Source organism: Pelodiscus sinensis, unplaced genomic scaffold (genome assembly GCF_049634645.1).
Source record: "Pelodiscus sinensis isolate JC-2024 unplaced genomic scaffold, ASM4963464v1 ctg114, whole genome shotgun sequence".
In the NCBI taxonomy this organism is placed as follows: domain Eukaryota; kingdom Metazoa; phylum Chordata; order Testudines; family Trionychidae; genus Pelodiscus; species Pelodiscus sinensis.
Window position 1 is genome coordinate 157,654 of NW_027465902.1, and position 70,871 is coordinate 228,524.

Consider the following 70,871-nt stretch of genomic DNA (forward strand, 5'->3'; position numbering starts at 1 on the left):
GAAGGACTTCTCTTCTAGCTGACTGTGTCTAGACTACAAAGTTCTATCACTTTTCTTTTGAAAGAGGCTTTTCTGACAGTTGGCCCGTCTACACTGGGCCAAATGTCAGAAAAAAAAGCCTCTTTCAGAACATCCCTTCTTCCTCGTAGAACGAGGTTTACTGAGATGCTGAAAAAACATGTCTGCTTTTCCAATATTTTTTTGGAAAAGCAGACGCATTCCTTGGACGTGGCAGAGCTTTTCTGGGATATCTCTGGTATCCTGGAAAAACTCTGCAGTCTAGATGTACCTGCTGTCTACTTAAGATATTAAGTGGATAGCTAGCATATTAAATGGAGGATAACAAAGCATTTCTTAGCAACACTAGTGCTCTTAATCCTTCACCATTACTATTGCAACTGTATGGGCAATGTAAGTTACAGTTCTGATTCCATCTGCATCTGGGTGTTGGAATCGAAGGGTAAGGATGGGTAATCGCCTAATCTTGAGCAATCTTTCATGGGAAGGGTAAATTCTGATCAATTCCTCCTCCATGCCTTGGAATGCTGTTACAATGGAGACAGATAAATATGGCATTTCAGATTTCTTGTTAAATATTAAGTCTCCAGGAGAATTTCTGCTGAGAGACACATGGGAGATAAAATCCTGATTTTATTAATACATCAACTATTTCACAGTTTCATAGAGTTTAAGGCTGGTAGGTCATTCGATCATGTACTTTAATCTTCTGTATGTCACAAACCATTACGTTTCACCTAGCAACCCTATGCTGAAACCAAAACTTGTCTTGGACTAAAAATTGTCACTCTTGAAGGGTATGTCAACACAGCAGTGTTAATTTGGAATAACTGATGTTATTGAAAAATAACATAGTCCGCATCTACACAGCAAGCCATTATTTCAACATAATGTCAAATAATGTCAAGCTGGAGGACTTCTTTCTCCGACTCCTATAACCCGCATTTTATGGGGAGTAAGGGAAGTAGGAGGAAGAGTGCTCTTTCCCCGACTTCCTGCTGTGTAGACAGCGCCAAAAGCCGAAATAAACTATTTCAACTTAAGCTGCACAATTGATAGCTCAAGTTGTGTAGCTTATTTCTGCTTTAGCCCTGCTGTGTAGATGTGCCCAAGGCCTAGGAGACTAAGATGCTGTGTGCTGCAGAGAGAGGATAGGAGAAACTGAAATGCTACCAATGCCTGAGGCCTTTGCAATGGTAGAGAAATGATTCGGTCAGAAATGCCCTGATGATCCTGGTGGTTGATCAGTGCCCCATACTCCCGAAGAAGACAAATTCCCAACCTCCCAAACAATAATCCCTGCTAGTCTGACCCAGGGAAAATTCCTCCCCACCCTCAAATCTGGAGATCAATTGCATCCTGACCAATGTTCTCTCCAATTCTACGTGTAGAATACATTTGATGTGCATTGAGGCATGTACGGATGTGTACAACCATTAGAAACACATGTCTGCCACCCAAGTGCTCAGTTTACAGGTAACACTGATCCTGACTATGTGAGCAAGACTTACCAAGACTTAATCTCTGAGGCTTCACATAAAGGTATGGGGCAATCACCCTACCCATGGAAAACACCTAGCTAGATAATTTCATGGAGGTTAGGTCCATAAAAGGCTATTAGCCAGGGGATAAAATGGTGTCCTTGGCCTGTGTTTGTCAGAGGCTGGAGAGGGATGGCAGGAGATAAATCGCTTGATCATTGTCTTCTGTCCACCCTCTCTGGGGCACCTGGTGCTGGCCACTGTCGGCAGACAGGATACTGGGCTAGATGGACCTTTGGTCTGACCCAGTACGGCCGTTCTTATGTTCTTATGTTGTGCATTGGGGGAAAATCTTTTAGGGTCTCTAGAGGCAACTGGACAAATACCTAGTCCATGTGTCTTCTCTGCAAGTATTTAAATTACCATAAAATAAAACTGAAGCCTTTTTTCAAAACAGAGTGCATAAAGTTTGACTTCTAAATTCATACAGTGGGGTCTTTAAAAAGTGGCTTGATTTTCAAGAGATACTGAACCCCTAGAAGTTCTTTGCACCATCCATAGGTAATTCTGGGTGCTCAGCACTTTTGGAAATGACACCCTGACTAAGCAAAACACTTCAGCATGTGTTTAACTTTAGATTTATTTGTTGGCATTGAGTTAGGCATGTGATTAAGTTGCTGAATCAGGATGTAGGCGTGTTAATATGGATTTAGGAGTTTTAGTTTAGGAACCCAGTTTTAAAAATCTTGGCTATAAATTATTCTGTGTGCTAGCAAAATGCCTAAATTAATAGTAAAGGTGGAAAAGATTATTTTATGTGGGGATCTTATTTAAAAGGAGCAGCTTTTCCTTATTATAATCCGTCCCCCCACAATAGCTCTGCAAACAGACATGGTCACCATGAGGGAAGAAAAGGATTTGCATGATTCCCAGGTCCACTTATCACCATGTCTGGTCTCCTACAGAGTCTTTACTAGATAGTGAATTAAAGACACAAGCACTGAATCCCAACATCAATGATAACCAGCAGAATCCTTTCCTTTAATTTCAGCTGTTTACAGCGAGGTTGTTTTCCTCCTGGACCATATGGACGATCAAGATAAGGCCTCTATTGCCCTTCAGATTGTCAAGATAGCTGAGACCAAACTGGCTGTCGTTGTGACTGTTCTGCTAGAAAAACTTCAGCAGGATGAGGTAGGGCAGTTTCATCAAATCACATCTGTTTTCCATGTTTCCACTCCAAATTCTGTTTGACTTCATGGAAGTAATTCAATACAGAACTTGTCTCAGCCCACCTTCAGTGTAATCAGTATTTACCCTTCTGTCTTCATGCAAAACTCATCATGCAAAATTCTGTTACAGATCAGGATGATATAATAAAGAGACACTCAGAGGAGCACTGTCCTTTTGTATACACTGGAGTACATGGGCTGTATATTATAAAAGTGCACTGTAGGGGTATCTATAATCTCTTATAGCAGTATTTTGTCCTCCTTTACCATCTTCATCCAAAAACCTCAAAGCACTTACCTACTTACTCATGAATTAGGTTTTACAGCACCTTTGGGAGAGTGATAAACATCCCCATTTACTGATGGGCTGTGTCATGGGGAATTAAATAACTTGCTCAACACCACATAGTGAGTTAGTAGAAGAATGGTGAATAAAACCCATGTGAACTGACTCTCTGCTCTAAACCCAAGACAACACTTCTTAATTATAATGACATATGATTGGGCTATAGCTTTGAAGGGTTCTTAAATAATCCAAACCCCTTTTTCTTTTATTAATACTCGCATCCAGCAAAGTCCATTTCTCTATTAAGGGTCAACACAGAAGGCATTTTAGTTTCAAGTACCAGGAAGCCAAGACAAGCAGTTCATTTCTGGCTCGCTTGAATAGTGTGGGGCTCTTGTATTCATAAGTTATCAATTATGATTTTCAATTAAAAATCCTCCTTACATTTAAAAATGAATGGAAAGAGGCAGAGCCTCTCCCCACTAGAGCAGTAATAATAGCAGTTTGCAGCAGCATCCTTTAAAAGCACAACCACTGGAATGTGTAGCCAACCATTGGCTTTGAACATTCCAAAGTGCTTTATGACCTTAGCAGGCAGTTCATACCTTCAGTTGCCTGAATTCAGAGTTATAGACTCACAGGAGACAGATGTGAAAGGCTTGTTGGCTCATCCAATTTCCCAGCAGTGCCTTTTTCATTTTTTGGGGCCAAACCAATTTTAAAAGCTCCTAGTGACTGGGTTTCCACCACTTTCCAATGAAGACTATGTAATAACCTGATAGATGTCTTATAGCTGGGGCATTTTTCCTGATGTTAAAGTCTAAATTTTATGTCTCTGATACTGCCCCCTGCTGTGCAATGTACGTGCTGCAGGGTAAGAAACACTGACTCCTAAGCATCCTCACTCCACAGTGCATGCTATGCAGCAAGGAGGTGGTGGCTGGCTGGAGTAGGCAGTCACGGTTGTGCTGACTCTGTGGAGGAGAGCTGACCTGATCTGAGCCCAGGGGAGTCCAGTTGTTTTCCCACTGTGATGTGATACGATTTATTTTAGATCCAAGAGAAACCAGGACACTCCAGGGATACTTAACCACTTTCTTATTTATTGCAAGCTTTAAGCAGTTATTACAGTTGTTTAAGTTTTACAAGCCTTAAAAACAATTACTACACAATTTAAACCTTAAATGCCATACATTCTAAAGCAATAATATAGTGCAAAGCAATGCAAAAGCAATTAATAAAAGAGCTACTATAATACAATAATAAAGACTAGTTCACTTACACTTCACCCGTATGCTACCTACAGTAGCAGGCAGGAGGTCAGGGTTCCTTTTCTTCCCATGCATTGGAACACCATGCACTGGCTCACCGGTGTGAAGGGCCTATTTACTTCTACTTACATCGAGCAGTACCTGTGGGTCAATCCTGCTCATTCCCTCCCACTGATTGTTCTTACTAAGCCCATTTTATAGCAAAGCGAGACTTGGTTGTTCTAATAATATTTACCAATTGATTACGTATTGTGTAGGATATGTAACATGCCCAATACCCTATCTGGAGTACATCCTGTCACTCAGGATGTTGCTGCTATGTGCATAGTTGACAGTTGTATGGCTGCATCTGTAATTTGTGGTTATCAGAAACAGAAGTACCTGTACAAGATTGCTTGCCATGTGTTCTTGCCATGGTCTCACGTACCATGCTTCATCTGCATTGTTATGCAAAACATTCCTTCCTCTCACAGCTTCTCCCATGACCTTGCCTGCATGCTTATGTGCACCAGACTTGAGACAGGCCTGGGTTTTGCTTGTTAGAGATCCGCACGTGTTAAAGGGAGACGTGGCCATTTATTGTCAAGGCAGGCTCCCCTACACCCACCCAACCTCACCCTGATGCATGAGGTCAGATCCCATAGAGGTTGCAGGTCTCTATTTAAAAGTCAGTTCTGCTGGCCTCCTTGCACTTTTTAAAATTTTCTCCTGAATTACTTCCAAGCTGTTGATCTTTTCTGGGGAATGTGGTGCCAAAAAAGTGAAATAAGCCAGAAGCAGTCACACCTCAGATGAACAATGAGAAACTGTTGTCTTCCTGCTTTATGACAAGATTCCTGTATGTAACAAACCCAACCCAGATGGCTGACTTTTTTTTTCACTGTCACTCCAGGTCACTTGTTGTTTCCCACTTTTCTCCCTCTCATTATGTCAGTTATATTGACCCCCTCTCTAGGTGCGCTAGTTTGCAGTTCTCTGAAATCAGTCTTGTTCTGCTCAGGTTTCTAATTTCTCTGTGCCCCTCTTTATTATTTCTCTGTCACAACTCATACCTTCAACTCCTCCATATTTAGTATCATCTGTGAATTTGAACTTTGATGGACCCCATAAAAGAGACCTTCAAGTGTGCTACTGTCAATGTAGAGGTAACTCCTGAGCTAATTTTCCCTAAAAGCTGCAGAGGATTTACTGCAGGAGTTGGGTATTTTATAATTGTATTTACAAATTCTGTCTGGAGTGGATAAAAAAAGGCATGATGCTAATAATAACAATAACAACAACAACAACAACAACAACAATAATAATAATAATAATAATAATAATAACAACAACAACAATAATAATAATAAACAAAATTAGATAAGGGGGCAGTGCAGGGCCCTTATTCTGATTAAAAAAATTGTAAATTGCTCAGCTTCTTCTGAAATGCTGCTAGCTGGGGTGATTGTGGAGGGCATAGCAAGTTTTATACAAATGAAGACTAGGGGTTACTTGAGTGAGTATGCAGGCTGTGGAATCAGTGTGGTCTAGTGGAGAGGACTCCAGATAGTGAATCAGAAGACCTGAATTATTTTCCTGGCTATTGATCTGCTCTTTTAGCCTGGGCTAGTTGTTTCATGTTTAGATTGTAAACTCTTTTGGGCAGAAGCTTATTAGCGTAAGTGTTACTATATTGCGTTACTATATTAGCTTATAGCATTACTATATTGTCATCAAGGAAACATTTTCCCCAATTGTTCTTTTATGTTTTGTCCCCAGAAAAACAGAGTAGACATTTACTGTATCCTGGAGAAAGTATTACAGCAGGATGCCCAGGTCCTAGAGAGAAGGCTACTGAGCAAAATAATAACACTTGCCTCAAACCACATGAGAGAGACTCAGGTAAGTTAGATTAATGGAAGTGTTGGAGCATAAGCTTTTGTGGTCAAAGACCCACTTCACTGCTTTTGCAGATTCAGACTAACACGGCTACCCCTCTGATACTCAGGTAAGTTAGTTTTCCCTATATGCTAATGACAGGAATGAAAGCTTAAACTAATTAAAACATTTTTTGTAAACTATATACTGAAACTCCAGGATTAATGACTGCTAGGGGCCCACAGATCCCCACACCGTCCTCCAGAAATCCCAGGTCCTAAGCAGCATGTGACTAGTTTCATCTTGTTCAAGTTACACATGTGCTTAAGTGCTTTGTAAGGTAAGGATATTGTGACATATATCAGATGCAGAGAGGCCTACCGTTTCTTAACAAGCAAGTATTTTGTGAAGTCTACTAGGGATTTCATTATTGATACTGATTTTGTGTGGAAGGTGCTCTGATACTATGGTGTTAAGCAGCAGGATGAAACCTTTAAACAGAATCTGAGCTGTTTCCAAAAGAAGCAGTATTTGGATTTAGGGGATAGTTTATTCAGGAAAATTCTCTGAATATCTTGAAGCTGCCCACCTCCTCTGAGGGAAAAATATCATGTCACTATGATAGCCAATCATCCACCACAAATAGCTAATAGCGAATAGTCTAAGCAGCTTGCAAACAACTGAAAGGCTGACAAGTGTTTAGCCAAACGATTCAATGATTATTTATGACTCATGATTCTGTTCTCAGAATGTTGGGTGGAAAACAGAAATAAGAACTTGATTCATTTGAGCAGCATTGGCTGGTGTAGTTGGCTTTAATCACTTCAGTCTCTCTCTTTTTGTATTTTTTAAGGAAGCAACAAATGAACTAAAAGTGGCAGCGAGCAACACATTAGTGGCTCTGGCACGCTGCTATTTCAGTGAGGTGATGTATGAGCTTCAATGTCATCTGAATCCACTGAAGCTGTCTGACGTGTTCACTTTGATTACACTGGACAACCTATCATCAGCCTATCGTATGTCAACTTCCATCTTTTGTTTCAAAGTTATTGTCTTCCATTTAAGGACAGAGGTTCACGCTCTGTACAGCTACACAGAGTGCTATTTGGGGGGCATGAGATGAACTGCTGTGGCTGGTTCCAGTTGCTAGACCATGAGCTATCCACACCAAGGTGCAAGCTCTTATGCCCCATTTGAAGTTCTTAAAGGACAGGATTGAGGAAAATCAGGTCTAGTGGAGCTCTTCTCCATTCCATTTCTCATCCCTCCCCAGTGCTCTCTCTCCTACTCTGGGAGAGGATTGGGCATCTGGCACAGCTGCACATTGGTGGAGAATGCTCCTCCTCAGGGAAAATCCCCCACTGATTTTTTACTGCTGCCTTATCATTTGTGTACGCAGCACAAAATGACCTAGGAGCCCATAGCATCCGACCCAGCGGTGTTTCTAAATGCGATAGTAAGAAGGCAAATAACAGTCAATTGTCTGTCTTCCTTTTCTTCTGGTCCTTCTTTTCAGCACTCAAGTGCATTCCTTTTGTGGGAATGACCCTGTACAGCATGAGCTCCATGCGGATGTTAGTTGGCGAGAGCAGGCTGAGGCAAGCATTTTGTGGTGGTAAGTGCCAGCACTTATTGTAGATGTCCAAAATGGATATTTAGGGGCCTTGGTACAGAGTTAAGTGACTGATCGTTTACAAACAGGCTCTGAACTGGATTGTACCAGGGGCTGAGTCCTCATGCTCCTGTGGCACTCAGTGGAGTTGAGAGTGCTCCTTACTTTGCTGGAGGTGCTGAGCATTTGTAAGTTCAGGCCCTTTATGACTTGTGGATATTTTAAAAATAAACAAAAGCTGATGCTGCCCATGTGCCAGGAAATTCCTGGAGGAGAATGTGCAGGCAACAGACTGAATTACATTTAAAAATTTCCCGTTTTCCACCCCTCCACCCATTCCTCCTCTTTAGTTGCTTAATTATCATCTCCTTTCACCCTCTTTCTCTGTCCTCTGGTCTTCTCCACTTCTCTCTTCCTTTGCTTTTTAGTTGATGCTCAAGTAAGGCCACGTCTACACTATGCAGAAGATCAATGCTGCTGCAGTTGATCACCAGGGTCCAAATTAGCAGGTCTAGTGAAGACCCACTAATTCGAACTGAGTGGGTGCTCCCGTTGGCACCGGTAGTCCTGCTTCTCATGAGGAATAACACTCCTGTCAACCTTCCACTGTGTGGACAGTCTGAAAACACGATTTAAGATACGTCAACTCCAGCTACATAATTAACATAGCTGGAGTTGCGTACCTTAAGTCAACTTTCCCCTTTAGTGTAGATCAGGCCTAAGGGATTAATCCTGCACCTTTGAGATAAATGGGAATTTTGCCATCAGCTTCATAGAACATAGGATTGAGCCTTAATTTTCCTTTCAAGGGCAGCGGGTGCATCTAATTTTAGGGCAAAATGCTGTCAAATCTCAGTATAGCTAATAGGAGTTAGGGGCACTGAACATCTTTCAGACAAACTGTAACCCGATAGGAAATCATACAGTTTTAGGGCTAAATAAGCAATAACTGCAGAGGACATGAATCATTCAGAAAACAGCTGGTCAAAATATTTTGTTTTTTTATTACATTTTTCATATTTTTTTCCAAGTTGATGGAATATTAAACTGAAAAAATGTCAATGACAGTTTTAATCAGGATGTGTTCAGTGTTTTTGTACAGCTAAAAAGGTGGCTGAAATTTGTTGATTTTTGAAACATGTGAATGATCTTTGTAATTTGAAATTTTGAAAAAAAAGAGTAAACACTTTTAATTTAATTTAAACTACCTTTACAATCAGCTCTAATTAAGAGGTAACAAGGGAGAAAAAAATATGTTTTCAAATGATGGGAATTAAAAAGAGATGGAGAGAGACAAAAGAGAAGAAAGCCTTTTGAGAAACAAGAAACGGAAAGGAGGGAAGAGAAATAATTCAAAACTGTTATTGGATTTCATCAGCTGTTCCTGAATTGGGCATGGAATTGTAATAAACTACAAGCCTGGGTGTCTTCACTGATAAAACAACGTATCCTTATTACTATTGCATCCTTTTCATATTGCCTGTCTTTTTTCCTTCCATGCAGTTCTGGAAAAATGGTCAAGGGCAGTAAATCTATATTTTAGTAACTGGGAAAGGTGGCCATTTCTCAAAATGAGTAAATCTCAATTCTGTGATGAAATTCTTCCCCTCTATCGTCATGTGACAAGCAAATGGACCACATGTGAAGATTTGGAGGTGAGAATTGTAGGCTTTCTAAACCTTTATGAGAAATTGTATTGTTAAATTCTCTGTGTATGGCACTCTTTGTGATGATGGAGTTCAATGGCAGGTTCTTTGGGATAGAACGGAGTATGATGTAAAACATTTAAAAAAGATTATAATGTCACAATCTCATGGAAATTCTGTCTGTACATAGTGTACATAGATTCCAGTTTTGTCACCTGACATGCAGATGAATACAGGAGAATGGGCTAAATTCATTCCTGGCAGATGTCTATTCAGTTCCAGTAGAGTTACAGCAGGAATGAGTTGTTTTAGTGTGCATACTAATCTGGGGAAATATCCCACTTGGGAAAGTTGTGAGGTGCAGTAGAATATAATTCTGAAACCAACATCATAGCTGTGTCTAGACTGGAAAAACTTGCCAGCTGTCTACACTGGCTGCTTGAATTTCCAGAAAAGCACTGACGATCTCATGTAAGATCGTCAGTGCTTTTCCGGAAATACTATGCTGCTCCCGTTCAGGCAAAAGTCCTTTTCCGAAAGACTTTTGCGCAAAAGGGCCAGTGTAGCCAGCACAGTAGTGTTTTCTGCAAAAAAGCCCCAATCGCGAAAATGGCAATTGGGGCTTTTTTGCGGAAAAGCGTGTCTAGATTGGCCACGGACGCTTTTCCGCAAAAAGTGCTTTTGCGGAAAAGCATCCTGCCAATCTAGACGTGCTTTTCCGAAAATGCTTTTAACGGAAAACTTTTCCGTTAAAAGCATTTTCGGAAAATCATGCCAGTGTAGACGAAGCCCATGAGTCTTAACTCTTTACCAGGAAATATTGAGATAGGGCTGTTTCAACAGTGGAAAAGGGAAATTGCACTCGTCAGAAGTAGAAAAGATGGGCCCATTGCATGATATTGAATGAATTTGTAGGAACATAACTTCTGTGTCTCTATGTAGGTCAAGCAGGCCATTATCAAAGCCCTTGGTACTATGATGAGCCTCCTCCTGCATAAAGAAGAGCATCAAGATAAGGTGTTCGAACAGATCCCATGGCTCCTTGAGCAATATAAAGAGGATGTTAATGTCTTTCATGTCACCAAGGTGAGATACTTATTAAAATAACTATCAATGTGTGCGCATAGGTGAACTGCACTAGCTGCTACCAGTGGCGTTTCCTGGTCTACATAGTGACTTGTTAGATAATAGATAAACACACAAGTCTTGATTTTATAGACATGGTGACCCAGGTGACAAGTTTTGTAGGTAAAAGCCTCTCATGAAAAGTATCTTCTGTTTCTGGAGATGATAAGGAGGTAAGAAACAAAACACCTGTTCCCTCCTCCCCCCCCCCCCCATAAGATACTCCCTCCTTGTGATTTACTGGTACATCCTATCAACTCTGTGTCTCTCTTTTAGATTATAAATAAACTCCTCAGAGCAGGGGCTGCTGTGTGTTGTCTCTGGGCAGTATTAAGTAAACTGCCAATAGCTGAAAATTAATACTAAGAAGGCCTGAAGTGCATTGCTTTAGATTCTATAACTAGATAGATATAAAATCACAGTCTATTTCATCTACCGTTGTGTACAGGGCTGTTGTAGCTGTGTTGGTTCAAGGATATTAGAGAGACAAGGTGGGTGAGATAATATAATTAAAGATATTATTTCACCCACCTTGTCTCTCTTATTTCATCTACCCTCAGTATCACATGACCAAGGTAACTCTTGTCTGCTGATAGTGAGAGGATGGAGTGAGGGCAGTTGGCTTCAGTAGTATGATTGAGCATGCTCAGTCTATGTGAGCTGGCTCAGTACAAGCCAAGCAGCAAATCCAGGGCCACAACCCTGCTGCCCTTCCCCCCTCCCCACTTCCTCCATGGTTTACTCCCAATCTATGTTGGCTTTCTGGTCCAGAATATGTGGTTGCTTTGGGGATTGGAATGCCCATGACTTTGAGGGAATCAATGTCTCATGGACTTGACTAAAAGTATCAGAGGACTACACAAGAGCCTAAATGTAGTAAAATATGTAGATTTCATCAGAGATATCCTGGAAGCTTCAAGCAGCAAAGAAGAAAAGTGTGTAGGTACAGGAAGGAGTTAGACTGTCATCTCATTATCAATAGCCTGGAAGAGAACATAAAATCATCATTGATAAAATTGGCAGATGAAATAAAAATTGGGGAGTGGGAAATAATGGAAAGGACAACTCACTGATTCAGAGTGATATAGATCATTTGGTAAACTGGGTGCTAACCAGAAATGTGCATTTAAATATGGCTGAATGTAAATAGATGCATCTAGGAACAAAACAATGTAGGTGATACATACATGTTGAGGGATGCTTCCTGAGAAACAGTAACTCTGAAAAATATTTTGGGAAACTTGGTGAATACTCAGCTGAACATGATCTACAAATGCGATGCTGTGGCCAAAAAAGCTGAAGTGATACTGGGATGCATACATGGGGAAATCTCAAGGAGGAATATAGTGGGAAATGCAAAGTTCATTTCCACACTAGAACTGACCAACAGATATTGGTAGATACCCCTGATACCGGCTTCCTGTGAGAAGAGTGCCTTCCGCACCCTGCTTGGCTTATAGCAATTCAGCAGGATGCCATTTGGGCTGCACAGAGCCTCAGCCACTTTTCAGCAGCTCATGAACCAAATATTGCAAACATATATGCAATATACAGCCGTGTGCATTAAGAATATTGTCATCCACAGCACCAGCTGGGGGAAACACCTCTGACATCTTAGCAAGGTATTGTAAGCCCCAATAGATGCAGGACTCACTGTGAATCCAGCCAAGTGCCATCTTAGTGAACACAGTAGGAAGGGGAAAACTATAGCTCCTTGATAAATAAGGTCTAAGGCTTGTGTGACTGCCCCACCTCCATGACAAAGAAACAGGTGCCACAATACTTCAGACACAGTGGCTATTTCTGCTGCTTAGTACCCAACTTCATCACACTGGCCACCCTATTATTGGACCTGATGAAGAACACCCAATCACAGAAAGTCCAGTAATCAGAAAACTGTGAGGAAGCCTTCCAGGCCCTGTGAAAACAGTTGAACCAAGAGCTGGTCCTATCCCATCCAACTTCACAAAGCCTTCTATCCTTCAAATGGAGGTCTCGGAGGTAGGACCAGGAGTGGTACTATCTCAAGAAATAGGTGGGAAGGAGCACCAGATCCTTTATCTCAGCTGCAAGCTGTTCTCCTGAGAGACCTGCCGCCCTACTATAGCAAGGGAGGCCCTGGCCATCAAGTGGGTGATCTACACCCTGGGGGTATGTCTACACTACAAAGTTAATTCGAACTAACGGACTAAGCCTAGTTCGAACTTACTAGTTCGAATTAAGGGGTGTGTAGCCCCTTAATTCAAATTAGTGGGAGGCTAGCCCTCCCCAGCTTTCCCTGGTGGCCACTCTGGCCAACACCAGGGAAACTCGTCTGCCCCCCTTCCGGCCCCGGACCTCTTAAAGGGGCACAGGCTGGCCAGCACCCAGCTAGCAGACCCTGCACCTGGCACGGCTCGAGCCAGCCACCCGCTGCCACCCAGCCATCCCCCTCTTCCCGGGACCAGGCTGGCGGTTCTCGGGAGCCTGCCCAGGACCGCACCCGCCTGGTTTAGTGCGGACATCATGGACCTCGTCCACGACCTCCGCACTAGGCACAGAAAAGGGGCCGTCTAGGGCAGGAGAGCTGCCAGCCTGGCCACCCAGGAGCAGGTGTGCATGAAAATGAAGGTGGTCCACTGAGACCCCCAACCCTGAGCCCTGAGCTTACAATGGGCGTATTGGGTCATACCAAAGGTCCATCTAGCCCAGTAGCCTGTCTGCCGACAGTGGCCAACCCTAGGGACCCTGGAGGGGATGGACCGAAGACAGTGATCAAGCCATTTGTCTCGTGCCATCCCTCTCCAGCCTTCCACAAACTTTGGGCAGGGACACCACTCCTACCCCCTGGCTAATAGCACTCCATGGACCCAACCTCCATCACTTTATCTCACTTCTCTTTAAACTCTGTTCTAGTTCTAGCCATCACAACCTCCTGCAGCAAGGAGTTCCACAGGTTGAATCTTTGCTTTGTGAAGAGCAACTTTCTGTTAGTAGTTTGAAGCCTGCTACCCATTCTTTTCCTTTGGTGTCCTCTAGTCCTTCTATTATGGGGACTAATGGAGAACTTTTCTTAATGCACCCTCTCCACCCCACTCATGCTTTTATGGACTTCTATCCTATCCCCCCTCAGTCTCCTCTTTTCTAAGCTGAGAAGTCCCAGTCTCTTTAGCCTCTCTTTATATGGGACCTGTTCCAAATCTCTGATCATTGTAGTTGCCCTCCCCTCTCCCACCCTCTCTCTTCCCCTCTCCCACCTCCTTTTCCCAGTCTCCCCCAGTTTTGTTCAATAAAGACAGATTCTATTTTTGACCACACGTTTTCTTTATTTTGTACATCAGGAAGGGGGGCTAGGGAAGGGTAAGTGGAAGGAGGTGAGGGAGGAATGGGGTACGAGCCCCCGATGGGGAGGACTGGGCTGGCTCTGCGGGCTTCTGGGGGTGGAAGCCCCCCAATTGCTCCCTCTCCCCAGATGGCAGCCTGCGGCAAGTACAGCCGGTCTGATGGCCGAGTGCTGTGATGTGCCCAGTGTGGGCACTCAGAGCACTCCAAGCCAGAACTGCTTTGCAAGAGGGGCACCCCTGAGAACAGTCTGTCCGGGGTGGGGGTCGGGTCCCTTTAAGCACAGCCCTTGGCTAGCCTGAGGCAGCAGCTCCACGCTCTAAGTCCTCATCTGATGCCCTGCCGGCACTGCTTCCGGCCATCCTTAACCCCGGTTCAGGGTCCACTTAATGTGGACATGCTAGTTCGAATTAGCAAAACGCTAATTCGAACTAGTTTTTTTAGTCTGGATCCGTTAGTTTGAATTAGCTTAGTTCGAATTAACTAATTCGAACTAAGTTAGTTCGAATTAGCGCTGTAGTGTAGACATATCCTGGGATATTCTGTACTGGGGAAGCCCTTTCAACTGGTCACCAACCATGCACCCCTCAGATGGATTAATAACATGAAGGACACCAATGCCTGAATCATGAGGTAGTACTTCCCGCTCCAACCCTATGACTTCTGTATGTTACACTGGGCCAGGGAAGGCTCATGCAAACACAGACTTCTCCCAAGTGGAAGGAGACGATGAAGAGGAAGGTCCACCAATGGACACCCTCTTAAGGGGGAGTGTTTGTGACAGAGGATACCCACCATGCATGGTTCAGCGGGGGCTAATCATGATCTGTGGGCTATGCCCCTTCATACTTGCTGGGAATGCTCCAACTGGAACCAGGATATAAAAGAGAGCAGCTCAGTTCTGTCTAGGCTGACAGCTGAAGGGAGTAGAGGTGCTTTGCAGGCTTTTGTGGAGGGACTGCCAGTGCCCTAGGATGCAGAAACCAGCCAGCCTGTGGTTCCAGTTGACCCCCCCACAACCATCCAATGCCACAGATGGAGGAGAGACCACGGAGTTACTGAGATGACCTGCTGCAGAAGAATGGTGGGAAGTAATCTATGTGAACTAAGCATTATTGAGTTGAGGTATTAGGCTTTGACTCTGCATGTTTTGGAAGAAACCCCATTGAGCTGCAAGACAAGGCCCTGGGCTGGGACCCTGTGGAGTAGGTAGAGCCTGGTGGAGAAGGGCTGGCCACTAGGCAACACTGGTTTGCCCCAAAGGGTGGTTGAGCACTAGGTTGCACGGTCGTACCTAGAAGGGCTTGGGTCATTGAGCTGAAGAGCCTCATTAAAGGGCTGCTGCACTGACCCTGACTATTAGGCAATGCTGCTCTAAGAACCAGGCCTGCTATGGTGGTTGGGGAGACTAGGTCACTTGGGCTGCCTTAGTTCTTTAACTCCTCCACAACCTGATACCATCCAAACAGGGTGGACCTACCCTGTGACAGGTGACTTACTTACAGTCTATAATATCTGCATGGGGAAATATATGTAATGACCTAGCAGAGAAAGGCATGACATGATCCAGTGGCTACAAACTGAAACAGGATACATTCAGATGGGAAATAAGGTCTACCTTTTCAGTGGTGGGATATTAGCCATTCAAACCATTTACCAAGAGTCAAGGTGATCATTTTAAAATCAAGATTGGATTTTTTTCTGAAAGTTCTGCTTTAGGAATTATTTTGGCAATTTCTAAGGCCTGTGTCATACAGAAGGCCTGACTAGTTGATGACAGTCATCCCTTTTGGCCTTGGAATCTATGAATTCCATGAACCTGCTTCAGTCATTGCATATTGCTCCTTTGTATGCCCACCTTCTAACGTTCACCCTCTGTTGTAGAGTCTGAGGCAGCTCTTGGAAGTCTCTGGTGAATATAAGATCCTTCTACCTGAAGGGAAATTTCAAGCCATCTGCAGTGCTCTGCACGACCGGGTGAGGGGAACTTCTTCTTGTATCACTTGAGCTTAAGCACAGCAGATCTGAAGCATATTAAGAATAAACATCTTTTGAATGCTAGTGAAGAGCCCGGAGACCTTCTCATGCCTTATTGGTTTCTGCTGGCTTAAGAATAAGCAGATAGTGGTCTCATTTTATTAGCTAAAATCCAGCTCAGTTTGTAAAGCAATTTTAGCATAAGCCAGTTCTTAGAGGGAGTTAGAGTTAGATAGTAAAAACTGATCCCATCCAAAGGGGGAGGACCTATCCTGTGACAGGGTGACTTAATTGCAGTCTATAATATCTATGTGGGGAAACATATGTAATAATCTAGCAGAGAAAGGCATAACGTGAGCCAATAACTAGAAAATGAAGCTGGACAAATTCAGACTGCAAATAAGGCCTACATTTTTATGGTGGAATAATTAACCATTTGAACCAGTTACCAAGGGTCAAGTCTTGATTCAATTAGCTCTGCTGCTAAAAACACTTTGAAAGCATGAACGTCTGTTATCCAGTGTATCGGTCATTGTTTCTGATTCTTGTTGTGCAGTCAGTACCATTTATTTTGGGTTCAGAGCTCTATTTGGAAAGGTAGGAAGTGAGTGCTTAGAAATTAATTGAGCATCTTCTTTTCAGTTGCTTGTTCTGATTAGTTTTCCTTTGATCACTTCTCTTCTTCCCACAGATCTGTTCTCCAACTCAGCAGCTCATCATGGAAAATCAAATGGAGCTGTGCTATTGTATCCTACTGCTAGGTAGGGGAAGAGACTCCAAATTACACAGTAGTTTCCTTGTAACTTCCTTCTTTTGTAGGTGTAGTAAGAATGAGCTTTCAGTTGTTAGTGAGGATGTGATTTCTTCCTTTGCAGCCCGTTCTTCTCCTGATGACCTCATAGCATTTCTGCACTCGCAGCTGAAGATTGAGAATGAGACTGTTCGTGTGGCATCCCTGAATCTGCTCACAGCTATTATTGGTGCTGACTGTAAGTAACACAGGAGTAACTGTGACTGCTGCGATCATCGCCATCGTGCTGGGGGTTGAGTTGGGGACATCCAGAGCTAAAAGCATGAGCTGCTATAGGTTGATCTAAAGAACCAAGGCTTTGCAGGCATGGTAGGGCTATAACATACTCATCATCTCTGCAAATGGGGCACAGAGGATCTGTAACACAGGGGCGGATATAGGGCAGGGCAAGCGGGGTGGCCGCCCCGGGTCCCGCGCTTCAAAAAGCCCCGCGCACGCGCCGTGGTGCCACCGCGCATGAGCATGGCGTCACTGTGCATGCGCCGTGGCAAAGGGGGGGCCCCGCGGAATTATGCTGCCCGGGGCCCCGCAAAACGGTCATCTGCCCCTGCTGCAACACATCGAGTCATATAGTCATAGATTATTAGAACTGGAAGGGACCTTGAGAGGTCATCAAGTCCAGTCCCCTGCCCTCATGGCAGGACCAAGCACTGTCTAGATCACCCCTGATAGGTGTCTATCCAATCTGCTCTTAAATATCTCCAGTGGTGGAGATTCCACAAATTCCCTGGGCAATTTTTCACAGTGTTTAACCAACCTAACAGTTGGGACGTTTTTCCTAATGTCCAACCTAAACCTCCCTTGCTGCAATTTAAGCCCATTGTTTCTTGTCCTATCATCAGAGGCCAAAGAGAACAATTTTTCTCCCTTCTCCTTGCGACACCCTTTTAGATGCATGACCACCAGAGGGTTGGAAATTCACTAAAGGGACCCAGTGCTGCTCTAAGTTACTCCCATGTGGTCACACAGAAATCAACAGGGTTAATTAAGTGCTGAATGTAGCCTAAAATATTTTCAAGGTACAAATACAAATGTAATCTTGTGGCGGATGCATGTTAATAATAATGAGATAAAAACAAAATAGTACTCCTGACTGAATAAGTATTAGACACTCTAGAATAGATTCCGAATTCTGCTATACTGGTGGTAAACACAGACTAACTTCACTGACCTCCATTTGTCTAACTCTCTTACAATATTTCCATCAGGATAGTATGATGGTGCTATTTACAGAAGTGGAAATACTTCAGACTTAGACTGGTGTAACTGAGATCAGAGTCTGGTCCTATATTTTCCCCGCTGATTCTGTATATGAGTGAAGCTTGGGAGTACTCTTAAATAGGGCACAGGACACATTCTAATGTGGAGCATGAGTGTTTGGAACAAAGATATATTATATTGCACACTTCTCCTTATCTTTCAGTGCCTGAGACAAGAGTTAGAAAGTTTCTGATTGTGAAGGCAGTGAAATCTGCTCTCAGTGATCAGAGTGCTAAGGTAAGATTGTGTGTGGAATAGTGGTATTGCTGTTAATATCTGGGAAGTATTTCACTCAGTGGAGAGTCTGGCAATGAGACACATTTTTAGGCTGAGATTATTAATAGGGTTTCAATTAATCACAGTTAACTAAAAATTAATGCGATTAAAAATTGAAATGTATTAAATATTTTTGTGGTTTTTTACATTTTCAAATATATTGATTTCAATTACAACACAATGACAAGTGTGTACTATGCACTTTATATTATTTTTATAACAAACATTTGCATTGTAAAAATGACAAAAGAAATAATATTTTTCAATTCATCTCATAGAAGTGATGTAGAGCAATCTCTTTAGCGTGAAAATGCAACTTACAAATGTAGATATTTTTTGTTAACTGTAACGAAACAATGTAAAACTTTAGAGTCTACAAGTCCATTCAGACCTACTTCTTGTTCAGCCAGACACTAAGACAAACAAGTTTGTTTACATTTATAGGAGAAAATGCTGCCTTTTTCCTAATTACAGTGTCACCTGAAAGTGAAAACTGGCATTTGCATGGTACTTCTGTAGCCAGTGTTGCAAGGAATTTACATAACAGATGTGTTAATCATTTGTACTTCAGCCACTATTCCAAAGAGATAAAAGCAAAAGCAAAAGGACTCTCATATCCTGTCTCATATTGCATGCAGAAGAGATAATAATAACTCGTGCATAATCTCTACCCTTGCAGGTGAGGATGGCAGCTCTCCATTTTGTCCTGAAGCTGCTCAGTTCAGGAAGTGTGGAGAGTTGTGCAGCAGGGGGTATGGTCGCCTATGTATTCAGAGAGTTTGATGTGTCCACCAGAAATCTGGTAAGGAGAGTTCTTAACACTTAGGACTCAGTTCTGCCATTCTGGCATGCTGATTGTTCCCCTTGACTTCAGTGGGAGCTTTGGATGCTCAAGGATGCAGCTGGACTGAAGGATTAGAGCTAGAATCTGATCAGTGATATTCGTGTAAAGCCAGGGTAATGCCCCTGACTTCAGTGGCATTATTTTGGATTTACACAAGTGTAACAGAGTCCAGAATCTGATTCTGGATATTTACATCTGACAGTGCGACCTACATTACTTAGACCTCGGGCAAGTCAGTGAAAATTCTGACAACACAATCTTTCAGTGAAATGCTCTTGTATAAGGAAGCACATCTTTTTTATAAATAGACTCTTGATACAATTGCAGTGCCGCTTGTTAAGTTATTGTGGTCACACATAGGTTGGCTGTGTCAGTGTCATAGATGCATTCCTATACTCTCAGGCTGTTAAAGTTGAAGCAAAATGAAGGACAATGTAGCACTTTAAAGACTAACAAGATGGTTTATTAGATGATGAGCTTTCGTGGGCCAGACCCACTTCCTGATCTGAGGAAGTGGGTCTGGCCCACGAAAGCTCATCATCTAATAAACCATCTTAAAAAAAAATAAAAATAAATAAATCTTGTTAGTCTTTAAAGTGCTACATTGTCCTGCATTTGCTTCAGCTACCCCAGACTAACACAGCTACATTTCTATCGCTGTTAAAGTTGAATTTCTATTTCTATTTAATCAGATAAGAACATAAAACATGAATGGCCATTCTGGATCCCCCAGACAAATGGTTCATGTAGCCTGTCTTCTGACAGTGGTGGGTGTTACATGCATCAGAGGGAACAAACAGAACAAGGCAATTGTTGAGTGATCTCTCCCCTGTTGTCCAGTCCCAGCCCCAGGCAGTCAGAGATATAGGGACACCCATATCATGCATCTCTGATCATCTTATATGGCTCTATCATACCCACCTGTAAGCATCTCTTTTCTAAGATGAATGGTCCCAGTCCTTTTAACTTCTCCTTGTATGACTTGTCCCATATCCCATATCATTTTTGTTGCTTTTCTCTGAACTTTTTCCAATTATAACCTAACTTTATTTAAGTTGGAGGACTACAATTGCTTGCAATATTCAAGGTGTGGGTGTACCATGGATTTGAAACAGTGGCATGATGATATTTATCATATTATTATTCATCCCGGGTATGTCTACACTACCCCGCTAGTTCAAACTAGCGGGGTAATGTATGCATACCGCACTTGCTAATGAAGCCCGGGATTTGAATTTCCCGGGCTTCATTAGCATAAGCGGGGAGCCGCCATTTTTAAATCCCCGCTGCTTCGAACCCCGTGTAGCGCGGCTACACGGGGCTCGAACTAGGTAGTTCGGACTAGGGTGCCTATTCCGAACTACCGGTACACCTCGTTTCACGAGGAGTAATGGTAGTTCGGAGTAGGAACCTAGTCCGAACTACCTAGTTCGAGCCCCGTGTAGCCGCGCTACACGGGGTTCGAAGCAGCGGGGATTTAAAAATGGCGGCTCCCCGCTTATGCTAATGAAGCCCGGGAAATTCAAATCCCGGGCTTCATTAGCAAGTGCGGTATGCATACATTACCCCGCTAGTTCGAACTAGCGGGGTAGTGTAGACATACCCCCCTTTTCCTAGTGGTTCCTAACATACCATTAGCATTTTTAACTGCAGCTGCATGTTGAACAGATGTTTTTAGAGGACTATCCACAATGACTCTGAGATTTTTCTTGAGTGCTACAGCTAATTTAGACCCCATCAATTTGCATGTACAACAAGGATTATGTTTTCCAATGTGCCGTACCCAGGTACAGTAATGGAGTTCACAATAAGGAAGGCAAATAATGTCCAGTATAGCCGGAGAACTTTCATTCTTCATTCTTTTAAAATTAGCCTCAGGAAACTTTTCATCAGATTGGATCTCTGATTGGGCTGTTAGCACCATATACCTGTGCTTCAGTTACAACATCGCGTCAGAGGGTGGTTGACTGTATCAACTGTCTTCTCAATATACAAGGTGAGGAGACCATGAGCAGGTGTAAGTAACTCTTCACTTTCTTTCATTGTTGTAATGACCATTTTTTCCATCTGTAATTCTTTCTGTCTTGTTAGCGACACTTATATAACAGAACGATTGGGGCCTTGTAAGTACATTGCTGGAAGAGAACTGCACAAATAATAAATAATCTGCAAATATTAGAGGGTGGACAAAATATAGCACACAGGCCAGATCTGCCCTTCTCCCCAGAATTTCTGTCTGGAGCGCTCAGCTGATTAGCAAGCATGCCAGCAGCATGTGTTCAGCTGCCCCTCTCCGACCTTGCTCCATCCTATCTGCTGCTAGTGGTGTGTGGAGGGGAGGTGAGCAGGGAGACGTGCAGAAGTCAGGGTGACCCCTTTGCCCCTGTCATCATCTCTGCAGAGCAGAGTTTGGGGAGAGGGACACATACAATAGTGCTGCTCCAGTCTGAAGTATGGTGAGTAACGGAGTGCCTATCTAAAGAGGCAGTGCACTGTTTCTAAGATTTCTCTGGCAGCCAGCATGTCCCTCTCTCTCTCTCTCTCTCTCACACACACACACACACACATTGTCTGACACACACTCTCTCCCCCGCCATATGCCCATATGCCCCCGCTCTGCAGAGTGGGGTGGGGAGAGGGAGATGACAGAGCAGGACAGCTTTCCCTTAAAGAGACAGTTCATGATTTAGAAGTGAGCGAAGATCCTGGGTTTCCTACCTAAGCTTTTGGTCAGCCCCATCTCTTTTACAATGAGAGTTCAGTGGAGGGATTCTCCTCCAAATCAGAACCTCAGATCAATCTACATGAGTTGTGCTTGACTATGAGATTAGATTTAAATACTGAGAGCAGAGTGGCTACTGAAACCAGATATACAGAGAAAGATGCTCCACACAGAATACAGTGCCTGTTTAATCCTGTATAAATCACAATGAATCACATGCCATTACTGTTAACTTTCAGACATAGGGGCTACGTCTAGACTACATCCCTTTTTCGGAGGGATAAGGGATCTTTCGGAAAAGGCTTAATTTTCCGCAAGATCAGCATCTAGACTGGCGCTTTTCTCCGGCAAAGCTCTGTGCCGAAAAAAGCTGCAGCCATTTTTATGCTAATGAAGCAGGGGAGATTGAAATCCCCGCTTCATTAGCAATTGCGATACGTCTAATTTACATCCCTTTTCCGAAAAAGGGATGCAGTCTAGACATAGCCTGACGGTAAAATTCTGACTCCGTTAAAGTCAACAAGAATTTCGTCATTGGCTTTAGTGGGGCCAAAATTTCACACACAGCTGGTAATAACATACCCCATAGATCCTCCTGTATGATTATCTATGGATCAGAGGTTCAGTTTTATTAAATGTTGCCATACTTTTTCTCCTTTTCTCTATCCTAGGTCAGTGCACTAACCTGGGGTCAGCAGAGGAGGAGCTGAGTTGTCTCCGTGAGGCACTAACAACTCCAGACCCTGAGGCTCTGTTTCAAGCATCTTCCAAAATGGCTAAGGTAACAAACACTAGGTGACTGTCCTAGTGGCTGTGCACCATTCATTTTCCCTTGTCCAGAGGACTGGAAAAGGGCAAATCTAGTGCCCATCTATAAAAAGGGAAATAAGAACAACCCAGGAAACTACAGACCAGTTAGTTTAACTTCTGTGCCTGGGAAGATAATGGAGCAAGTAATTAAGGAAATTGTCTGTAAACACTTGGAAAGTGGCAAGGTGATAGGGAACAGCCAGCCTGGATTTGTAAAGAACAAATCATGTCAAACCAATCTGATAGTTTTCTTTGATAGGATAACGAGTCTTGTGGATAAGGGAGAAGTGGTGGATGTGGTATACCTAGACTTTAGTAAGGCATTTGATACAGTCTCGCATGATATTCTTATCAATAAACCAGGTAAATACAACTTAGATGGGGCTACTATAAGGTGGGTGCATAACTGGCTGGATAACCATACTCAGAGAGTAGTTATTAATGGTTCACAATCCTGCTGGAAAGGCATAACAAGTGGGGTTCCACAGGGGTCTGTTTTGGAACCGGCTTTGTTCAATATCTTCATCAACGATTTAGATATTGATATAGAAAGTACACTTATTAAGTTTGCAGATGATACCAAGCTGGGAGGGGTTGCGACTAATCTGCAGGATAGGGTCACTAATTCAAAATGACTTGGACAAATTGGAGAAATGGTCTGAGGTAAATAGGATGAAGTTTAAGACAAATGCCAAGTTCTCCACTTAGGAAGGAACAATCAGTTTCATACATACAGAATGGGAAGCGACTGTCTGGGAAGGAGTACGGCAGAAAGGGATCTAGGGGTTATAGTGGACCACAAGTTGAATATGAGTCAGCAGTGTGATGCCGTTGCAAAGAAAGCAAACATAATTCTGAGATGCATTAACAGGGGTGTTGTGAGCAAGACATGAGAAGTCATTCTTCCGCTCTACTCTGCGCTGGTTAGGCCTCAATTGGAGTATTGTGTTCAGTTCTGAGCACCGCATTTCAAGAAAGATGTGGAGAAATTGGAGAGGGTCCAGAGAAGAGCAACGAGAATGATGAAAGGTCTAGAGAACATGACCTATGAGGGAAGGCTGAAGGAATTAGGTTTGTTTAGTTTAGAAAAGAGAAGATCGAGGGGGAACATGATAGCAGTTTTCAGATATATAAAAGGGTGTCATAAGGAGGAGGGAGAAAACTTGTTCATCTTGGCCTATGGGGATAGAACAAGAAGCAATGGGCTTAAACTGCAGCAAGGGAGATTTAGATTGGACATTAGGAAAAAGTTCCTAATTGTCAGGGTAGTCAAACACTGGAATAAATTGCCCAGGGAGGTTGTGGAATCTCCATTTCTGGAGATATTTAAGAGTAGGTTAGATAAATGTCTATCAGGGATGGTCTAGACAGTATTTGATCCTGCCATGAGGGCAGGGGATTGGACTCGATGAACTCTCAAGGTCCCTTCCAGTCCTAGTATTCTATGATTCTATGATTGTTTTATGCTTTTGTGATGTCTTTCCACACTTGGAGCGAGCTATGGGAGTGAGGCATTCATGGGTAATCAGTAACATGCTTTTCATAGGTATATGCTATGAATGCCATGTAAAAAACAAACAGATTCCAGACAGTTGCATGAACATGCCCATGCATGTGCGCGCGCACATCCATCCATCCATCCATCCATCCATCCATCCATCCAGGGGGAAAATATGTGAGCGGGACATCAAGCTGAGAAACCAGTCTTGGCACCTTGTGTGTTTACCTGAACCTATATTTGTGTGCATGCATCTCTTTGCATATTTTTATATTTTGTGAAAAGATGTCATGTACATAATAGAATATAAACTGGAAATTTACATCCTGTTTGTCCCATACAATGTTGTGCTAACTGTACAACCTAAGATCTAACCTGATATTATTAGTGTAGAATAGAGATGTGGTAGCTAGAAAGATTACAGAGAAAATTTTAATTGCAACTGCCTTGCCAGATATGAGCCCAATTAGCAATTTGCTGATGAATACATTATTTTCCAATACAGCTCTTAGGCCTCCTTTCTTAAAAGTACTGGAGCCGACTATCATTGCAATCTTTCCTGTTTTTGATCTGTCCACAGGTGGTTAGTAAGTACTTTCCCTCTGAACAAGCCACAGATTTTATTGAGGCCATACTGGATCGTATGCTGTCTGCTAGCCCCTCCTGTGCCACAGCAGCCGGTCTGTGGATGAAGATCATCCTGAAGGAGTGTGGAGGTGCCATGCTGGATGAGGTAAAATAGAAGCTGGAGAGGTTTTTCTGGCTAACCTGCAGGCTTTCAGGTCTTTGCCATCATTTGCAGTGAACACAAGTCTTGCTGTTTCTCCCCCTGGGATTGGAAGTTAATTCCATATGTGTTCCTATCCTGAGTCAGGCAATGGGGGAATCATCAGCAGAAGACAGAGATAATCTAACGGTACATCTGCACTAGCTCGTTAGTTCGAGCTCGGTAGGGTAATGAGGCCAAGCGGAGTTGCAAATGAAGCCCGAGATTTAAATATCCCGGGCTTCATTTGCATGTTCCCTGGCACCACCATTTTTAAATCCCCCTTACTCCAAACTCCGTGCCCGCGGCTACATGCGGCATGGACTAGGTAGTTCAAATTAAAGATCCTAATTCGAACTACCGTTACTCTTCATGGAATTAGGATCTTTAATTAGAACTACCTACTCCGTGCCGTGTGTAGCTGCGGGCACGGAGTTCGGATTAAGGAGGATTTTAAAATGGCAGCACCCGGGAACATGCAAATGAAGCTTGGGATATTTAAATCCTGGGCTTCATTTGCAACTCTGCTTGCCCTCATTACCCTACCTAGCTCGAACTAACGAGCTAGTGTAGCCGTACCCCAAGGGAAAAGGAAGATGCTTGATTATTTGTCTATCTTGTTGTCACAGTTTCCAGCCATGAAAGGCTTGGAAAAATTAGACTCCGAGTAAAATGCAAAAAGAGAATATCCGGCCCCAAGAGACAAGCTAAGTGAACTACATCTTAGGGCCTCAGATAATGAGGGGTCTCTAAAAATACCCCCAAATTACTAGTTTTTACTTGCCTCTTTGCCTATGGATAGATAGATAGATAGATAGATAGATAGATAGATAGATAGATAGATAGATAGATAGATAGATAGATAGATAGATAGATAGATAGATAGATAACTTTATTATTTCTATTTTCATTGTCCTTTCTGTTAGAATAATACATGTTTTTTTGGAAATGCAATGAGGCCTCTTTAACTTGACATAGCTTAGGGCCTCAGCATGTCTTAACCCGGTGTTGCAGCCAGGTATGGGCAGAGATATGCATAATGTTTGTGGGTTAAATCTATGCAGCCATGTCGAAATACTTGTTTTTTGAAGGGAGGATTTTCTACAAGAACAGCAAATTGCTAAACGACTAAATAAACGTTTTGGCTCTGCAGAATGAATGGAGAGAATGGAAAAGGGACATTTTTTCTGGTTTTATTCTGTCCAGGTGCCAGACATCCTGAGTAGAATATATATTCGTATGCCTACCATCAAGCAGGGTAGCTTGAGGCAGTTCCTGGTGGAGGCAGTGTCCATTCTAGCTCACCATCACCTAGAGGCAGTGATCTTCAGCCTCCTCATCAAACGTCTGCCGATGGACAGGTATATACTGCTCCTTACAGTGTTCATTTTGGTAACCATGGATCCCACAGCTTCACTGGAAGATGTAAGGCTTCATTTAAGCCACAGACAGTTTGAGATAATTCCTAAAGGTTAATAGCTTGGGTCTTTCTGCAGAAAGGTCCAAGACCATGTCAAGGTGGGTGCAGGGAGAAATTAAGTTTCATTCTGTTTCCATTAATTAATAGTTGCTTTGGCATCCTAAAGACTTCCCTTTACTGGCATCACTGGAGTGGACTTTTGCCTCTCCAGACCCCTGAACTAACATCACCCTGGAAATTGCCAGTGACTGTTCGTTTTCTGGTAGCATGAAAGCTTCAAATCCAAATTCCTGGCTGATTAGCAAGGATAGGGCACCAGGCTTTTGGTATCAGGAAGGGTATGGCTGCTGGAATGGAGTTGTCATTCTTGGTACTTAAAGACAGGGCGGTAAGCATATCTATCATTTCATTCAAACATCCCTAGCTGAATTATCAGTCATCTGTGCTGGAATCTAAGAACATAAGAACGGCTGTAGTGGGTCAGACCAAATGTCCATCTAGCCCAGGATCCTGTCTTCAGACAGTGGCCAATGCCAGGTGCCCCATAGGGAGTGAACAGAACATGCCCATTCTGGCAAATAGAGGCCAGGGAATGCCATTTGTGAAGAGGTCATGGGCTAGCCACAAATATTTGTTCTCATAGTTGTACATCCAGTTAGTAGGAAGATCATTTTTCTTTCTTCAACTTGTCTCCCAGGCCCTAGATCTTTGGGCATCACATGCTCATGATTCCATATCTACTGAGAAGTAGGAAAACAGGAACTGTGATTAGAGCTCTGTGTCCTTTCCTTCTGAAGTCTAGCATTAATGGTTATGGTGCAGTAAGGCTAAGGTTGTGTCTATACAGCACCCTAAACTTGAAATAAGATGCACAATTTGCACTCCGCAAATTGCGTATCATATTTTGCATAGCCTATTTTGAAATGTGGCGCTTCTACACAGCACCAAATGTCGAAATAATGTGCTATTTCAAGCCATCCCTTATCCCTCATGCAACAAAGTTTATTGGGATGGCAAAATAGTGTGCCCATTATTTTGAAAAATATTTCAAAATAACGGGCTGCTTGTGTAAATGTGAGGTAGCTATTTCGGGATACCTCCAGGATCCCAAAATAGTCATGCACTGTAGAAATGTAACCTGAAATGTAACTTAACTTAGTTCTGTAACTAGAAACTCAATATGTAAAACATGAGGACCATATAAGGAGGACAGCACTCTGAACTTGCTCATCATAGGCAGGGCTTGACAAATAATACAATCTACTCACCCATGGCGTGTAGATTGTAACCTGGAAGAGCCGGGTTCGGGCGATCTGTGCATGCGCAGATCGCCGGACAGCGCGGCTGGTGAGCCCTGATCATAGTCAAGGAGAAAATGTGTTCTTTACTTGAATATGATGCATATAGTCAGAGCCACAAAAGTCTCCAGGGGTCACATATAACTTATGTTAAATTGCAGTGACACCACTGAGCTGTGGAGATCTCTGGGGACAGATCCCTTGCTCGCCCCTCAAGTCCTGAAGGTCCTAATAGAAAGAATAAAGACTCCAACAAGCCAAGAAGGAAGCATGACCTCAGAGACAGAAACTGACCTGCATTTAGCAGCTGCTGAACCTCTCACAGTAAGTTAGATGACAGACATGTATTTCTCTGCCTTGTGACAAACATGCTGATGGAAAGCTAGATGAGTGGTATAATATTGTCATATGGGCACTTCTTTTCTGAAGTCCTGTTTCCTGGATTCCAGCTGTGCTTTCTGTGGAACAACAGATGGCAGATTTAGAGTATGTGGCTGATTCACTTAATAATATCTGGCAATTAGAAAGTCTTTGAATCAGATTTCTTACAGTGCTTTGCAAATGTTTTGTGCAACTCATAACATGCCTTGATAGGTCCTACACATTTTTACAGATATGGGATGCTAAGGCACACATGGAGTGAATTGCTCTCGGTCATTCATCAAGTTAGTGACAGGAGTGAGAATTTAGTCCAGCAGGTATCAGAAGGGGAGAGCGTGTGATAGTGTTAGGAAGAGACCTCTTCTTTTACCATGCTCTCCTTTCAGGCAACATGTGCCATCTTTGAAGTGGTGTCAGCATTGCAGTTGAGCAAAACTGTGCAGGAGCTGTTCCCGGAGTTGTTCACTTTTCTTCTGCAGCAGATCAGCCAAACCCTAGGACAAAAGATGCCTTTGCCCAGGATGAGCAGCCGAAAGAGGTTATTTAGAAAAGGACAACAACTATGTGAGGGCAACCCTTGCAGGTAATTAGAAGAAAGGGAGCAAAACAAAGAGAATCCCAGTACATTTGTGTGACACTCCCCAGGAGTTCTCAGGGTTATGAGGCACCTTACCATCACCTGCTTTTAATATGAGAAAGTCTTGTTTGTGCTTGCTATAGGTCAGTTCCCTGAAACCACCAAGCTCTGGCAACACAAACACTACTATCTAGGCCTCCTCAGGCCTCAGTCTCTTTGTCCTCTCTTTCTGACTACAGCTTAGAGAATCTCTATCAACGGATTCTCCTCTAAGAGAAGTCTCCCTGCGATTTACGTGCATCTCCCCACCAATCGGCTTTCCCCCATCTCTTAGTTTAAAAACTGCTCTACAGCCTTTTAAATGTTTAGTGCCAGTAGTCTGGTTCCACCCTGGTTTAGGTGGAGCCCATCCTTCCTGTATAGGCTCCCCCTCTCCCAAAAGTGTCCCCAGTTCTTGATAAATCCAAACCCCTCTTCCCTACACCATCGTCTCATCCACGCATTGAGACTCTGAAGCTTTGCCTGCCTACCTGGTCCTGCGCATGGAACTGGAAGCATTTCCAAGAATGCCACCATAGAGGTCCTGGATTTCAGTCTCTTTCCTAGCAACCTAAATTTGGCCTCCAGGACATCTCTCCTACCCTTCCCTATGTCATTGAGACCTACATGTACCACGACCACCGGCTCCTCCACAGCACTACACATAAGTCTATCTAGATGCCTCTAGCATTTTGTCTCTTTTGCTCTCTGTTTCCCTCAAAAACTCCTGTGGATGTCCCTTTAGGCAGATTCCTTATTAATGGGATAATAGGTTTGTTGATTCTATAGCCCCACTCTAGCCAGGCAATCAGGTACATTTCTATCCAATTAGGCTTTCTCTGGGGAAGCTAATTAGTACTAGTAGTTACCAGAGTGCTGACCCCAAGTACAAGCTCTCAGCACCCTGTCACATCTCGCTGGACATAGGGCCCCAAAATATCCATTAGTGATCACTAATCTCTCTGTGTCCCAGCTTTTGGGGTCTGGTTGTGTATTTTTTCCATATTACTGTACTGTGCTAGTGCCCATACACCTTGCAGATAGGAGAAAGTGACTGCAAAATATTGTCCATAGCAACACTAGTAATATGAGATGTATGAGACTGAAATACCTCCTGGAATTAAGTCCTTCCAAAAACAGTGGTCCCCAGGACACTGTCAATGGATGAACTGTCAATGAACAACAGACCTGACAAGTAACTCGGGTTTCCTGACTGCTTAGGCTGTGCCTTTCTATTGGTTACTACAGTTCTGTGCCTCTTTTCCCCCAGGCTTTCTATTGAAGCATTAGAGGCTGTGCTTCTCAAGGCTATGAATGAGAAGCTGATAAGAACTCTCTGGAAGCAGAAAACTTGGATGCTTCTTGAAAATCTGCAGACTCACCACGAGGGGGTGTGTTTGCTGGTGAGGTAAGAGATCTAGGAGACAGCACTTCATCCTCAGGGATCAGCAACAAATAGAGTGACTGACAGGGAACTTTCAGGTATAGCTTTGTGCGGGGTGCCCTGGGTGAGAAACACAGAGCTTCCATGCGTAGGTTTTAGAGTTGTATGGTCATAGCAGCTAAGCTATTGAAGTGCACAGTCTGCCCCATAAGTGGTTCCTTTTGTCTTCCAGGGTTCTGCAAAGATCTGGACTAATAACAGTGGAGATCATACAGAGCCTCCTTCCCTGGGTAAATTCCCCATCAGAAAACCAGCGAGTCACCAGCACAGCTTTCTTTGCTCAGGTATGAGCAGTTCCACCATTAGGCTGTTATCTGTTGTTTACCTTTCTCTGAGGAGTTGTACAGTTCAGTTCATAGGAATTAATTTTAGATAGTAGAATGTGTCCTTTATAAGGAAATCTCATAAGGAACGTCATTACACCTTTCTTAATCATTTTCTCTTTGTTATTTTTGGGGCCTATACTAGCCTAGCCTAGCCGCCTATTCTAGTTGCTGGTTAAGAGAGAGTGAGAAAGATATAGATAGGCTACGTCTACATTGGCAAGATTTTGCGCAAATAGGGTATGTCTACACTACAGCACTAATTCGAATTAACTTAATTCAAATTAGTTAATTTGAAATAAGCTAATTCGAATGAGTGCATTTAGACCTAAAAACTAATTCGAATTAGCATTTTGCTAATTCGAAATAGCATGTCCACATTGAGCGGACCCTGAACCGAAGTTAAGGCTGGCCAGAACCAGTGCCGTCAGGGCATCAGGTTAGGACTTAAGGTGTGGAGCTGCTTCCTCAGGCTAGCCGAGGGCTGTGCTTAAAAGGACCTGACCCCCACCCCGGACAGACAGTTCTCAGGATTCCCCGCTTGCATGTCTAACTCGATGGGGACATCAAAGTAGTCCTGTCTTGGAGTGCCCTGAATGCCCACACTCGGCACATTTCAGCACTCGACCATCAGCCCGTCTGCACTTGCCGCAGGCTGCCATCCGGGGGAGGTCAATCAGGGGGCTATCAGGATCCAGGAGGCCCTACAGGAAAGCTTCCACCCCGAGGAGCCCGCAGAGCCACCCCAGTCCTCCCCATCGGGGGCTCGTGCCCCATTCCTCTCTCACCTCCTTCCACTTACCCTTCCCGAGCCCCTTCTTCCTGATGTAAAAAATAAAGGACACGTGTTCAAAAATAGAAACTCTCTTTATTTAACAAAACTGGGGGTGGGGGGGATTAACCTCTGGGGGACTGGGAAAAGGAGGTGGGAGAGGGGAAGGAAGAGGGTGGGAGAGGGGAGGTGGAAACCTGGGAGGAGGGAGCTGGAAGGGGGAAGCCAGGGGAAGAAGGAGGAGGGGAAGTATAAACCTATGGTACGCCATATCTTCAGAACTGTGTACAGATGTGGTCTTCTCACCTCAAAAAAGATATGGCCTTGGAAAGGGTTCAGAAAAGGGCAAGTACAATGATTAGGGGTTTGGAACAGGTCCCATATGAAGAGAGGCTAAAGAGACTGGGACTTTTCAGCTTAGAAAAGAGGAGACTGGGGGGGGATATGATAGAGGTCTATAAAATCATGAGTGGTGTGGAGAGGGTGCATTAAGAAAAGTTCTTCATTAGTTCCCATAATATAAGGACTAGAGGACACCAAATGAAATGAATGGACATCAGGTTTAAAACTAATAAAAGAAAGTTCTTCTTCACACAAAGTTCTTCTTATAGTCAACCTGTGGAACTCCTTGCCACAGGAGGCTGTGAAGCCTAGAACTATAACAGAGTTTAAAGAGAAGTTAGATAAATTCATGGAGGTTGGGTCTGTGGAGTGCTATTAGCCAGGGGGTAGGAATGGTGTCCCTGGCCTCTGTTTGTGGAAGGCTGAAGATGGATGGCACGAGACAAATCGCTTGGTCATTGTCTTCGGTCCATCCCCTCTGGGGTACCTGGTGTTGGCCGCTGTCGGCAGACAGGCTACTGGACTACATGGACCTTTGGTCTGACCCAGTACGGCCATTCTTATGTTCTTATGTTCTAAGTGCAGGGCTCAGGGTCGGGAGGTCTCACTGGAACAACTTGATTTTCATGCAAACCTGCTCCTGGGTTTGGATGTGGCCTTTGGTGGCCAGGCTGGCAGCTATCCTGCCCTAGACGGCTGCATTCCTGTGCCTAGTGTGGAGGTCGTGGACGCTGGAGGCCTCCCCCCCCAAACCTCGATAATGTCCACGATCTCCGCACTAGACCAGGCGGGCGCCTCTTGTGGCCCTGGGCAGGCTCCTAGGAGCCGCCAGCCTGGTCCTGGGAAGAGGCTGAGGGCTGGGTGGCAGCGGGTGGCTGGCTCATGCCATGCCAGGTGCAGGTTCTGCTGGCTGGGTGCTGGCAGGCTTGCCACTGGCACAGGCACTGTAGCCAGACCATGCCCCTTTAAGGGCTCTGGGGCTGGGAGAGGGGCAGAAAAGTTTCCCTGGTTTGGCCCAGAGTGGCCATCAGGGCAACCTGATTAGGGTTAGCCTCCAACTAGTTCGAATTAAGTGGCTACACAGCCCTTAATTTGAACTACTTAATTCGAACGAGGCGTTACTCCTCGTAGAATGAGGTTTACTAGTTCGAATTAAGCGCTCCGCTAGTTCGATTTAAATTCGAACTAGCAGTTTGTATGTATAGCCGCTATTAAAGTTAATTTGAACTAACGGCTGTTAGTTCGAATTAACTTTGTACTGTAGACATACCCATACTTTTAACGCAAGAGTTTTTGCGTTAGAATATTTGCGCAAGAGAGCGTCTACACTGGCATGTGCTGTTGCGCTAAGAGGCGCTTTTCTGCAAAATCATCCGTGCCAGTGTAGACGCTCTCTTGCGCAAGAAAGCTCCGATGGCCATTTTAGCCATTGGGCTTTCTTGCACAAGAAATTAATGTGGCCTGTCTACACTGGCCTCTTGCGCAAGAACAGTTGCACAGGAGGGCTTTTTCCTGAGCGGGAGCATCATAGTTTTTGCGCAAGAAGCACTGATTTTAGACATTAGAATGTCAGTGTTCTTGTGCAAGAACTCCCTGCCAGTGTAGACAGGCAGCTGCTTTTGCGCAAAATCATGCCAATGTAGATGTAGCCATAGAATTTGAATGACTAGACCTTTTCTGACAATTCCTAGGGCTAATACTAACCAACAGCTCCTGATTTTGGCCTAGCTCAGCAAATCTTCTAAATGAATCTAGTGTCCTAATACTATAAAATAAGCAACATACAAATACATTAACATCTATCTTAGATTCTCATTAATGTAGAATAATAGATTCATAGAACATTAGAACTGGAAGGGATCTTGAGAGGTCTACGAGTCCAATCCCCAGCCATCACGGCAGGACCAAGCACAGTCTAGATCATCCCTGACAGGTGTTTGTCTAACCTGCTTTTAAATATTTCTAGTGATGCAAATTCCACAACCTCCTGAGGCAATTTATTGCAGGGTTTAACCACCCTGACAGGCAGGACGTTTTTCCTGCTGTCCAACCTAAACTTCCCTTGATGTAATTTAAGCTCATTGCTTCTTATCCTATCCTTAGAGGCCAAGGAGAACAATTTTTCTCCATCTTCCTTAAAACATCCTTTTAGAAACTTGTATTATCTGAGTACTTCAAAATGATAATGTAGTATCTGAGTGCCTCAAAACTCTTTAAAAGTATGTATCCCTACAATACCCCTGTGAGGCAGGGAAACACTATTAGTCCCATTTTGCAAAGAGGAAACTGATGCACAGAAGGCCTAAGTGACTTGCCCAACATCATCTAGGAAGTCTTTGAGGGTGCAGGAAATTGAACTGGAACCTCCTAAGTCCTAGGCTGCTAACTACTGGAGCATCCTCCCTCTCCACAGCCTTGCTATAACGTCTGTGTCATATTTCACATTTACGCTAAGTCGCTATTTTAGAGGCTCATCTGGTGGTTCTAGGAATCTGTTTGTGCCCCAAAATCTTTCTACACCCCACCTAGGAAAGGAGTCACAAACGTGGGTTTTCAAGGTCTGCCTAGAGAGGCCTCATGAAAGCTGCCAATCAGAGCCCAGCTGGCTCAGATATATGGAGCTACAGGGCTTTATTAGGTCAGTTCCTTTCAGGAAGTGGAGGGCCAAGAAAGGATGCTATTCTCTGGCCAAACCAATTCACAGGGGTTTATTTCAGGCAGCATTTTCTGAAGCTGAATTTGCAGAGAGAGAGTCCTTACGAGCCTTCAACATATAATTAGAGGGAGAAACTGAAAGTGGCCCCATAGGAAGAACCCAAGGAAAAAGTAGCAATGAACTGAAATGAAGCAATGACTCGCTGCTATTTCTAGGTTGGAACCAAGAGTAGTGGGCAGGCCCAGGTTCCCCAGTGGCATAAACCCGATGAAGGGGACAAGGCTTATGGAGAGGTTGAACAAAGAACAGAATATAAAGGGTCCAGAGTTGGGGCTGAAGACCCTAGTGAGGGCAACAGGACCTAAAAGGCATTTGTTTGGACTTTGGGACTTGGCCAGAGGGCTGAGCCATGGAAGACTCACTAAGATCGACTGGCAGGATGCACCTGGGAGAGAAAAGGACTGTGGTATCAAATGCAGTCACTGAGAGGCTTTCAAGGGATGAGCAATCACCCATTATAGCGCCTAAAAGGAAAAATCCATGTTTTTAACACAGTACTCATTCATATAGAATAATAAATTACAGTGTATTACGTGTCTCCTCAAATTATATTCGCTATCTTAATGAACATATTAGAGCTAATGGACATGTTGATTTTCTTTCAGCTAATGACTGATCCCATACTCAGGGAGAAGAAGATCCTTAAGTCTGTCTTACATATCTTAGAAGAAAGGTCACGTGACAATAACAGCATTGTCCGTCAAATGGCTGTAAGAGGCCTAGGCAATTTAGTCTATGGGGCACCTGAGAAGGTAAGATAGAATACTGAATACAATGCAGCATAACTAGAGAAACTAAAGGAAACAATTGCTCAGGATTTACAGAGGCCATGCACAATGCACTAGGCCAACTTCTGCTCTCTCATACCCCTGGAACCTCTTTGCAGTCAATACACAGCAGGTTTGTTCCCTTGGTAAGCTGGGCATAAGGAAACAATATGTACTTAATATGATCATATGTAAATGTATACTCCTAGGAATGAAGAGTGTAGGCTTTATTTCCAAGATGAGAGAGATTCTATTCCAGGAAACAGAGACACTAAAAAACTCAAATCATGATAGATAATCAGCTGAACGTAAGCGCCCAGTACAAAGCTGTGACCAAAAGAGCTGAGGTGATCCTCAGAGGCATAGACAGAGGGATTCTGAATAAGAATAAAGAAGTTATTTTACCTCTGCTTATGGCACTGGTGTGAGAACTGCTAGAATACTATGTCAGGATCATGCCTGCAATTCAAGAAGGATGCTGATAAATTGGAGAAGAGTCACAAGAATTTTCAAAGGGCTAGAAAATGTGCCTTTAGATTCAATGGTGGGAGGGAATGAAGCTAAACTAATTCAGACTGCTAGTAAGGCATACATTTTAATGGTAATTTTAATCATTGGAACCATTTACCAAGGGTTGTGGTGGGGTCTCTATCAGTAGCAACTTTAAAAACAAGATGGGCTGTTTTTCTAAAAGAGGTGCTCTAGTCAAACAGACATTATTTTGGGGAGGTTCTGTGTTGTGAAGGAGGTCAGACTGAATGATCACAATGGTCCCTTTTGGCCTTCAAATCTAAGTAATTAGAAATCTAATAGGATTACATAGGTGTAATATGGCACAGAGTTTGGCTTATTGTAGCTAGTACCTGATGTAAAATATAGCTAGGGGGGCAGATGAAATTCCCACTGCTTCATAATTGCTAAAAAAACATATTAGAAATGTGGTTAGTGGAAAGTGTTTTTTAATGTCATACGTCTGAACAGGTGAAAAAGTACAAGAAGTTTCTTCTGGAGGCACTGATCAGGACTTTAGAAGACACTTTCAGTTCTGAAGTCGTTGTCGAAAGCATGAAGGCACTGGCCAAAGTCCTGAAGGAGCTGAAAGGGAAGGACATAGGTTCTTCCTTCAGAGACCTCACCACACAGATCCGGAAGTACTTCGATAATGTACGTGAACAGAAGCCTTCAACCCCAGTTCAGCTGACATTGATGAGGCTCCATTTACAATGCATGATGTGTCCTCACTGGGCATTGTTCATGTCAGAATGAAGTGATTTTAGGCCTTAGGGAAGAGATGTGTTTTATGGAGGAGCAGAGAATTAAGAAAATGAGGATGCCATCCCTGTTCCTTCAGTCTCACCCTTCTGTTCATCTTTATTTCCAATGAGAATGGCAAAGGAAGTATGAATACTAGATTAGGTAGCTGCATAACAAGGAAAATGGGCATACAGGGTGTAATAGATTGTTTTGGGCCTGCTCCATACGATTTTTATGTCAGATGGTTGAAATTATTCCATTTTGCAGAGAAGTTTGAGATTTCAAATTTTGGTTTTGTTCCTATTTGGGGGACACACCCCCCAGCCCAAATTTCAAAACTCTTTGTGAAACAGTAATACTATTCTCAACCCAGCTCTACTGGGAGCCTTGCCTGAGGGCAGTCTACTGGCAGACTATGCTGGAGACAGGGAACCTGGAAACACTGGGAATTAGAGGTGCCAGGGTGCACATTTCCTGGCTCCTTGTCAGCCTGCCAGACAGGCTGTTCTGAAGGTGAGGGCCAGGAAGCCCAAGATCCCAGTTAGCCTGCTAGATGGGTCACCAAGAAGCTGACCAAGTACCCCTACTTGGCTTCTGGAAGAATTTTGTCAAAATTGAACTGTCTTCAAAGTATTTTGATGAATCAACACATTTGGCCCAAACTTGATTAATTCCAGTTCTTCTAAACTTCTGTAGTTGGAATCACTCTACCCTAATGTAGAAGAGACAGCTGTGCTAGATACATGATGTGGTTATTTCTTCGTTACCAACCTGTGTGGCTTTCTTGGCTATAGGAGGACAACACTCTTCGTGCATTGGCCTTTGTCCTGTTTGGTATCCTGGCCGGCTCTGCAAAGAGAAAATGGAAGGACTATTTTGCCAAGCAGGTTAGACAGAGCTGGGTCATGCTTCTGCTGCACCTGCAAGATCCAAGCCCTGAGGTTTCAATGGTAAGAATGACAGTGACTTAATTACTAAGCAAAAAGAATCTTCCTCCTGATGCCAGGGGAGCTCTGCTATTCCTTCCCGCAGTTGAGACCTAAATTCTTCCCTCAGTTCATTGCCCTCCTTTTGAGTCAATCCCAGACAGGCTGGTCCTTAGCAGCCAGGGTTGTCTCACTGGAGTTCAGGATAGGTCATGGGTCTGATCCCAAGAGTTCATTCCTGCCTATCTCTGCACCCCACGTTCCTGCCTCCCCACAACAGAGGAAAGACCACAGCTATGCCTAGTGAAGCAGCTTTCATAGCTACATCTGTTCTGAAAAAACATTGCTGCTATCTCCAGTTTTCAGTATTATAAAATCATAGAACCATAGGTTTGGAGGAGACCTCAGGAGGTCACTGAGTCCAACCTCCTGCCCAAAACAGCACCAGCCTCAACTAAACAATCCCAGCCAGGGCTTTGTCAAGCTAGGACTTGAAAACTCTAGATTTAGAGGTTCCGTTGCCTCCCTAGGTAACCCATTCCAGTGCTTCACCACCTTCCTAGTAATATAGTTTTTCCGAATATCCAACCTAGACCTCCCCCACTGGAACTTGAGACCATTGCTCCTCATTCAGTCATCTAGTACCACTGAGAACAGCCTCTCTCCATCCTCTTTGAAATCCCCCTTCAGGTAGTTAAAGCCTTCTATCAAAGCTCCCCTCACTCTTCTCTTCTGAAGATTAAATAATCCCAAATCCCTCAGCCTCTCCTTGTAAATCATGTGTTCCAGCCTCCTAATCATTTTTGTTGCCCTCCATTGGACTTTCTCCAATGTATCAACATTTTTTAAGTAATGGGGTGCCCAGAATTGGATGCAATACTCCAGAAGTAGAATCCCTTTCCCCCTATTAAAGTCATGCTGGCATATTTTCTGTCGATTACTTCAGGGGAATCCCTTTTATTCTTGGGGTAGATGAGCAGTCAAGGACATGAGTTCCATTTGAATGAGCACAATACGTGTTATGGAACAATTCAATGGTGCAACCCTCTTTTTCAGGAGTGCAGAGCTACATTTCATCTCTGTGCCCCATTTTTGGGACTGAAGAGGCTCCAAACTATACTTAATGAGCATCTTAGTTGGAGAACCGAGCTGAACCCTGAGGAGCTCCAGATGGATATCTGCAGACACCTTGTGAGTGACCTATAGAATTATATGAGATTATTGACAGCATAGGCTTGTGGTGTAGAAGCAGGGGGAATGTGTGATGGGCAATGTAAGTATCTATGGGTATGTCTACGCTACAAAGTTAGTTTGAACTAACGGACGTTAGTTCGAACTAACTTTCATAGGCGCTACACTAGCGCTCCGTTAGTTTGAATTTAATTCGAACTAACGGAGCGCTTAGTTCGAACTAGGTAATCCTCATTCCACGAGGATTAAGCCTAGTTCAAATTTACTAGTTCGAATTAAGGGCTGTGTAGCCCCTTAATGCGAACTAGTGGGAGGCTAGCCCTCCCCAGCTTTCCCTGGTGGCCACTCCGGCCAACACCAGGGAAACTCTATGCCCCCCTCCCGGCCCCGGACCCCTAAAAGGGGCACGGGCTGGCTACGGTGCCCGTGCCAGGTGCAAGCCTGCCAGCACCCAGCCAGCAGACCCTGCACCTGGTGCGGATCGAGCCACCCACCCGATGCCCCCCAGCCCTCCCCCTCTTCCCGGGACCAGGCTGGCGGCTCCCGGGAGCTTGCCCGGGACCGCAAAAGGTGGGCTCCCTCCTGGGCTAGTGCAGACATCGTGGACCTCGTCCACGATCTCCACACTAGGCACAGGAAGGTGGCCGGCTAGGGCAGGAGAGCTGCCAGCCTGGCCACCCAGGAGCAGGAGTGCATGAAAATCAAGGTGGTCCACTGAGACCCCCGACCCTGAGCCCTGAGCTTACAATGGCCATCCTGGGTCAGAACAAAGGTTCATCTATCCCAGTAGCCTGTCTGCCGACAGCGGCCAACCCTAGGGACCCTGGAGGGGATGGACCGAAGACAGTGACCAAGCCATTTGTCTCGTGCCATCCCTCTCCAGCCTTCCACAAACTTTGGGCAGGGACACCACTCCTACCCCCTGGCTAATACCACTCCATGGACCCAACCTCCATGGCTTGATCTCACTTCCCTTTAAACTCTGTTCTAGTTGTAGCCTTCACAGCCTCCTGCAGCAAGGAGTTCCACAGGTTGACTCTGTGCTTTGTGAAGAACAACTTTCTGTTACTAGTTTGAAGCCTGTTACCCATTCCTTTCCTTTGGTGTCCTCTAGTCCTTCTTTATGGGAACTAATGAAGAACTTTTCTGTATGCACCCTCTCCACCCAACTCCTGGTTTTAGAGACCTCTATCCTGTCCCCCCTCCGTCTCCTCTTTTCTAAGCTGAACAGTCCCAGTCTCTTTAGCCTCTCTTCATATGAGACCTGTTCCCAACCCCTGATCATTTTAGTTGCCCTCCCCTCTGCCACCCTCTCTCTTCCCCTCTCCCACCCCCTTTTCCCAGTCTCCCCCAGTTTTGTTCAATAAAGACAGATTCCATTTTTGAACACAATTGTCCTTTATTTTGTACATCAAGAAGCGGGGCTAGGGAAGGGTAAGGGGAAGGAGTTGAGGGAGGAATGGGGTACGCGCCCCCGATGGGGAGGACTGGGCTGGCTCTGCGGGCTTTTGGGGTGGAAGCTCTCCTGCAGCCCCCCAATTGCCCCATCTCCCCAGATGGCAGGCTGCAGCAAGTGCAGCCGGTCTGATGGCCAAGTGCTGTGATGTGCCCAGTGTGGGTACTCTGGGCACTCCAAGCCAAGACTGCTTTGCAAGCGGGGCACCCCTGAGAACTGTCTGTCCGGGGTGGGGGTTGGGACCCTTTAAGCACAGCCCTCGGCTTGCCTGAGACAGCATCTCCACGCTCTAAGTCCTCCTCTGATGCCCTGCCGGCACTGCTTCCGGCCATCCTTAAGCCCGGTTCAGGGTCCACTTAATGTGGACATGCTAGTTCAAATTAGTAAAATGCTAATTCGAACTAGTTTTTTAGTCTAGATCCGTTAGTTTGAATTAGCTTAGTTCGAATTAAGTAATTCGAACTAAGTTAGTTCGAATTAACGTTGTAGTGTAGACGTACCCTATTAGAGTGGGATACAGGACTGAGGGTGAGAGGAATGTAAATCTGCCATAGATTCCCACTTTCCCCACTTCTACACAGCCTCCTGTCCTTTCTTTTATTTACTTGTTTAAATTAAAAAAAAAGTCTGAGTGAGTCCAATAACTGACAGCAGTGGCAAGAGGAACACAGACTGTTTACTTGTGGTTTGTAAAGGCATGTGTTGGCAGTCAAAGGGCATTTCTAGCCAGAGAGAGCTCATGTGTCCCTGATTTTCTCTAGGCCAAAGAGAAGGCTGAGCTACTGGAGAACTTTTACAAAACCACCATCACATACTTCCGCAGCAGCTGGGAAGAGATCCGGGCAGTTGCAGCCAAGTTAGCTGGTGAGAGAAAGTGTGCCGTGTCCCTTTTGGTATTCCCTTTGAGGTAGACAGAAAAAGTCCCTGTGTGCAGCACTGAGCTACTATTAATCTCTCCGTGCTGTGACTTCTCATGCATAAATGGAGATGTTAATGTTCTCCTACTTCTCCAGTGTGGTGTTAGGAGGAATTTGTAATTTGCAATAGAATGCTTTGAGATGGCGCAGTCATTTAGTAGCAGAGGCTGGCACACTGTCACGTAGGGTATGTTTATTCTCCGATCAAACTAGTGTGCTAAAAATAGAGTAGCCGTGGCAGGAGTAGCAGGAGGGGTTAACTATTCCAAGGATGATCCCATCCAAACCCAAAAGTCTGTTCTCAAGGTGGCTAGCTCCTCCGACTGCTTCTGTCATCTGACCTGCACTCTATTTTTAGTAGTCAGAGTTAGTGTGGACTCAAACTATAGACCTAAGCTCAGTGTTGTTCACTGTTCCTTACTGGTGCTTCATCACTGGGAGGTAGGCAGGCCACCGCCACACAGTGCCTGCTGTTGCAGGTTCCTGATTGCCTTGCCCAGGAAGCACTAGATTCCTCCCCTTTGGCCCTGTGCCATCCTTTCCTTAGCACACCCATGCAAGCCAGGCAAGCATTGTGGCCTAATTAATTTATCCATGTGAGATCCTTGCTTAGTACGCACTTATTCCTGGCCCCAGCCCTTTGTTCACACCACTAGATTAATACACTATCCTAGTATATCTCCAATAACTGACAGCAGCGGCAAGAGGAACATAGATTGTTTAAAGCAAATGAGGTTTTATGTAAACATTCTTAATTTTTTTCTCTTATTCTCTTCAGTGTGGACGCTAAACTTTTCTAGTATTTTCTTGCCTACAGCTCACCTTAGACCCACAATAGAAGCCAAAGGGCCAATGTTATCACCTTGCACTTAACAAGAGAAGGTTTTTTATTGATGTTTATTTTACACTGCTTATTTAGGCATCATCCTGGAACATACGGACACCAAGAATATGAAATGGCTGGACATGGAACATCTGTTGACCTGTAAGTAACAAATACAGGTGAAATCCTATTCATTAGTGAGTTATAAAGAAATTTAGCTGACAAGCAAGCAGTAACTGATACCACAGGTGTGAAGTGCATCAGCCACACATCAAAGGACAGATTCAGCTTTAGTCTGCTCTGAAAGAGGTACGTCTACACTACAGCGTTAATTCAAGTTAACTTAATTCGAAATAGTTAATTCGAATTAAGCTAATTCGAATTATGCATCTATACACAAAACCTATTTCAAAATAGCATTTTGTTATTTTGAAATAGCGCGTCCACACTGAGTGGACCCTGAACCGAAGTTCAGGCTGGCCGGAACCAGTGCTGGCAGGGCATCGGGTTAGGACATAGTGTGTGGGGCTGCTGCCTCAGGCTAACTGAGCTCCGTGCTTCACGGGACCGTACCCCTACCCCAAACAGACAGTTCTCAGGGTTCCCCGCTCGCTTGTCTACCCCGATGAGGGACAGCAAAGCAGTCCTGTCTTGGAGTGCCCTGAGTGCCTGCACTCGGGACACCACAGCACTCGGCCACATGGAGCCAGAGCTGCCCCTGGGCACACCGGTGCGTCTCGTAGGGTTGTTGCCATCAGCCCAGCTGCACTTGCTGCAGGCTACCGTCCGGGGAGTCCATCGGGGGGCTGTCAGGATCCAGGAGGCCCTGCAGGAGAGTGTCCACCCCGAGGAGCCCTCAGAGCCACCCCGGTCCTCCCCACCGGGGGCTCGTGCCCCATTCCTCCCTCACGTCCATCTACTTACTCCTCCCTAGCCTCCCTTCCTGATGTCAAATAAAAGACATGTATGTTCAAAAATAGAAACTGGGTTTATTGAACAACAGGGTGAACCTCTGGGGAGACTGGGAAAAGGAGGTGGGAGAGAGGAATAGAGTGGGTGGGAGAGGGGAGGGTGAAACCTGGGAGGAGGAAGTTGGAAGGGAGAAGCAAAGGGAAGAAAGGAGAAGGGAAGATCAGGGCCCAAGGTTGGGGGTCTCACCGCACCAACTTGATTGTCATGCAAACCTGCTCCTGGGTTCGCATGTGGCCTTTGGTGGCCAGGCTGGCAGCTATCCTGCCATTGACGGCCGTGTTCCTCTGTCTAGTGCGGAGATCATGGATGCTGGGGCATCCCTCCCAAACCTGAATAAGGTCCATGATCTCCACCCTGGACCAGGAAGGCACCCGCCTTCTCCAGCCCCTGTCAGGCTCCTGGGTGCTGGCAGACTGCTCCTGAGGAGCAGTGGAGGGTTGGCTGCCAGTGCCTTGCTGGCTCACGTTTTGTGGCTACTGGCTCAGGGGCCCCGGTGGCCACTGCTGGCTCTTGGCTGGTAGGCTTGGATCTGGCACGGGCCAGGGTCTATCCCTTTAATGGCTCTGGGGCCAGGGGGAGAGGAGAGGAAGTTTTCCTGGTTGTGCCCAGAGTGGCCACCAGGGCTCCCTGGGAAGGGCTGGAGGCCCCCTATTTTGAATTAATTGTCTACACAGCACTTAATTTGAAATAGCTATTTCAAATTTGGTGTTACTCCTCGTAGAATGAGGTTTACCAAATTTGAATTAAGCGCTCTGCTATTTCGAATTAATTTCGAAATAGCGGTTTGCATGTATAGATGCTATTAAAGTTAATTCAAAATAACAGCTGTTATTTTGAATTAACTTTGCGGTGTAGACGTACCTGGAGGAAACTGCAGCCAGTGTGATATAAGTCAGTGCATCTCCTGGCTATCCTGGCAATGCCTCTTCCCAACCTGTGTGATCCACTCTTTGGGCTCCATCGGCTCCCTGGGAGCCACTTTTTGCTACCCCAAACTCCACACCATCAGATTTATTTCTGTCAGGAGATGTAAAATAACTTAAAAGCAGAAGCTATTGAGTCAATGGAGCACCTTCCAATTGGATGAGTTTCTGGTAGGGTCAGGGTCTCCCCTCTCCCCCCTCCTCCATCTCAGTTTGGAGCTTGGAAGGATCCCAATGGAGGAACCTAAAGCTTTGTTTGTACAGAGAGCTTCTGTAGCTTGGTACTCACTGGTACTAAATCTCCAGCTACTGCAGGCATAGGTGACTATATGAAAAGTGAGTCATATTCTCTGTAATTCCAGCTCTCCAGGTCCTACAGAATGACCCAAGTCCCATTGTCCAGCTGGTGGCAACTCAGGTCCTAAGAGACATCTGACCTGGATGAGTGCTCGGGGAATGAAGCACAGACAAATAGAACAAAGAGCTCCTGCTACCTTGTCACATCCATTGCTTCACTGGGGATTGCTGGAGGACAATGTGCTCTGTCTGTGCCAGCTTCTGTTTCCAGCTTGCACCTCATATACTTGGGTGGGAAGCGAGACATTGGTGCTATGCGGCCAGCTACAGTGACTGAATGCTATATCTGCTAGCTCTCTATGGGGTAAGGGAGTAGTATAAGGGCCCTACCATCAATCAAACATTAGCCCCGCTCCCTGACCCCGGAAGTCCCCCCCCCCCCGACTCCCCGGAAGTCCTTTCTCCCTTGTCATCGGCAGTCCCGCCCCTGGAGGGTAGTACATCCGGGTCGAGAGGGACAGGTGACCGGAAGTAAAAAAGGATGTCATGTGACCCCCGTTAGGCCCGTCCCCGGTCACCGGAAGTCCCGCCCTTGGGGGTAATACATCCGGGGTCAAGCGCGGCAGGTGACCGGAAGTAAGGGATGTCATGTGACCCCTCTAAGGGCTTGCCCCGCCTCCCTCTACCAATCAGAAAGGGCTTTCCCTGTAGGACTGCCCCGCGAACCGCTTTGACCAATGGGGGGGCAATTCTGGGACCGGATGACCCGCCCAGAAGTGGGTCATGTGACCCCTCTAAGAACTCGCCCCACCTCCCTCCACCAATCAGGAGGGGTTTTTTTCCCTGTAGGACCACCTCGTGAACTGCTTTGACCAATCGGGGGGCAGTTCCAGGACCGGATGACCCGCCCAGCAGTGGGTTGTGTGACCCCTCTAAGAACTCACCCTGCCTCCCTCTACCAATCAGGAGGGTTTTTTTCCCTGTAGGACCGCCCCACAAATCGCTTTCACCATTCGGGGGGTGCAGTTCTGGGACCTGTTGACCAGACCGGAAGCTGGTCGTGTGACCCCTCTAAGAGCTTCCCGTGACACCCTCTGTCAATCAGAGCATAGCACTTCCCCATAAGTTCTAGCGCCACACAAAAGAGGCCATCTTGTTCCAAGAGCGCGTGTTTCAGAGAGCGTGCAAACGCTGAGCGGAAACATGGACTCCTTCACCACCCCCACCAGAAGTTTGGAGTTTGTTTTGGTAACGAGGGCCTTCCACCACATGAGAAGAAAGCGCCACATCAGCAACAGTTCCGAGGACAAGGGAGAGGCGAAAAGGGGCCCTTTGCCCCCTCTGCTATTGGATACACCAGAATCATCCTTGGCGTTCTCTTCAATGCTTTGTATCAGTGTTGAGCAAAAACAAGGTGGGCCCGGTTCGTCTTCCTCGTCCGATGCAATGCTGTCCCGGGTCTGATGGTCAGCTAGAAAGGCATCATCAAGCTGTCAAAAGATTGCCAGAAAGAAATAATGTAAGATGCTCTGGTCATTTTTTTTTTAAAGTTTTCAAAATCCCGGTTTCCTAACCCCATGATGCCCCAACTTCGATCTTTCATTTACCTATTTGGCTTCTTTTCCATGCGTCTTGTCCGACTCCTGGGAGCCATGGGCACCTTCTTCCTCCAGGCCATCTAGCTTGTCTGGCTGCATCGTGAGCGGTTGGGTTTCGGCGTCAGATATTGGTGTATCCAACAGCGGCTGGGCCAAAGGGCTCCCTTCAACTTCTCCTTCCTCCTCGGAACTGTCGCTGATGTAGCGCTTTCTTCTCGGCACCAAAACAAAGTTGGTGAAAGAAGCCATGTTTCCGCTCAGCGTTTGCACGCTCTCTGAAACACGCGCTCTTGGAACAAGATGGCCTCTTTTGTGTGGTGCTAGAACTTACGGGGAAGTTCTATGCTCTGATTGGCAAAGGGTGTCACGGGAAGCTCTTAGAGGGGTCACACGACCCGCCTCCGGTCTGGTCAACGGGTCCCGGAACTGCACTCTCCGGATTGGTCAAAGCAATTCGTGGGGCGGTCCTACAGGGAAAAAACCCTCCTGATTGGTAGAGGGAGGCGGGGCGAGTTCTTAGAGGGGTCACACAACCCACTGCTGGGCGGGTCATCCGGTCCCAAAACTGCCCCCCAATTGGTCAAAGGAGTTCGCGGGGCGGTCCTACAGGGAAAAACCCCCTCCTGATTGGTGGAGGGAGGCGGGGCAAGTTCTTAGAGGGGTCACATGACCCACTGCTGGGCGAGTCATCGGATCCCAGAACTGCCCCCCCGATTGGTCAAAGCGGTTCGCGGGGCGGTCCTATAGGGGAAAACCCCTTCCTGATTGGTTGAGGGAGGCGGGGCGAGTCCTTAGAGGGGTCACATGACACTCCTTACTTCCGGTCACCTGCCCCTCTTGACCCCGGATGTGTTATCCCCAAGGGCGGGACTTCCGGTGACAGGGGACGGGCCTAACGGGGGTCACATGACACCCAGTCACCTGTCCCTCTTGACCCGGATGTACTACCATCCAGTGGCCGGACTTCCGGTGACAGGGGAGAAGGGAATTCTGGCGGTCAGGGGGCGGGACTTCTGGGGTCAGGGGGCAGGGCTAACGTTTGATTGATGGTAGGGCCCTTATACTACTTAGGGGATTACACATGCCGGGGGAATTCACTAAGGGTGGCTTTAATTGGTATTCAAGCATCTAACTGTGGATTTTGGTGATTTCCTTTAGATATCCAGGGCCTTTAACTATGCTTGTATTGTCCAGTCCCATAAGTTGCTGAGTGTCCTCAAACTCCCTCTGATGTTATTGGGAGTTCAGAACACTCTGCCCTTCAAAGAAGGTACTCAGCAGATATCATTCGTCCTCCAAATTTAGAGGCTATGATCCTCCACCTCATAGCAAAAGTTTCCTGAATAGTTAGGTTTCTAGTCTCTCTCAGCACTTTACTCTTGCCCTCCTGGGTTCTGGGCCTATGAGGAGTCACCAGACAACAGTTAGCAAAGGAGGGTAAAAGGCTGAGGGGGTCTGGGATATCATTGTCTGTGGTTCTCAATGGGGAGAGAATCTTCCTGTGATGGCTGAATATGGGAAGGAGATCAGTGGAGATCCCCTGTTGAATTGACACTTTCTGATAATTCCCTATATTAGGTAATAGGAGTTCCCCTAATCTTGTGGTGTTTCCTGTTTTGGAGATTGTTTTCCATTCCATATCCAGCAGCTTAATCCCAACCCATGTTATTATATTTATTAAGGGGCATTGTACAAATGCTGATGACTCGGTAAGTTTATTTCTCAGGTGCTGGCCATGCTGTGTCTCACAAACAGTCACCTGTAAATAACCCTCCCCTGTAAATAATATAGTGTTTGTATTTACTGTGCACATGTTTCCAATTAAACTCTTTGAAGTATCTGTTTCAATTACTCAGGGGCCTGATTTCTTCTTTCAGAGTATGTCTACACTACAGCATTATTTCAAAATATCTTATTTCGAAATAGCGCGTCTACACACAAAATGCATTTTGAAATAGCGTTTTGCTATTTCGAAATAGCGCGTCCACACTGAGTGGACGGTGAATCGCATTTAAGGCCGGACAGAACCAGGTCCGGCAGGGCACCAGGTCAGGAGTTACTTTGTGTGGCTGCTGCCTGAGGCTGTCTGAGGCCTGTGCTTAAAGGCACCCCCCTGGACAGCCAGTTCTCAGGTTTCCCTGCTTGCTTGCCTACCTCCATGAGGGACAGGAAACCATTTTGTCTCTGTGTGCTCTGGTTGCCTTCACTGGGGACATCACAACACTCTGCAACCTGAAGCCAGAGCTGCCCCTGGGCACTCTGGTGCTTTTCGTGGACGTGTTGCTGCGGACCTGTCTGAACCTTCTGCAGGCTGCCATCTGAGAGGTCCATCAGGGGGCTGTCAGTATCCAGGAGGCCCTGCGGGAGAGCTTCCATCCTGAGGAGCCCTCAGAGCCTCTCTGGTCTGCCCCACTGGGGGCTTGTGCCTCATTCCTCCCTCACGTCCTTCCACTTACCTCTCCCTCAGCCCCCTTCCTGATGTCAAATAAAATACACGTATTTTCATGAACACAAACTATCTTTATTTAACAAAACCCCGGGGGAGAGGGGGGAGAATGAAACTCTGGTGAGACTGGGGAAAGGAGGCGGGAGAGGGGAGAAGAGAGGGGGGGAGAGGGAAGGGGGAAAACTTGGGGGGAGGAAGCAAGGGGAAGAAAGGGGAGGGGAAGGTCAAGGCTCAGGGTTGGGGGGCTCTCCAGACCAACTTGATTTTCATGCAAACTTGCTCCTGGGTTCACATGTGGCCTTTAGTGCCACGCTGGCAGCTATCCTGCCATTGATGGCCGCATTCCTCTCTCTAGTGCGGAGATCATGGACATTGGGGGCAATCTCCCCAAACCTGAATAAGGTCCATGATCTCCACCCTGGACCAGGAAGGCGCCCGCCTTCTCCAGCCCCTGTCAGGCTCCTGGGAGCTGGCAGACTGCTCCTGGCGAGTGGTGGAGGGCTGGCTGCCAGTCTTTGCTGGCTCATGTTTGGGGGCCACTGGGTCAGGGGTAGTGACTGCTGGCTCTGGCCTGGCAGGCTTGGAACTGGCACAGACACTGTGGCCAGAGTCAACCCCTAAAGGCTCCGGGGAGGGAGGAAGGAGAGGAGTGATCTTGGTTGAGGCTGGAGTGGCCACCAGGGCACCCTGGGAAGTGTCAAAGTCAGACAGGACTCACAGATTTGGCAGACTGCTCTGTTTATTTCAGCAAAGCTTTGCTAAAATGCATTCAGAAAATGTGAGTACCATACAAGGTTCAAACCCCTTGATTTTATACAGTCAAAAGGCCAAGTTAACAAGATCAAAGGGTGTGGCAAAACTTCACATTATTAGTGTGGTTAAGTATCTTCATTTCAATATCAAGCACACAGCAATCTCCTGGCTATATCTCCCTGATTATCTAGAATTGCTTTCTGTCTAACACCTAATGTTTCTCTTCTTGTTAAACTCAGGCCCAAATTGGCTAACACCTTGATCTGCATACCTACAATCAACATTAACATACTTTTCTTCTTCCTCTTAAAAGACAAACAGAATTCCTTCAACTTATTCAATTATTACAGTACAATTCATCTTTCTCCTACAGTATAATTCTTTCTACTTTCACAATCCCTCCTTTTGGTCAAGCCTCGCCTATGACCAACAATTACTGGGTTCCTTGCATTAACCGTTCTTTGTCTTTTTGTTCATTAGTGATATTTAAAATCATCAGATTAGCCCTCTGATGAGGGGACATGTCTGTGACATGTCTTGCACAGTTTTGGATACAACAGGAGATTAACTGAAAACATACAAAAATTATTAAGATTCCAAATAGGATAGTCAGGGCTTCCTGAAACAACCAGTTTCCTATGCCAGAGAAATTGGACAAGTTACTTAGCCATTTTCACAGGGAACTTGGCTCTTCGTTGGAAAGGTATGCAATCTTTTTTAAGTAGCTAGCGCGAACTATTATATCATTGGTGTTGTCTGGTATATATACACAACATTCTTTGCCAATGAGAGCACAGGTCCCTCCTTTTGCTGCCAGCACTATATCCAATGCCTGACGGTTTTGGAGGACCACTTGTCTGATCGCTCCTGTTTCTTTGGCCAGGGCCCTTAAACTTTTTCCAGTTTCATTTTCCATGATTTTAACTACTGTTTGTAACCTCAGAAGCCTTTTTGCATGATGTATTACTCCCCCAAGTGGGTCAAAGGAACCACCAATAGCCTCTTCCCAAGTTAAAGGGCTTATGTGATTCACCATTGGGCATCCGACAAGTCCCTTCTTTTTCGCCTAAAATTACGGAGGCGTTCTCATGGGAAGGACTCTAACACTCGGAATTGTGGGAAGAGTTGGGCGGGATAACAGATACCTGACCAGTTAACTGGTAATGTGGTATAGGCCTTTGTTCCACAGACCCAATGATGCCCTATCAAAGCCGGGAAGGGTCGGTTGCACCCCTTTGCCATATAGGTGTCTACAAAGGAGGAGTAATATCCCCCGAAGGGCACACGGTGATTCTCGTTACGGGGAGTGGTGTTATGTGCATGGCATTAAAGATTGTACTGATGTTACAATATGCTGGAGACAACTGCTCCTCCCCAGATTCAGCCCCGTCCCATTACACACCAAACACCAGTGACCTTTTTTCTCCTCCACACTTATCCGTTTAGATACATTTATTCCCACAATTATTCCCACTGCTTCCCAAGTGTCATTACTGTTCCATGTCTTGTTAAATGGGTGAGGCCTGGGGAATTAAGTGGGATTGCCAAGACAGGAACCAGCTTGTGAGTGGGATGGAATGTGGCTGCAGACCCAGCAATTAGAGATATTAAGGGTCTGAGCGATCCATACTTGCTGGTGGATAAAAGAATTGTCATTGTCATTGTGGATTCCCCAGATCTTAAGACACCAGTGGCTGAGGAACAGGCCCCACCAGAGGCACATGTTGGAGGCAAGACCCTTTTGGTTCTGACAACCTCCACTGAGGGAACCGCAGTTACGGTTTTATGTCCACCAGGCAGCAGGCGCTAGGCTCACTACTGCTTCTTCTTGGGCCTTGCTTTTGGTCCTCATCTGCTTCAGGCAATCCTTACGCAAACGTAGGTTGTAAGGTATTGCAGGCTGTTCCTCTACGTCTTCTTCTGGAGTCAAAATTGACTCTGCATGGTCCTGAGGTGATGATTGGTCCGCTGGGGATGGTGCCTTCTTACACTGCGAAGCCTGTATCCGTGCTGCGATGCCAGATAACTTAACAGCCGTCTGGGCAGTGAGCAGCACCTGATGCAGGCCCTTCCACCGGGGTTCCATGGCGTGTTTTCGTTGGTGGTGTCGTACGTAGACCCAATCACCTGTCTCGAGAGTGTGGCAGGCATCCGAGGTGGGTTCCGTCGGCCAGGCGGCTCGAACCTGTGAATGGAAGTGACTTACAGCTTGCATTAGTCCCTTGCAGTACTGAAGGAGTGTACTGTGAGTCAAGTTCAAGTCTGAGACTGGAGTAATGGTAGCCATTGTTCACATAAACAATTTCAAAAGGACTTAGTTTATGTCTTTGGGATGGTAGGGACAGTGCAGCAGGTGTGTGACATGTAACACACGATCCAGGTGCTGAACAAGTTGTTCAGTAAAACGTGTACCCCGGTCACTGGACAGAGTGGCAGGAGTTTCTTTGGCAGGCATAATATGATTTAACAAACATTTGGCAACAGACAGCGAATCAGCTTTGCGACAAGGAAAGACTTCAATCCAACCCGAAAATAAGCATACCATAACCCAAATAAATTCATATAGTTGACACACAGGCATTTGTACAAAATCAAGCTGCCAATGCAAGAACAGTGCTTGGGGCAGGCCCCAGAACCCTTGAGCTACCTTTACAGGTTTGCCAACATTGTAGCTTTGGCAAGTGGTACAGGCGGCACAGTGGTGAGCTGCAAAAGAGCTGAAATGGGGGGCCCACCATCCTGCCTTAGTTACAGCAGAGATCATACCCTCCTTTCCGACATGCGAAACGCCGTGTAGCAGGGCGGCCAGAGCTGGGTAGAGCGAAAAGGGGGCCACAAAGGCACCAATAAGGGGGCGCCAAAGGGAATCAGGGTGTAGAGAGCAACCCTGGGCGACCCAGGAGCCTTTTTCTGTTTCTGAGGCAGAGTCTTGGAGCAGGGTGACTTTCGAAAGGGACTGCGGTGGTACAGAAACAGAAAGGGAACCGAGAAACGCACCCGGGGAAGGTTCTATGGCAGCATTACCTTTAGCAACATCAGTATCTGCTGTGGAGTGACCAGGGCACTTAACAATAGCTAATGCAGATGGGAGTGCATACAGGAGAGCAGCAATGTAGGGGCCATTCTTGATAGGGGTACCAGCAGAGGTAAGGAAACCCCGAGCTTGCCAGAGGGTGCCAAAGTCACGTACAACCCCAAAAGCGTATCGAGAATCAGTATAAATGGTGGCGGAGCGTCCCTCAGCCAGAAAGCAAGCGCGGGTTAGGGCAACTAGTTCAGCGACTTGTGCTGAGGTGACAGAAGGTAAAGGCGCAGCTTCTAGGGTTTCAGAGAGTGATACCACAGCGTATCCTGCGAGGAGACGACCTTGGCTATCTCTAAAGCAGGAACCGTCAGTGAATAACACAAGGTCGGAGTTAGAGAGAGGGACATCAGAAAGGTCGGGGCATGAGACGGTGACAGCAGAGACACTTGCAAGGCAGTCGTGGGGTTCACCGTCATTAGACAGAGGAAGGAGAGTGGCAGGGTTCAACTGAGAACAGCACTTTATGGTGATATGCGAAGCCGAAAGCAGTAAAAGTGAGGCGGGCGGAGGAAAGGTGAGCTGTATTACATTGTAGCAGGAGAGTATCTATAGAGTGAGGGACCATGAGAGAAACAGGAGAGCGGAGGACAAGGGACTCAGCCATTTCGACTAGGCGTGCCGCGGCAGCCACAGCACGCAGACAGGGGGGTAGACCTTGGGCAACAGGATCCAAGGTGGCAGAGAAATACGCTACTGGACGATTTTTGCCACCATGCTCCTGAGTAAGAACCCCAAGTGCACAACCAGATTGCTCGTGGCAGAAAAGGGTAAAGACTTACAGTAGTCAGGTAACCCTAAGGTGGGGGGGGCAGTGAGAAGCACTAAAGAGTCAGTTTCTGAGGCAGATAATGAAGGGGAACAGAGGAGTAGATCATTTACACATTGGACCAATGTGGACCCAGAGGGGAAGACCAGGTCAACAAGGTCTTTGGCTAATGCTTGGGAAAAGTAAGACGGGCTTTCTGTGTACCCCTTGGGAAGCATACTGCTGCTCCTTGTAAGAAAAGGCAAAAAGATACTGGGACTTAGGGTGAACCGGGACAGAAAAGAAAGCAGAACACAGATCAACATCAGTAAAATGAGTTGCATCTGGCAGGATAAAAGCCAGATTAGTTGCTGGGTTAGGGATTACAGGAAAGGTGGGTAGAACAATGCAGTTAATAGCTTGAAGATCCTGAACAAACCGCCATGATTTACCATCAGCTTTTCGAACTGGGAGGAGGATAGGGGTGTTACAGGGGCTGGAACAGGGGACAATAATGCCTTGTTCCCACAGGGTGGATATGACCGGAGCTGAAACCTTTAAATCCCAAAAACCCGGTGCCACGACCCCTTCTCTGACCTTATCCCCATTCTTGGTACCCTCCCCATTCCCAGTACTGTCTGCCCTGCCCTGAATAATGCTGTATTTGCAGAGCTATCAACTTTTGTGAGGACTGCTTCTCTTTCTTTTTAGAGTGCAGTGGCAATGCTCTGCCACTGCTTGCAATTTGTCCATGGTCTTGGCCTCCCATCCAACACTTATTTGCTTTAACATACTGCTAATAGCAGATAAGAGGCTATTAACAAACGCATGCGCCAGGGCGCCCTGTCCATTTTTACCTGGTTGCTGTATCCCAAAAAACCCCAAAAAAACCAACCAACCAAACAAAAAAAACCATCAGTCAGTCTGTGTGATAGTTGCCCGGGTTTTTTTCTTTGTTGCTGTTTACGGGGTTATAAGTAGTTTACACAGTTGCAGGAGGTCTGCTTCAGAGGGTTCATAGGCATTGCACACTAGCAAAATTCCTCTGCAAATTTGGTAGGGTTTTCCTGGGGCTTTGGAAAACCTTTTAAAATCGAGTGGAGCTCCGTGTGGGTCCAGGGTTTATAGCTTCAAGTGGGACCGGTCTGAGTCTTCTTGGACGACGGGGTAAAGGGAAGCACTCGGTCTGGTGGTGGGAGAGGAGGTTTCCAATAAAGCTTTTTCTTATAATTAGAATTTTTAAGGGAGGCGAGCTTCGATTCAGTTCATTTAAGATTTGCCTCGTCCCACCACTGCATGAAGCAATCTACCTCTCCTCTAGCCAATTTAGTTTTGGGAAGGCCAAGTTTGTCTTTTAAGACGTCCACTTGGTCTTTGTTCCAAGATCCTAACAGTGGCCACTGAGTTTTGGGATCCCCCCAGAGTTAATCTAGATCATTTTTCCAGAAATTTACAGGAGTCCGGACCCTTTCTAAAATATATAAACTGAGCCAGGGTCCCTTTAGGGAACTATCCCTGCTTAGACGTCTAGTTACCCATACAGGAGGACTTCATACACCAATCACACAAGGAGGAAATTCGGGTTTGTCAGAGCGGTGCCCAGTGCAACACACAAAAGAAGCCCACAGGCTACTGCCTCAATCGCCCTTGCGTTCACTCCAAGGATTTTATCCAAGGTGCGGTGCGGCTGCGATTGTGCAGATTCCAGTCACACAGACCGCGGGGACAGGAGCCCCTTGGTCGGCCAGTCCCCGGGCAGGGATGGCTCCCAGACTCACTCACACCACAGGGAAGACGGATAGACACAGAGACAAGACAGTCCTCAGTCCGGACAAAATAATTACCTGACCAGAGTCCTGATGTTAGATCCCGGGATCCCTACCAGAACAGAGCAGGAACCAACAGGTTCGATGGCGTAGACTTCGCTGTGGTTGTGCACCTTTCCGTTCTGGCGGAGGACCGCTCGGGCCAAATGCCCAGGTGCCAGCTACCACGGTCATCCTGCAAAACAGTCAGGGATCACACAGCCTCAGCGAAGACGGTTGCCATCTCCGTAGAACCTCCAAATTGTCAAAGTCAGACAGGACTCACAGATTTGGCAGACTGCTCTGTTTATTTCAGCAAAGCTTTGCTAAAATGCATTCAGAAAATGTGAGTACCATACAAGGTTCAAACCCCTTGATTTTATACAGTCAAAAGGCCAAGTTAACAAGATCAAAGGGTGTGGCAAAACTTCACATTATTAGTGTGGTTAAGTATCTTCATTTCAATATCAAGCACACAGCAATCTCCTGGCTATATCTCCCTGATTATCTAGAATTGCTTTCTGTCTAACACCTAATGTTTCTCTTCCTGTTAAACTCAGGCCCAAATTGGCTAGCACCTTGACCTGCATACCTACAATCAACATTAACATACTTTTTTTCTTCCTCTTAAAAGACAAACAGAATTCATTTAACTTATTCAATTATTACAGTACAATTCATCTTTCTCTTACAGTATAATTTCTTTCTACTTTCACAGGGGGTTCAACAAAAAATGGGTAAAATGGTTAAATATTTTTGAAATCTAATATCACTAGATAAAAATAACTTTTAATCTAAAACATGGGGGGAAATGACCAAAATGAACATTTCCAGCAACCATTTTCATATTGATCAGTCATTTATATATAGATTGCTTTTTAAAAAGTTGTAGCAGCATCATTTTGACCAGCTCTGGCATTAACACAAGTCCCTGGCATTGCAAGCAGAGTTCATATTAATATATTCAGTCTCTTTCCTCAGATTCCACAACCATTGGATTTGACAGGGCCAGCACTCAGGTAAGTGAAAGCGTGAAAGTTATTAATTTATTGACCATACCATAGTGCCAGGACGAAAGAAACTGAACTGTGCAGTTAAGCCAGCATTTTGTAGCTAACAGATTTACCAGAAAATGTGAAACCTGTCCTTCTTATTGCTATGTTTCCACTGTCTTCAAGAAGTATGATTTACAGAAGTGACTGAGCAAGTTAGTAATAATTCTCCTACCTCTCATAGATGTTTTTAAAATCTCAGTCTCAATTTTAATAACTAATTTCCTCCCAGAGATACTACTTTCTCATTTGTTGTTACTGCCGCTCTGCCATATCTATTGGTCAAACTGGTCAGTCTCTATGACAAAGAATAAATGAACACAAATCAAACATCAGAAATGGTAACACATATAAACCTATAGGGAAACTTTTTAACCTGCTTGGGTGCTCATTCTTGGATGTAAAAGTAATCATTCTTCTACAAAGGAATTTCACCAGCCAATTACAGAGAGAGTGTGCGGAACTGATCTTCATTTGTAAATTTGACACTGTTTCCCTGGGTTTGACATTGACATTAACTGGATGTGGCATTATAAAGCCAGTCTCCACTGCCTTTAACCCTGCATTTTTACATCAAAAGCTAAGTATATGACACTTCCAGCCCATTTGTTTAGCCTCGTTAGCACTGGTCCTACAATTGACAGGTACCTTTCTTTCCTTTCTTTTTCTGTTATCATTTCTGGGTTTTTGTTATTCCTTTACAGCTCATCTGATGAAGTGGGTTTTGCCCACGAAAGTTCATGCTACTGTGTATATATTTTTGTTAGTCTCTAAGGTGCCTCAGGACTACTTGTTGTTTTACAAGTTCTTTAGTGACTCAGCCATTTTGATTAAACATTAATTTTGTCCCTCTTGTTTATAAATTGCCTCGGCGGGTTGTGGAATCTCCATCACTGGACATGTTTATGAGCAGGCTAGACAGACACCTGTCAGGGATGATCTAGACAGTCCTTGGTCCTGCCGTGAGGGCAAGGGACTTGACCTGATGATCTCTTGATGTGCTAGTGTTCTATGATTCTATTATTCTATTTATTAAAGGATCTATTGCATTTTCCTCCCAATAAACTTATAAAAGCTCTTATTTCCCCTAACTTCTTTGCCTGTATGACCCACACCTGGTCATTACTGCCCTCTGTCTCTCTCTAGAGGTCATTAGACCACCTGTGACGATGCTCAGGTTACTCAGAGTTCTAAGGCATCTCGTTAATGCCTGCTATTACCATGAGGAATCTTCTCTCTGCCTGCTAGGGGTCAGCTGGCTGATCCTATCAGCCACAGGCAACCCATGTGGGCTCCAGTGTTTCTCAGAGAGGCAAGTGCCAGGCAAACTCCAAACCTGAGTACTCTGAGTGGGGCCCCTGTGACATTCAGCATCTTAACCACTTACAGAATTACCAGATCCCAAAGTCCCAGTACCCAGCAGCTTATAGTTACACCTGAGAACACAGCTCAGCATTGTACACAGCACTTAGTTCACGGGAAAAGCACCTGTGAGCTTATTTATCAAAGGAGAGAGATTCAATGGCAGCCGACAGAAATGCTGCAAAAAAGGGTTACATGTCCATCAAAACCAGCCAAAGTCCTTCTCACTGCATTTTAACCAAGATAGAAACTACACCCACTGGCACTTTGTCCCCTTCTCCTGGTAAAGGACCTTAGAGCATCTTTCTGCATTCCTAGATATCTCAGTCCAGTACTTCATTCTTCATCTGTAAAGCAGCCACCCCACCCCCGCTTTTAACATCATTCTCATAATTATCCCCCTGCCTTCTCTCCATGCACAGGTGACTCACTATGCGAATAGAGTACTACTGTAAGACACACGATGGTCAGCAAGGGAAAGAAGCATCTCCCACCTCCTTGCCTTGAGCTACAAGGTCTAAAGAACACAACTTCCAATAGACACATACCTCCTTCCGTATTCTCTGCACAGACATTTAGAGAAGATTATGAGGACCGGTGTGACACACACTTTCATGTGACACTGTTTGGTGAACTAGAAGGTAAACACCAGTCCCATGGGACCCCCGTAACTTTTATACCCCCGTGCCCTCTGCAGATGGCTGCAAGAGCCCATGGGTCACACCACCCTCCTGGTTAATAAATCTACTTTCCACTAGCTGAGGCTACACAAACTCCCAGTTTTAGATCCAGAAGTTCTATAGACAATCCCGACTGCAGGCAATTTCCTGAGGGATTGCACCCACGGTTTAGCCTTTGCCCATATAGCTCTTCTGCAGCCTTCACAGACTCATTTACACACTAACGTATGTGCCCTTTTTCCACAGGGCTCACAGCCCAGCGGAGACACAGCGGTGACCTGCACAACAGTAGGTCCTTGCACAGACCAGACAGCAGGTCTTTCGCCAGCTGGGGAAACAGATGACTTGCATCCTTATGGCACTGGTGAGCACACCTGGCAAGTACGAACCCCTTTGAGGAGGGACCTAGGTCACACAGCTTAGGTTGGAGTTAAAGCTTCCCCAAAGTGCAGAGGCATTTGCATTTGACATTCTGGTTTGGTCTCATCCTAGACATGCTGTTTTAATCTATGTAGGTTCTTATCCCACCCACCCCATGACAGTACCCGTGCATTTTCCAGTAGCGCATTAAGCAAGACGACTAATGTCTGTCCCGTGGGGTTCATTCTCTCGTCTGGCTGGGGAAATGGATTTTCTGCCCCCAAAAACATTCAGAGCTTATCCAAGAATTTCACCCAGAAATCAGGACATGCAACCTACAATTTTGAATATTTTCCATGAGACAAAATGAAGAAAAGAATGTGGGGGGTGAAATGAAAACTTTTATTTTGATTAAACAAGAGGGCTTTGCACCCTGCTCGCTACACTAACCAAGCTCCATCACTGTGGGTAGGCAGCCCCAGCTCTCCCGCTGGGCCACTGGAGGGTTGGGTCGAGGCTGGCCCGGCTCTTTTCCTCCATCCACCAGGGCGTTGGGCTGGGCCAAAGCTGCCTGGCTCTCTCCCTCTGGCTGCGAGGGATGAGGGTGTATGACTTCCAGATCACCCCACGTGATGTGGGAGGGAATGTGGCTCTGCCCCTCCTTCCCCCGGGAGGGTGCACAGGTCCCAGGCCCCTCCCCTGTGAAGGGGGAGGGCATGTGGATTCTGGCCCACCCCCACAAGGGGAAGGCCTCTGGTTCCCTTCTGGGAGGATACATGGCTCCTGGAGGCTCCAGGAATGGGGAGGGGAAAGGTTACATGGCTCCGGCCCGCCAGAGCACTAGGGAGGGCAGGAGGAGGTAGGGCAGCTGAGGGCAGAGGAGGGGCTGTGGGATACGGTGTCATCACATCACTCTGTCATCCCATAGGAAATTTTTTTATATATAGAGAGAGAGATTAAACTGTTTCCTTTTGATTTAGACCTTTTTTTGGGGGGGGGGGGGGGAGGGAGATTTTAATATAAAAGGAAGGACCTTTCCAAACAAAAATGTATTTGGAAGTGAAAAAAATTAAAACTTTTCTTTCCCAAAATATTGAAATAGAATTTTTCCCGCGTTTTCTCATATTTTTTCTAATTTTTAAACAAAACTTCATCAACATTAAAACACGTGGAGTTAATCAGGAATACTGTTCTGGAAGGACTCCCCATGTGAAGAAGCTGTCAGAGGAGAAGCTGGTCAAATGTTTTTGTAATAATACACATACTGAGAATAAAACCATTCCCCCCGTAACGTGTTTTATTCACATGAATATTCTCAATGCATTCAGTAGGGCTGCTTGTGAGAGCATGATCAGAATACCACCTGCAACCAGGTAGATGTAGAGATGACTGAGGAAGTGATTTTTGGATTCAGTGGCCAAATCAAAAAATCTGGGGAAAAATATGAGTTTAGCTCATGACCAAAACGGATTTTGTTGTTTTTTCTTGTGAAATATGTGGGTTGAATACATAGCTCATGTATTTGTGACTTCACGCATGAATTTCAGTTCAAATGAAAAAGTCAACATGAAATATTTTGATACTTCCCTCAAAAGAATCTGTGGGATGTATTTTGAAATATATGTAGGCACTTCCATTCAGGTTATCTCTGGTTCTAACATGTGATCTAGTCTGATGTTCTGCATGGCACAGGCCAGAGAACAGCCACAGAATAATTCCTACAACAGTGCTTAAAAAAACATTCAGTCTTTGGCCTACCCCTCTGATGTTGCCATGACTATGAAATGAGCTAGGGTTTTTGTTAACAACTCTATATTCCCTCTGGATTTCAGGTAGTTCTCTTGAGTTGCTGTGAATGTTAATTTCTATGATGTGTCTCTCTCAGGGTACGTCTACACTACAGCGCTAGTTCGAACTAACTTAGTTCGAATTAGTTAATTCGAACTAAGCTAGTTCGAACTAGCGCATCTAGAACTAAAAACTAGTTCGAACTAGCGTTTTGCTAGTTCGAACTAGCGCGTCCACACTGATTGGACGCAGGGGGGCATTTAAGGGCAGCTGAAACCGGTTCTGGCAGGGCATCAGGTCAGCAGTTGCTTTGTGTGGCTGCTGTCTGAGGCTATCTGAGGCTCGTGCTTAAAGGGACCCTCCCTGGACAGCCGGTTCTCAGCTTTTCCTGCTTGCTTGCCAACCTCGCCGAGGGACAGCAAAGCGTCGGTCTCTGTGCCCGTCTGTGTCGGTGCTTCCCTTCGGGGGGGACTGCCGCAGGTGGCAACATGGAGCCACGGCTCGCCCTGCACCTTCTGGTGCACGTTCTGGACTTGCTACTGCAAGCCTGCCAGCAATGGCTCGAGGCTGCCTGGCACCACCTGGGGAACGTCAGCCCCCTGCCTCTCCGCCTGGCCGCCCTGGGGGCCATGGAGGAGCCGCGGCGGCGCCCCGGCACCGGCGTGCCCCGCCGCATCTGGCGTCTGGACACCAGCAGCGACTGGTGGGACCGCATCGTCCTGGAGCGCTGGGACGACCGACAGTGGACCCAGAACTTTAGGATGAGGAGGGACACCTTCCTGGAGCTCTGCGAGTGGCTCGCCCCTGCCCTGCAAAGAAGGGACACTCGCATGAGGCCCGCCATCCCCCTCCAGAAGCGGGTGGCCATCGCCCTCTGGAAGCTCTCCACGCCGGACAGCTACCGATCCGTCGGGAACCAGTTCGGCGTGGGGAGATCCACTGTCGGAGCAGTGCTCATGCAGGTACGGCGCTCGTCGGCCACCGAGCCGGGGGGGAGGGGGGCTGCGAGGAGGGGATGGGCCGCCCCAGGGACAAAGGGGGGGGCGGGAGGAGGCGAAGGCGCCCCGCACCGGAGGGGTCGGGCTGTCCCGGCCGTACTACACGCCGCCAGGGGGGTTGCTTCCGGGAGTGGGGCGCGGGGCACTGCCAGGGCATGAATGCTCCCAGCCACCCGGGCGCCCCACTGATTGACGCTTTGCTGTGTCTCTCTCCGCAGGTGGTCAAGGCCATCAACCGGGTGCTGCTCCGCAGGGTGGTCCGCCTCGCCGACCCGGATGCCGTCATCCGGGGATTCGGCGCCCTCGGCTTCCCCAACTGCGGGGGGGCCATCGACGGGACGCACATCCCCATCCGTGCCCCGGAACACCAGGCGTCCCGGTACGTGAACCGCAAGGGGTACTTCTCCGTCATCCTGCAGGCCGTGTGTGACCACCGGGGACAGTTCACGGACATAAATGTGGGCTGGTCCGGCAAAGCACACGACGCCCGGGTGTACCGGAACTCCTCCGTGTGCCAGCGGCTGCAGGACGGGACCTTCTTCCCCGACCGCCACATCAGGGTCGGGGACGTGGACATGCCCGTCTGCCTGGTGGGGGATGCCGCCTACCCACTGCAGCCCTGGCTCATGAAGCCCTACACGGGGCACCTCAATCCCTCCCGCCAGGCCTTCAATAACAGGCTGAGCAGGGCCCGCATCGTGGTGGAGGGGGCCTTCGGGCGACTGAAAGCCCGCTTTCGATGCCTCCTCACCCGTCTGGACCTGGCCGAGCACAACATCCCTCCCGTGGTGGCGGCATGTTGTGTGCTCCACAATTTGTGTGAGCGGAAGGGGGAGGCTTTCTTGCCAGCCTGGATGGCTGAGGCTGACCGCATGGCTGGACACTACGGTCAGCCCCGCACCACCGCCGTCCGGGAAGCCCAGCGGGGGGCCATCCGGATCCGGGAAGCCCTGCGGGAGAGCTTCCAGGTGGAGGAGGAGGAGGACTGACCTCTCCCTGCATGCCCCACCGGGGCCTTCTTCCACCCTACCCCCCCCCCCCTTCCCCTTTCCCCTCCCTATCTACTGTACAATAAAGACACCTGTTTTTCAAACAAAAACGTCTGTTTATTTCAGAGAACTGGGGTGGGGGAGGGAGGAATGAAGGTGGGAGAAGGGAGGGGGAAACCTGGGACGAGGGAGCTGGAAGGGGAGGGGAGGGAAGGGAGGAAGGGAAAGGAAAGCTCAGGGGTGGGAGTCTGGGTGCCTCTCCCGTCTCGCCACACTGCGGGTCCGGGGGCGTCGGTGGGGAATGGTTGTGGAGGGGGGGGCAGAGAGGACAGGGGGTGTGGATGAAGCAGGAGCGGAAGCAGGAGCGGAAGCAGGAGGAACAGGAGGAGCAGGGGGAGCAGGGGGAGCAAGAGGGGGATCAAGAGGGGGGAGCAGGGGGAGCAAGAGGGGGAGCAAGAGGGGGAGCAGGGGGAGGAGGAAATGGAAAGCGGTCTAGCAGGCTCTGGAGGTGGCCTCGCAGGGCACGGCCCTGCTCCTCCAGGGCCCTCCAGACTCCTCTGGCGCAGCCTGAGGTCCTCCTGGACCCAGTGGTCCTGGAGACGGAGCTGTCGGTCCAGGAACCGGAGATGCCGCCTCTGGTAGTCCTCCTGGTTCCTGGCTGTCCTGCTTGCCCGGGCGCGGGCGGCTGCTGCAGGCGGTGTGGTGCGCCCTGCAGTCCCCGGTGCTGCAGCTGTGGTGCAAGAAGACCAGCGGTCAATTACCCCAGGGGCCCAGGTGTGTGAAACCCAGCTCCCCTCTGCAAGGCCAGGGCCCCTGCAGGATCCCCAGCTGCTGCTCCGTAGTGGGCAAGGCCCAGGCGCACGGTCCCGGGGCTCCCTCTCGCCCCAGCCCCCCGTACACATAAGGGGAACACGAGGGTACTCACAGGTGGACGCCTCCCCGGCCTCTGATGATGCAGGCGAGCGGCTCTGTGGGGTGCCTCGGGGGTCCCGGGTCCTGGGAAGGCTGGCGGCAGGCTCCTGGCTCTCAGAGCCCTCTTCCTCCTCCTCGGTGTCCAGGAGCGGTCCCTCTGCCCCGGGGTCAATCACGTCCCGGGGGGCAGGGACGGCATGAGGCCCCAGGATGCGGTCCAGGGCATGGAAGTGGGGGCAGGCCTCCGGGTCAGCCTCTGGCAGGCAGGCCCGGGAGTAGGACTGCCGCAAGTCTTTAATCTTGCAGCGCACCTGCTCCTGGCTGCGCTGGTGGCCCCTGGCGGCCAGGCTGGCAGCCATGCGTCCATAGACGGCCGCGTTCCGGTGGCTAGTGCGGAGATCGTGGACATTTGAGGCTTCCCCCCAAACCTCGATGAGGTCCACGATCTCCGCACTTGACCAGGCGGGCGCCCGCCTTTTGCGCCCCCGGGCAGGCTCCCGGGAGCCGCCAGGCTGGTCGTGGGGAGCAGTGGAGGGCTGGGAGCCCTCGGATGGCTGGCTCATCCTGTGGCAGGTGCAGGCTGTGCAGGCACGGGTGCTGGCAGCCTTGCAACTGGCACAAAGTGAGTAGCCAGCCCATGGCCCTTTAAGGGCTCTGGGGCCGGGAGGGGGGGCAATAGAGTTTCCCTGGTGTTGGCCAGAGTGGCCACCAGGGAAACCTGGGAAGCCTTAGCCTCCCACTAGTTCGAACTAAAGGGCTACACAGCCCTTAGTTCGAACTAGCTAGTTCGAACTAGGCGTTAGTCCTCGTAAAATGAGGTTTACCTAGTTCGAACTAAGCGCTCCGTTAGTTCGAATTAAGTTCGAACTAACGGAGCGCTAGTGTAGCGCATAGGAAAGTTAGTTCGAACTAACGTCCGTTAGTTCGAACTAACTTTCTAGTGTAGACATACCCTCACACCTTTTCCAGATTTTGGCCTCTAACATGGATTCTCTGAGAACACTAGCCCAGGGCTCCACTGTTGCAAACTCTTTGGATTTGTTTTCCTTTTTGTGTATCTGATTTTTTTTTTTTTTTGGGAACATATTCCAGCCCTGAGTGACAGATCTGCTTCAGAAGAGTAAGCAATCTGTTCCCAAGCCTCCACTAGCTCAGATCATTCAACCACTAGCTATGCCTTTTTTGGAGCAAATGGTACATGAAGAACACAGATTTCAAGTAGACCAGAATTTCCATCTTTCCTGTTTAACATTCTATCAAACTGTTAATGCAGTTTAACAGCTATAATCCTGGCTATGCCATCTGATGGCATAATCGAGTCATAGCCACACTCTGAGAGTCAGTTTTCCCAACTGTAGAGAATAACAGTGATCTCCTTTCTAAAGCATTTGTGTAACCACCACAGGCAGAACAGAACCTGGGACCTCTGGGTTTAATGTAGGAGCCTTTACAGCTTGGCTACGTCTACATTGGCAAGATTTTGCTCAAATACTTTTAACAGAAGAGTTTTTGCGTTAAAGTATTTGCGCAAGAGAGTGTCTACACTGGCATGTGCTTTTGCACAAGAGATGTGCTTTTTCGCAAGAGCATCCATGCCAGTGTAAATGTTCTCTCTGAGCAAGAAATCTCTGATGGCCATTTTAGCCATCGAGCTTTCTTGCGCAAGAAATTCATGTTGCCTGTCTACACTGGCCTCTTGCGCAAGAACAGTTGTGCAAAAGGGCTTATTCCTGAGCGGAAGCCTCATAGTTCTTGCGCAAGAAGCCCCGATTTCTCACATTAGAACGTCAGCGTTCTTGCGCAAGAACTCCCCGGCAGTGTAGACAGGCAGCATGTTTTTGCGCAATGCCAATGTAGACACAGCCCTTGAGCTCAGCTCAGGCTGTAGAGCTCCCTTCTTCTTATCGCATGCTGTACGTGGTCCAAGTGCCAGGACATGGGACAGTGACCACACCCATTAGCTGTGTGGGTTACACTTGCAGATCTAAGGAGGAGAAGCTCTAGATAAAAGCCATCAGACCGGCTGACCTGGCAGTAACAGAGGCCCTGGGGTCTGGCAATTTAAAGGGGCAGGGCTTCCAGTCACCACTGCTTTTGCGGCAGTAGCCATGGCTAGAGCCCCAGCCCCTTTAATTCACTGACAGAGCCCCGCACGGCGCTGTAGAGCCCTGGGCAATGTGCCTCAGATGGTGCCCGAGGCGCCGCAATCTGGGAGATGCTGAAGGCCGTTTTCCTCATCTCTGCCATCTATTGTTATGACTGATGGCCAGACGCTGCAGCCCTTCCTGCTAAGGGTGGCCTGCAACCCTCACTACTAACGCAGTCCCCTTGGAATCAGTGGGGCTTCTTGGAAGAAGATGCTGTGAAATGGGTGCAATTCACCTCCTGCTGTGCGAGGCCTGTCCGTCACTAAACAGGGAGTATGAGGCACATAAGCAGTGAAGGCCCACAGCGCGTGAAGGGACACATCTTGTGAAGGCCCACAGCGTGTGCAAGCATACACTGTGTCAAAGCACACGTTGTGTGATGGCAAACATTGTGTGAAAGCAGACAGTGTGTGAAGGCATATACTGTGTGAAGGGACACATCTTGGGAAGGCCCACAGCGTGTGCAAGCATACACTGTGTCAAAGCACACATCATGTGAAGGCACACACTGTGTGAAGTCAGACAGCCTGTGAAAGCACACAGCGTGTGAAGGCAGACAGCCTGTGAAAGTACACAGCGTGGGAAGGCAGACATTTCATCTCTTCCCCCAGTACACAGTAGCTTGCCAGCCTGCACTTTCATTTCCCTTTGTGTCTATTGCAGAGTGGATGATTTGGCCACTTGACTCCTCTGAAGGAGGGGCTATCCTCAGGCCAATACCCGCGTGAGGCACCACATTGCAAGCTGCCACGTGCTGTTTGATGCTGCAGAAATGTCTCCACGAGTTGCAATGCAGCCATTTTGACTGTTCTTTTGCCCTTTGCATAATCATAGCCAGGGCCCGTTCATGGATGAGGCAGTTCTGCTGCGTAGGGTGCATGTGAACCACCCCAAATGGTCACGAGAGACGAGGGTTGTAAAAAGCGCATTTAATGTATAACCCATTTCAAGGGGTTCTTTGGATTAGGGATGTGAAAGGTTAACCAGTTAACCAGTAAGCAACCAGTTAACCAGGGGCCATGGGCAGGGGAGCTACTGCAGTCCCATGGGACCTGCCACAGACAGGGGCTTCTCCAGCCATCTCCTGCCACAGACAGGGGCTTCTCCAGCCACAGACAGGGGCTTCTCCAGCCATCCAGCTTCTCCAGGCCCACAGAGGGACCCAACCCAGAGAACTCCACAACGGTGACTCCTGGAGAAGGTGAGTGGGAGAAATGGAGCAATTCATCTCCTGGGGAACAGAGCTCCCCGCTCAGACGCCCTTGGGGCCATTCGGGTGTTTGGAGGGGGACGGTCCCTGCACAGCGGGAGATGGACAGACCCTGGGGACACCCAGCTGTGGGGCAGTGGGGATGGGGGCACTGGGCGCGCAGGGCAGGGATTGGAGCACGTCTGGGGAGGGACAGACAGACTCAGACCTTGTCTGCATGAGACTTCGGCCCCAAATGCCCAACCCCCCCGGGGAGCTCAGAAGCAGTCGGGGCTGTGGGAATTAGCGCCCGGATGGGACATGGCCCGTGGGGCAGCCAAGCTCCCCTGAGCTCTGTGCGGTAGGGGGCTCCTCCCCTGCAGAAGGGACACCGCGCCCATTCCAACCCCTCAGGGACTCCAGGGGTGAGTGGCCCCTGACTGGGGCAGGGACCGTCTCTGTGTCTGGTGTCCGTACAGCACCGAGCACGCAGGGCAGCTGGCCCAGGACAGGGCTCCTGGTGATTAGCACGAGTCATTAGGGATTGTGGTTTCCATGGAGCCAGGCAGGGGCCGTATCTCGCTGAGGGTCTCACTGGGACCCATCCTGCGATCCCAGGGACACTGATCCAGCCCCAGTCCCTGTGTCCCATCCTCACTCCAGGGAATTGGCTCAGCCCATGGTGTATAGACACCCTGTCTAACTAGCCACAGATTCCGGCTTTCTCACACCCTCCCTGCCCCTGAGTGTCTTTGTTCCACAGATGCCCTCGTGGGCCAAGGGAAACTGCAAGATGTCTTTGTAAGTGCCCCCCAAAACTCCCCAGCTCTGTGCCTTGCCTCACCCCACACCAATGCACCATGCACCCCCTCACTGCATAGGAATACCCCCTGCTGTCTGGGATCAGGACTGTCTGGTGTGTGGCTGTGTGTGTTTGTGTGCTGGTTTTGACTCATACACATAGTGACTCTCTTCCCTCCCTACCCCAGGAGCCCAACCCCAGCGCTGAGGGACTCACCTATGCCGAACTGGACCCCCCAGCGCTGCAGACTAAGCGGGGGGCCCTGTCCCCAAACCCATCCTGTATGCCGCAGTCAGCACCTGTCCTCTGCCCCCATAGAGGAAGTCACTAGATCAATGGGGCAGGGAGGATGGTCCCCAGAGAGTGATGCAGTGACCCCCCCCAGAGAACAGGCTCAGCTTATGGTCTCTCCTGAATCCCTTCCCCCGCCCGCATCTGGTACTGCCCCACCCAGTCACATGCCTCACCCTCAGTCCCATGGGTACATGTGCTGGTCTCAGATTCCCTCCCCTCTCCCTGTGGGCACACACCCTGGTCTCAGACCCACCCCAATGGGCCCACCCCCTGGTCTCAGACCCACCCCATGGGCCCACCCCCTGGTCTCAGACCCACCCCCATGGGCCCACCCCCTGGTCTCAGACCCATCCCCATGGGCCCACCCCCTGGTCTCAGACCCACCCCAATGGGCCCACCCCCTGGTCTGAGACCCATCCCCATGGGCCCACCCCCTGGTCTCAGACCCACCCCAATGGGCCCACCCCCTGGTCTCAGACCCATCCCCATGGGCCCACCCCCTGGTCTCAGACCCATCCCCATGGGCCCACCCCCTGGTCTCAGACCCACCCCAATGAGCCCACCCCCTGGTCTCAGACCCACCCCAATGAGCCCACCCCCTGGTCTCAGATCCGCCCCATTGAAACATGCCCTGGTCTCAGATCCCCCCTGTCCACTCCTGTCTATCTGCAATACTCACTGAGGAAGACGATGGTGAGAGCAGATGCCATAATGGGCCAGTGAGGGGCACCAGCCACACCCCTTTTCCCAGCTCCACCCAGCCTCAAATAAGGAGTTCCACTGCATCCACCATCCCTTGTTTCTCATCTGCAGGCAAAATCTCATGTGGTCACAGTTACCAGAGGTCTCTGCAAAACCGAGGAAACCCTGAAATCATCAGCCTGGCCAAATGTCCAGCAGCACCAGCTTGTCCATGTCTCTGTGGGGAGGGAGGAGGAAGGTCGTCTTCTTTGGGGAGGGTACACTAGGCTGGGAGCCGGGTTGTCATAATCAGCAGTGCTGACCAGTGTCTGGTGACTAAGGGGTTAACCCTGTAGCTAGCCAAGTATCAGGTGGTAAGTCAATAACAATGCAGGTAGAAAATTCAAACTGAAAAACAGGGGTTTTCTCTCTCTCTTCTGTGTTTGAGAGGTAGAGTAGTCTCCTCCAAGACTGAGGGAAATGGGAGAACGGGAAGCGACTGTCTGGGAAGGAGTACGGCAGAAAGGGATCTAGGGGTTATAGTGGACCACAAGCTGAATATGAGTCAGCAGTGTGATGCTGTTGCAAAGAAAGCAAACATGATTCTGAGATGCATTAACAGGTGTATTGTGAGCAAGACATGACAAATCATTCTTCTGCTCTACTCTGCGCTGGTTAGGCCTCAGTTGGAGTATTGTGTCCTGTTCTGGGCACCGCATTTCAAGAAAGATGTGGTGAAATTGGAGAGGGTCCAGAGAAGAGCAACAAGACTCATTAAAGGTCTAGAGAACAGGACCTATGAAGGAAGGCTGAAAGAATTGGGTTTGTTTAGTTTAGAAAAGAGAAGATTGAGAGGAGACATGATAGTCGTTTTCAGGTATCTAAAAGGGTGTCATAAGGGGGAGGGAGAAAACTTGTTCATCTTGGCCTCTGGGGATAGAACAAGAAGCAATGGGCTTAAACTGCAGCAAGGGAGGTTTAGGTTGGACATTAGGAAAAAGTTCCTAACTGTCAGGGTTGTCAAACACTGGAATAAATTGCCCAGGGAGGTTGTGGAATCCCCATCTCTGGAGATATTTAAGAGTAGGTTAGATAAATGTCTATCAGGGATGGTCTAGACAGTATTTGGTCCTGCCAAGGGGGCAGGCGACAGGACTCGATGACCTCTCGGGGTCCCTTCCAGTCCTAGTATTCTATGATTCTATGATTCTCTCTCCAAGAACGGATTTCTTAGAATGTGTAAGTAGGGAAAAGTTTAGCTAGTCCGTCAGGATTTGTTGTTTTCCTTGTTTGGGGATTTGGAAATAATGTCTAAGCTGTTAATTGTGTTTTTCTTTTTTCTTTGTAACCAAGTTTTAGCCCATGGGGTTTCCCTGAGTATCTTTATCAATTTGGTGGCTCTTTCCATCTAACCACTTTACTGTGCTTGCTACTGTAGTTTTATTTTGATAATAAAGAATTGTTGTATCTTGTAATTAACCGGGATTGGTTGATTGTTGTGTCCTTAGGACTCAGTGCCTACTTACAAGGGCAGAGTTCATTGTTGTCTGTGAATCTCCTGTTTTCCCAACTCCAAGTAAAACAGAGCTTGGGGCACGGGGAGAGTTTTACCTTAGGTAGGAGGTTTCCCAAGTGATCTCTTCCCTGGTTTTCTTGGATTTACTTGGGTGGTGGCAGCGGATTCCCCAAAATCTGGGTATTAGGATTTTTTTAGGGGGGGGGGTTGTACCAGAGCCTGCAGAGGCAAGATTTTGGAGTGCTTTTGAGGGACCCACTTCTGCATTCATCATGCCAGAGTTGGGGACAGCCTTGACACAGATGTGTACAGGATCTGAAATTCAGTCTTTGACTGACCATTTAAAGGAAGGTGTCATAAGGCATGTACATGAGGGGGCAGAGTTAAGGGTGTTTGGGAAACAGTAAGTGGCATTTCTTGGTTCCGGAGAGTTTGACTTTTCAAAGCCTACTGCTTAGCCTGCAATCCTGCCCATGTGCAACATGAGCCCTGGCACCATGAGAAGAACAGGTGTGATGGGGAGAAAAGCAGGTGTGATGGGTTTGCTGCTCTTTCCTGCATAGCTGAGTGGGGATGGCAACTTTGCAGCTTTACACTCTTGCGCAATGCCGTTATTCCTGAAAATAATCGGCGTAACAGCATCGCGCAAGAGGGTTTTTCTTGCACAGAAAGGGGCAGTGCAGACAGCTCCTTCTGGCGCAAGAGCCTCTTCTGCAAAAATGGTGGCTCATTAGGCGATATTCCACGCTTAGCCTCATTTGCATATTTCTCAGGCAAGAAGCCGCGAGTGCAGACATAGCCTGACTCAGCCAGCCGCGAGTGCAACAGGGCCTCATTTATCCCATCAAATGCAGAGGGGCCAGATCAGATCAGCACAAATCCAGATTCTCTGGGGAATGGGGCAGTGCAAGGCTGCAGCGCCACCTAGCGGCCACAGGAGGAATTGCCGGCCCTTGTCCCTGTGTGTGCTGGTTGGGAGGTTCCCATGGAAAGCAGCACAGTAGAAGGTTGGAAATAAAGGGCTCTAGTGCCCCCCCAGGAGTGTGTGGCCCCAAGGACCATACGAGAAGGGGCTGTCGCCCTGAAGCGGGTTCCCCCAGGGCCAACGGGCCAAGTGTGGATGTGACCTGTGGGCCCATGAGAAGGGGAATGATGTTGGTCTCCAAGGGAGGGGAACACCTGGCCTGGGGCAAGTCCCTTCAGCTGAGCCTGCCCAGAGATGCTCTCAGCATCCGTATCGTTCTGCAGATGGCGGGGGGGTGGGGGGAGAGGGGGAGGGAAGGGGCTGTCTGTGTGTTGCTGCGGGAGGCTTATGAGCCTGGCTCCCCACAGCAGGTCTAAGGGCTGCCCAGGCCCAACCAGGATCTGCAAACAGAAAGGGCTTGGTTCTTAGCTGTTACATGGGAGTCCTAGTTCCCAACCTCCTCCTCTAACCCTTAGTCCCCACTCCCCTCCCAGAGCTGGGACCAGGGCCAAATGTGCCTGACTACTAGCTTACTCCTGCCAGGTAGCCAGCAGCTGCACAAACACAGCTTATGTCCCTCTCTAGGGGCCTAGCCACACACCCACTGGCAGCTCAGTGGGCAAGGTTTATGTGGCACATGCGAAAGTCCCTGAGTCTCTCCTGGTTGGTGACCCATTGGGTTGAATGGAATTTCTCTTGCTCCCATTTTCTTTTGAACCTGGCTGATTTAATTCACAGGCTGACTAAAGACCCTTAGAACCAAGCGTTACAGTGTAAAGCCGCCAACACCGCTCAGCTATGGTGCAAGGGGCAGTGAACCTAGGTGTTCTCCTTCATGCCCATTCCTTGCATGGTGCCAGGGCCTGTGTTGCACGTGGGCAGGTTTGCAAGCTGAGCAGGAGGCTTTAAAGAATCAAAGCCTCCAAAGCCAGGAAATGCCACTTACTGTTCCCTAAACACCCTTAACTCTGTCCCTTCACTAACAGGCCTCACAACATCTTCCTTTAATTGCATGATCACTTCCTGATTTTATTTACATGAGTCACCAACCACT

At 47.2% G+C, this 70,871-nt stretch overlaps 2 protein-coding genes and 1 long non-coding RNA gene across 4 annotated transcripts; 2 read left to right on the forward strand and 1 right to left on the reverse strand.

Moving 5' to 3' along the window:
- The first annotated feature begins 20,783 nt into the window (after window positions 1-20,783).
- Window positions 20,784-24,776, forward strand: LOC142824396 (uncharacterized). Its single transcript, XR_012899293.1, has 3 exons — window positions 20,784-21,013; window positions 22,411-22,520; window positions 24,628-24,776. It is a non-coding gene; the product is annotated as an uncharacterized LOC142824396 (long non-coding RNA).
- A 1,247-nt stretch (window positions 24,777-26,023) lies between these two features.
- Window positions 26,024-44,032, forward strand: LOC142824399 (maestro heat-like repeat-containing protein family member 2B). Of its 2 annotated transcripts, XM_075916306.1 has the most exons (7): window positions 26,024-26,174; window positions 27,693-27,855; window positions 28,299-28,495; window positions 29,799-29,936; window positions 30,145-30,256; window positions 41,556-41,621; window positions 43,717-44,032. In XM_075916306.1, the coding sequence occupies exons 1-6, from the start codon at window positions 26,053-26,055 to the stop codon at window positions 41,589-41,591; spliced, it is 768 nt and encodes a 255-aa protein (XP_075772421.1). In that variant the 5' UTR covers window positions 26,024-26,052; the 3' UTR covers window positions 41,592-41,621; window positions 43,717-44,032. The 2 variants fall into 2 exon arrangements, with proteins under 2 accessions (XP_075772421.1, XP_075772420.1); XM_075916305.1 differs by lacking the exons at window positions 41,556-41,621; window positions 43,717-44,032 and adding an exon at window positions 34,731-35,044.
- A 14,806-nt stretch (window positions 44,033-58,838) lies between these two features.
- On the reverse strand, window positions 58,839-62,872 carry LOC142824402 (uncharacterized). The gene is made up of 3 exons (XM_075916309.1): window positions 62,238-62,872; window positions 61,841-62,042; window positions 58,839-58,968 (listed from the first exon to the last, which is right to left on the reverse strand). Exons 1-3 carry the CDS (start codon window positions 62,785-62,787, stop codon window positions 58,839-58,841), a joined length of 882 nt encoding a protein of 293 aa, XP_075772424.1. The 5' UTR covers window positions 62,788-62,872.
- Between the last annotated feature and the right edge of the window lie 7,999 nt (window positions 62,873-70,871).

Excerpts from the sequence above, each read along its gene's own strand:
- LOC142824399 (XM_075916305.1), top strand. The coding sequence starts at position 26,053 with ATGCCTACCATCAAGCAGGGTAGCTTGAGGCAGTTCCTGGTGGAGGCA. Across the intron at positions 26,175-27,692 it reads AAACGTCTGCCGATGGACAG|TGACACCACTGAGCTGTGGA; the intron begins GTATATACTGCT and ends GTTAAATTGCAG. Across the intron at positions 30,257-34,730 it reads GCACAGCTTTCTTTGCTCAG|CTAATGACTGATCCCATACT; the intron begins GTATGAGCAGTT and ends ATTTTCTTTCAG.
- LOC142824402 (XM_075916309.1), bottom strand. The coding sequence starts at position 62,787 with ATGAGCCAGCCATCCGAGGGCTCCCAGCCCTCCACTGCTCCCCACGAC. Across the intron at positions 62,043-62,237 it reads GGCCGGGGAGGCGTCCACCT|CTGCAGCACCGGGGACTGCA; the intron begins GTGAGTACCCTC and ends CTTGCACCACAG. Across the intron at positions 58,969-61,840 it reads GAGGGCCCTGGAGGAGCAGG|ATTTTTTGATTTGGCCACTG; the intron begins GCCGTGCCCTGC and ends ATTTTTCCCCAG.